Source organism: Diplotaxodon limnothrissa, linkage group LG23, assembly GCF_057381915.1.
Source record: "Diplotaxodon limnothrissa isolate DT_005_m linkage group LG23, D_limnothrissa_male_GT1.1, whole genome shotgun sequence".
NCBI classification, from domain to species: domain Eukaryota; kingdom Metazoa; phylum Chordata; class Actinopteri; order Cichliformes; family Cichlidae; genus Diplotaxodon; species Diplotaxodon limnothrissa.
This window is the reverse complement of record NC_140617.1, coordinates 38,919,261-38,991,349: the sequence shown is the minus strand read 5'-3', so window position 1 is coordinate 38,991,349 and position 72,089 is coordinate 38,919,261. Positions and strand designations below refer to the sequence as shown.

The 72,089-nt window shown below is 39.2% G+C and overlaps 2 protein-coding genes across 2 annotated transcripts; one reads left to right on the top strand and one right to left on the bottom strand.

Annotated features, from left to right (window-relative positions):
* The first annotated feature begins 13,857 nt into the window (after nt 1–13,857).
* LOC146608647 (E3 ubiquitin-protein ligase Midline-1-like) lies at nt 13,858–53,616 on the top strand. Its single transcript, XM_085347318.1, has 9 exons — nt 13,858–14,583; nt 30,023–30,118; nt 36,546–36,653; nt 43,911–44,059; nt 44,980–45,107; nt 47,431–47,574; nt 51,807–51,968; nt 52,261–52,468; nt 53,085–53,616. Exons 1-9 carry the CDS (start codon nt 13,858–13,860, stop codon nt 53,431–53,433), a joined length of 2,070 nt encoding a protein of 689 aa, XP_085203444.1. The 3' UTR covers nt 53,434–53,616.
* A 2,726-nt stretch (nt 53,617–56,342) lies between these two features.
* LOC146608646 (uncharacterized) lies at nt 56,343–61,084 on the bottom strand. The gene is made up of 9 exons (XM_085347593.1): nt 60,991–61,084; nt 60,568–60,708; nt 60,289–60,461; nt 59,912–60,048; nt 59,278–59,371; nt 58,494–58,823; nt 58,232–58,400; nt 57,653–57,777; nt 56,343–57,317 (listed from the first exon to the last, which is right to left on the bottom strand). The coding sequence occupies exons 1-9, from the start codon at nt 61,082–61,084 to the stop codon at nt 56,997–56,999; spliced, it is 1,584 nt and encodes a 527-aa protein (XP_085203719.1). The 3' UTR covers nt 56,343–56,996.
* Between the last annotated feature and the right edge of the window lie 11,005 nt (nt 61,085–72,089).

Below are 72,089 nucleotides of genomic sequence, written 5' to 3'. Positions count from 1 at the left end.
TAAAATCTAAAGATTTAATCTAGCATCCTTAAACAAATCAGTTCAATTTCTGTAAGTCTCTTTGCACATTGTTAATGGCATTTTTTTTGCTTTTTGGGTCATTTGATTCCACATATTATCAGCTAAGAACCTTTGACTATTTCACCATGAAATAATAAAAACACAAAACCTAAACTAAATCCATAGACTGTAAAAGATGGACATAGCCTGAGAAACATTTTGTCATGTTTCTCAGGTCTTTGTCTGAATTTCTACGAACATTATTGCTAAGGATTGTCTTATTGCATTGGAGTCACACTGGGTTAAATATGTACACTTGGGTTTTAAGGGGTATTTATTATTTTCTTCTTTTTTTGGGGTTGTATGGAAGCCCCAAACGCAATTTCATTGTTCTTGACAATGACAATAAATAAATAAATACTAAATACTAAATAGCCATGTGACTACACTCACTGATATTGTCACCTATGGATTTCTAATTATTCCAGCATCATAGTTGTTGCCATCTTGGCTTTCTGGAACCAGAAGTTATCACATTAATAGCGAATGCTAAGCAGTTTGATTAGCAAGCTTTAAAGATAACTACTAATCAGTGCTAAGTAACATATTGAATATGCTACACCAAAATTCAAGCAGACTTTCTGGTTTAGCAACATAGAAAACAATGTAGTTTGTCACATCATTGTATTCAAAATGCTAAGTGTGTTCAGAAGTCCAGTTCAGCGACTTAGGTTAGCAGGAGGTAAAGCTAGCAGGCAGCAATCAGGTACAGTTGCCTTTGTTGGCACACAATGATTTCTGCCATGCATTAAAAATCTGAATGCCCTGAGTTAACCTCTCCCAAGTTCTAAATGCTGCTTTCAGTCTTTGTAAACTTTGTAAACATTTTCTGTTTAAAATTTTTTTCTTAAAATGTCTTTATAATTTTGTCACTTCAACTGGCATCCATCAACTCACTCTTAGGTATGCATTAGAGTCTTGGTAGGTTGGAGTCTTTGTCTTATGTGGGCAGCATGAATTAACTTTTGGAGCCATCCTCAAGTAGGTCATACTTTCTCAGAGTATTAAAAAGAAACAAAAATGAAGATCCCAAAGATCAGCACTGCTTTTAAATTGTTTATGTAACATGACGTTTCAGTTTTACTAATGGAAGGCAAAATCAGTGATCCTCTCAGCATGCTGCCTGAAAAAACACCCCTTCACAGGTGTCAGGTTGGGGTGTTCGGTTCTGAAAAAACATTGCGGACATTTGATACGCATCAAGGGACTTACTCAATCAGCTGCGGCTCGGCAGATGTGTTTGGAATATCCATCATTCTTGAGGTCTTGGATAGGTTGAATACCATCATGCTTTTTGACATTCCTAACCTTCTAGTTCAACATAAACACAGATGACTTGAAGCCTTGTATTAAAAATCTAGTATAATTGTTAGCATATTCCACATCTCTGGTGTCATGACACAAGGTGCCCTGTGGAACAGGGTCATTTAGGCATTTCAGGCAGGTTAAACTGAATTTATATAGAAGTAATCAGCTTTTTCTTGAAGAAGCAGACGTCCAAGGTGACTGCTTGACAACAACTTAACAAATTCTCAACAAGATGAAATCCTAATTTCCAACAAGTTAAAAATCTTCAAACACAAAAGAAAATCTGAGTTTTTCCACAGAGAGATCTGTGCACAACTATAAGATATTCATTGTTTTATGTAGGAAAGCCTTAATAACATGTAAATATAACTCGATAAGAAGGATATTTTGCATCTGTAATCTTAATTGCCCTGAATAGTTCCCGAAAACAAGATCTTTTTGCATGCTACACTGCATGAGTCATGCAAATGCTGCATGAGTGGTGTTTATCCCACTAGTGCTCTGTTCATGCATGCAAACACTCGCTTACCTAATCTTTACCAGCTCTCTGGGGCCATTTTCACATCGAAAACATTTCATTATCCAATCAAAGTTGCTATGATAATTTAGCACTTCAGGGCATAACCACAGTTTAATCACTTTCATCTCCACTAGGGGATCCGAAGCACACATTTTGAGGCAGCATTAAGGCATTATAGAATAATTGTGCTCATGGAAGAAGACATTAACTAAACCTGTAGTGTCTGGAAATGCAGCATATGAGGGTTCAGTGAGTGCTCTCTTTTCTGCAGTCAGTCTTATGTCAAATAGCCAACTGAGGATCTTACTGTACAGTTTGAAAAGTGAACCAGAAGTAACGTTGAAGTGCATCAGCTTTTAAGGATGGGACAGTAAATGGCACTTAACTGAACTGTTGCTGCGGTGAATTCTATTACAGTGTGAATTCAAGCTAGTGTGATGTGTGATTATCAAAAGGTGTCAGAAAAGTGTGACATTTTGTTTCCAGCTAAGTGTAGGGTGTTTTTTTTCTACCCCAATTCAAAAAGATGACTATTACACTCTCAGCTCTGTATTTTTGCTCTTGGACTCTACTAAAGTCACATTCCGTGATTCAAAGTTCAAAATGACGCTTGTTCATGTATGATGAGCCTTGGCGCAGTCATCCACTTCATCTCTGAGTGTTTTAGCTGCCTTTCCCTTTCCTTTAAGCCAACTTTCTTCTAATTGGCAGACCACATTAGCGATAACCCCTGTGACATCATTTAGAGTTGAGAGTAGAAAAAATCAAAAACAAAGTGGTTAGAGCTGCTGATTACACATGCTTATTGTTGAACCTTTGGCCACAGAGCCTAAAACAGCGCTAACTGTTTAGGCACACAGTGAGGATTTTGCGATTAATTTTCCATAAAATGTTTTACATTTGTTTATTGCATGAATTTATGGGCAATATGTTGAGATCACCAGGTTTTAAAAGTTATATAGGATATAGAAATCCTTTACTAATAGATGATAAAGGCACCTTTGCATGTTTGCATGCGGTGGGAGAGTACAGATCATTCACCCTGACAAAAACTGTCCTTGACAACAGCAGCTTTTGAGTTGTTAACATAATCTCCGCCCCCCTACCGCCCTCCATTTTCACATGCGCCACTGTACCCAATCTGGGTCACACAAGTGAGATCCCAGACAGACCCTGCCACACACGCACCGGCTCACACACGCACCCACACCACATTCACAAATGTCACCCTTTATTATAATCACTAATAGCCTCTGCATCCCAGACTATCACCAGCCAATCCTGTTAGGTGTGACTGACCGCTTCGAAACATGAAAGGCCGGGATTGGTCACAGCCAGTATTGTAGGAAGCTGGTTAGGGATCAGCATGGCAGGGTATCTGGAATCAGACAAAAGCTTTGAGTATGTGCGTGCGTGTGGCAACTGCTACTGTTGGTAACTTGTTAAATATCCAGTCTCATACTGTAGTGAACATGAAGGAGAAGTTAGGGAGGTAGAAGGAAGGAAGGAAAGGAAATGGGAAAAATATTTTGAGTTCTAATCCTCCCTTGAACACTCAAAAAGCTTTTTTTACATTTAGCGAACTGATTTGTTTGGACTTCGTTAGCTTCAACTCTGGGCATGTTCCTCACCCAACTTTTTTGTCCTCTGTCCTATTTGGACTCATGACAACTACACCTGTGAGCAAGGCTGTTGAATATATAAAATTAATTTCCTTGGACTTCAAGATTTATTACATACAAGACGAGCCAGAAGGCTAATAGTGCAGGAAAACATTGTAGAAAAATGCTGGATGCAGGAAGATACTATGTAACATGATGATGTATCAGCTCAACAATTCTCAGTTAACAGAATTTACATTTTAATTTGTAAGTTTATTATAAAATGCTACTTTTTACAGTTTTGTCATGGTGAAAGTCACGGACACTGCAACATACTTTAGTAACTGAGCACAGTATTGAGGCATGTATTCTGATATAAAGTATGAACATAATGCAACACTTGTAGCACAACTAAATATTTTAGCTAATGTAATAATTTGGACCTGGAATTCCAGAGCTTCCCGGATGTGACCGTTAATTATTGATGGCCAAGTACAATGAAATTGTATATTAAGTAGAACGTTTAAACAAAAAGAGGAAGTTCAAAACATTTACTTAGATTTTACATTTAATAAAAAATCTGTGTAATTTAAAACATTTGGTTGTGCACAGTTAATATTAATCTCCTCTGACCTTAGCAAGGAGAGAAAGCCCCCGAAAAGGCTCCTTGTTCTCAACAACCGCACGAGGTTGAGGGTTAATCTCTCTAGCTCTCCAGCCCTCCTATGAAACCAGATTATAGGATTTGCAATTCAGGGAAAAACATAAACATTTGAGGGATCATTAAAATTCTTTGACATATTGGTGTATGTGAGGTGTCAAATGGTTTAGATGTTGGCAAAAAAGCGAAGCCAAGTAGAGGTTGCACTGAAGAGCTCACAAAAATGTAAATAATTTATTCAGCTTTTTTATAAAAATGTGAATAATTGAGAGCTGCTTCTTTTTCTCTCTCTGTCCCAGTTGCTAAAGTAGGCGATGTTTGTGGGCAGTTTAGGCAAAATGGTACCTGACAATCCAACGCGGACAGGTTCTGGTCACCTTTACCCTGAGCGCATTTTGAATCTATTACAGATTCAATTTCCATTTTGAAGTTTGAGCAGGAAAAGACTTTGCGGCGTGTAAAATGTAACATTAAAAAGGCTGACAGCCAGATATCGTCATGTTTTGGCTCGGCTTCTGATGCTTTGCCCTCTTTCGCTCGGTTCTAACATTTCGCTGTGTGTTTGCTATTTTCTGCCTCTCTGAGTTAAGAGCAAATTGGAACAGCGAGATCATAAAGTGACACACACATGCAGTGTGTATGCTTATTATGTGAGCCAGGTCAATGGGGATGACCTACTTCTCAGTTCTGCTCCATGCGCTGCCACAGTCGCACACGTCAAATCACCAAATGGACCCTGCACCCAAATGTGAGGTTTTTTTCATAGCTTTTTTGGGTGCTTATTGCCGAGTAATTTCTTTTATGCAATTTACTCAAAGCTATCTGGTAATGGAATCTCTCTACACTTCCACGTGGAAGTGTCGCTCATTTCAGTTGAGTTTTTCGGGTTTTTGTGCAGTTGAAGAATTCATTGTGCTGAAAAAAAATCTGAAAAAGCAATGCAATCAAATTTCCCTGAAGCAACATTTTAAGAGAACAAATGATCACGAATTAAGTTTTATTACAAAAACATATAAAACATATCAGTGTTTAGACCTGCAGTTAGCAACAATTATCATCTTCATTATGAGTGTCTCAGTACATTATGTAAAAGTGCAGCGCTCAGTCTTTCCCTTTAAATCGAACACAGAATCTCTCTCTCACTCATCTGGGGATTTTTTTTGTCTGCATCATTCTCTTGTTGAATCAGTTTTTAGAAAATGGAGAGAAAAGAAAGAGGTCCTATGAAAATTTTAACAGTTCAAACTACAAGGGGAAAGGAAAGCGGCAACCTTCGTGGACCTGACGTTAATGAAAGATTTAGAAGTCGAATGCAGACTAATGGGGGGAGCCGAGCCCAAATATAAACAGGAAGGGAGATCAAAAGTTAAAATTAGTTATTTTCAGATACATTTGTATGTGGCGTGAGTGAGCATTTGTCTAAATATGAACTCATTTCTAAAAAGTACTTTAACCTCTAACCCAACCCTGTCTGTCTCAACAAACACTCGTTGCTACACACACCAAATCTTTGGTAGTCTCTTTAAATACTTAGGGTTTGGTTTAGGATGAGGGTTAAAGTAGATTAGCTAGAGTACTTAGAAATCACAGGGATAAAAGTTGGGTTTGATTTAACCCTCACTGAATAAGTGAACGCTGAAATAACGGCCAGTTGCAAAAGGTTATGTGTTGGCATTCATGGATCAGAGACCATATGAAAGTTACTTTTCTTTTTCAAAATAAAACAGCAGGCATTTCAGCGAGGCATCGGGGCAATGACATTTGTGCCCGCTCAAAATAGAAATGCAGCATTTTGGGCTTGTGTCATGATGTAACATGAGATGAATAGAGACAGAAACAGAAACGGAGGAAGACTGAGATAAACAAATGTCAATCTGATCCTTCTGAGCCTATCATATCTATTGAATATTATATTGCCATTTCTGAGGAAAAGGTCACTGAGAGAGTTTCACTGAATGTTATTACAGTTTGTGCTTTCTGACTGAATTTTTCGTGGTTAAAGCAATGAAATTAAACTGCCTCCTTATTTGCCTTGAGATTTGTACACTCTCAAAATCCTCTTCGTGGGAACATTCGTTGATTTTACATGACGAGCCTTTTCACGATGCAGTAAAATTGGTATCATTACATTAGCAATGTATCTGAAAGAGCAGGATCTATTGTTGAAATGCTTCCTTGTTAATGAGTTAAAAAAATCATTTTGCAGGCTCCCCTACATGTAACAGTCAGCAGCTTCAATAACCGCATCCTCTTTGAGGAATGGTTGAAAATACAAAAATGTAAGACAGTAGCTATTTTACAGACAGAAGCAGGGATGCACTGATTGCAAGCACCAACAAACAGCCAGTAAACAGTCAGTAAACAATAGATCTTAATCAATGTTATAACTGCTTAAATAGCAGTTTAAAAAGGTCTTTTAGCTTTTCAGGGTACTAAACATTTGAGCTGAGCTAACACCACGTACAGTACATAGTGTTCACTGGCAGTAGTAATTATTAATTAGTAAGTATTAGTAAGTAGTAGTAAGTAAGTATTGCATAATGGCTGGTTGAGACTACACCTAAACTAGCAAAGTTTCATGACATAATGATGATTATTGCTAGCAATTTTGTTTGCACTAATGCTAAACCTATAATAGCTGTATAGTTTGGTTGAAAACAGTTTCCTGTTGAAATATGACTCACCTGTAAACAGGCACCTTTAAAAAGTGAAAACATCATTCAAGCTTATTAAAGACTATATAGTAATGCTAATAGCTAACACTGTATGACCAAGGCAAACGATTAAAGTATCGTGTAACGTGTACAATGGCATTATTACTCATTACACAGCAGGATAGAGCTGCTAACATAAGCTAAAATTCAAAACATCATGAATCTGGTTTTTTTGCACAACCTTAAATAGTTAAATAATGAATAACAATTGCAGATTGTTCCAAGCAGATAGATGAATATAGACAGAGAAAAACTGATTATTTTAATGAAACGCGACATTTAGAACTTCTTTGAAAGCAGCTGTTACAGAACATTTCGATAAACTAGATAAATATGTTGTGAACATTTTTAGTCTACACACAAAATTGTTAAGCATTTTAATGAAAGATGAAGAACAAAAATATAATGAGCCTTCTCCTTTTTTTTATACATAGACTTCTATAAATTAGATAGATGTCATTTTGGATGAGGCACTATCCAGCATCCCATAAAAATATAGCTGCAAGTAATGTTAGGGACAACAGTTCCTGTTCAGAATGAAACATTTTCTTCACATGCTGAAGCTGCAGAGAAACAGAGGAGAAATGACTGCGGAGGAGTCTTCCACCGCTCATTCAGCTTTGTATTGCCCCCCACTGAACGCTATTGGTACTGACATTTCAGTGGTTCCAGCACAGCAGACGAGTCTTTCACACATAGTGGCAGCTCTGACAGTCATGGGGCACAAAGTGATGGTGGGAAAAATAAACAACTCTGATTCCATCAAGTTTTTCCTCCACTCTCAATGGCCTTTCTCCCCCCTCTCTCTCTTGCTTTCTCTTCTTTGCCTCCAGTTTTTTGAAAGTACTTCTTTACATCCCCTTTCCACTCGTTCTTCTTCTGTTTTGTGCTCTGTCACCTCAAAACATGGTTCAACAGTGTCACCTATGGTGTGTTGAGAGGCATTTCATCTTGTCTCACCTGCCAATTTGGATTTGTGTAACTATGCATGTCTATATGTAAGCGCAGATTTAGATTTGTGTGTGTTCTTTTGTCAGACTGAGGGGTTTTTTTCTCTTCATCCTTTCGTGCCTCCAGGTTTCCTCCCTCCCCTTTCAAACCTGTCAGAGCTTCGTCAATGTCTAACTTTTTTTTTGGCTTTGTCAGGAAGTTATTTTTTCCTGCATCTACCTTCTCTACTTTGTTTGTTAGTTGGCTGACAGCTGTGTGCTGGAATGGAGTGCATAAAAAATAGTCCTTAGACTGGTCCAATTGATATTTAGTTCATTTATGCACTTTTATTACCTTCAAACAGACAACACTCATGCATTAGATTTCTTTTGTTTTAATGGTTATGCTTTGTATTAACCTCATTGTGATAAGTCTAGAGAGTCTGATTAACAAAAGGAAGCATGCTCCAGAAGGAGTGGAACTGTTTTACACTTCAAGAATACCTGAGAATTAAATAGAACTTTTTTTAATGTAATATTGGATGATTGTGGTCTTTTTCAGTGAGCTATTTAATCTAGTTCATCTTTTAATTAACAACAGTCGATCAATAGTCCTCTGCTATCAGTGTGGAACAAGTGGAACATAATGAACCAGTTAGAGGACATCCGATTGGCCGAGCTCACACATTTTTTAATATTAACTTCATCAACGTGGTTGGATTGTCACATTTTTTGACATCTTTTAAAAACAAATGCAAGCCTCAAACTAATTTAAAGGATAAATGTTTGCAAGTTTGCCAGCTAATCTTAGCCAGTTTGTGCCGGCCCTTTTTTCTGTCAGCTTGAGTCACGTTGAGATGTTTGTTACTGATAGAAAAAGGGGAAATTATTAAACATGTGCAGAAAGATTGTACAAACACATTAGCTTTAAATGCCCAGTCGCTTATTATTGAAAACTCATTACAGATATTAATAAATAGGGCAAATATAATTTGCTGCCCTATAGGAATACTTTAAAAAAATCACCTGATACACAATGCTATATGGTTTTATATTTTAGTATCTTATAAACTGATGATTACTAGATTGCATAAAAGTGCACTGAACAGTAAAAAAGCTGATGTTTCAGTAAATAGTTATCATTCACTTTAGCTAATGAGGCTCTACTAGAACCACTTGCATCATTCATTCCCCTCACAACTGCCATGGTTGGTCATTTTGACCCTGTCCTGCAACAATAGCAGAAATCCAAAGAAATCACCTTGAAGGAGGGAAGATGTGTCATCTAATTTTTCTAATTATAAGTAGGATTTAACAAAATATGTTTTTAGGATTAAGTTTTAAGGGTTTCATTAGTTTTATTGAAATAACATATGTAACATATTAGATATTAGAATCCATAGATAAACAAATAAACAAAGGGTATTATAAACATATCTAAATTATTTTATTATTATAGTAGAACATTATAAAAAAAGTAAAAAAAAAGATGTTTGGCTAATGCATCATATCTAATTAAGCTAAAATAAAGAGGATACCAGATTTAACAGGTTACAATGACCTCTTTTCAGTCTTACCAGCAAGTTAAGTTAGCTTAACTTAGCTTAGTCTTCCAACTGTTAGGCTAATGGTGTACAGCTATTCAAGGGCTTGTTTTTTTGGCTTTAAATGACAACATATGCATTTAGTTCAAGTTCTAGAGTTTGTCTAGAAAATTACTTATCAAGCTTTTCGGCATCTTTAGCCACAAGCTAGTTGCTAACTTAGTATGGCTACTATTGGTTGCATGCCAGGTAAAAGTAGGATTTAAGAAGATTTTTTGTTGTCACAAAAAACTTTACACACCTGACAGGAGTTAAAATACAGAGATTGATGATAACTCTTCCCTACACAAGTCGCAGCCTCTTGTTGTAAAAAATCATAAAAAAAGTTGAAAGATTTGGGTTTGTCCCAATCTTACATTGCTTGCATTTAGGTAGGAGTAAATTTGGAGCTCTTCTGCCATGATCTTACATTTGGAGAAGTCTGTGTGTTAAGTTTGTGTTTACATACATGACCGCAGATGCATACTGTCAAATACTTGGGCTAAATAAGATTACATCTCACCCTACTACATAAACTTTGCTCCCTCATGTTGAAACTGCTCATTTAGTGATTATTTAGCTTCAGAGCTGCTGTAAGCTAACATCCAACGATGCTGTTATGAAAAGGCAATTCGACCAAAAGAATAACAGTATACGCTAACCCTTTCAACCCTCCAAGTTTTATTTGACAGTCGGAAAGCTCGGGTCTCACTGACAGATTAGTTGCCATTATAAGCACCTCAGAGAGGCTCTTAGATGTTTCAGAGTAGGTGTTTTGTGCTAATGAGTATGTATCACTGTGTGTGCACATGCTGCGATGCCAGTGTAGATGAGTGTGTCTCTCTGAGTGTTTGTTTTTAACAGTCCAAGCAAACACATACCCATTCCGTTTCATTTAAAGCATGCGATTGCCAAATCACTCCCATCTCCCACATTCAATTACTTGCATTTTCCTCTGTATATCCTTCCATATTTGCTTGATTCCAGCATTTGGCGTTTCCCTTCTGATATAAATGTAAGAGATCAAGGGCTTGCTTGGTAATACGTCTATGTACACAGTTCCCCCCATCCCATCTCTTTCACCAGCTCATCAGGTCTCACAGTAAATATCTGATCTCAAATATCACAGGTACTAAAAGTGGTGGTTGGACTGTGCTGAGCTCATATGAGGACAGTTTATCTGCAGCACTTGTTTTTTTGTTTTTTTCCCCAGAGGATGAGAGGAAGCCATGCATAAAGATAGATTAAAGAATGAAGAGGAGATATTCAGAGTGCAGCAGTCCACTCACACGAGTTTTAATCTCAGTAAACAGTGACATCTGCTGAAAGGGCCGCACCATGGAGATAAGAGCGGATTTCTTTCCTGCATTTCATTTCATTCCTTGCATTTTTCTTTTGTGTGTGTGTGTGTGTGTCACTGTCGTTATTATGCTTAAAGTGTGTAGAAATTGGAGCATGGTTTATAACATCAATTTACGTACTCATTATAATCAAATGCATTCATACTCAAAATCATTTATTTTTCATCATCATCATCATCATCAACTTTATTTATAAAGCACTTTAAAACAACCACAGCTGACACAAAGTGCTGTACATTGGAACTGTAAAATAAAATTACATGAGATATAAATAAAAAACAAATAAAAGATTGTTTATTGTTAATTCTGAAAACAAATCTCATTGTTTTCAGAATTATCTGTGTGCTAATCTGACATTTTCTTTCTTTATTTTTTCTTTTTTTGTGCTGTGACACATTTCCTGAAACTGGCAAAGATCCTTTTAGCCCTAAGGGTTGGTTTCACTTTTATTTCACTTCTAAAATAGGGATTTTTTTTCATTGACATTTTCAGCTACAGTAAAATCCAATTTATCTTCTTAAAATTAACCAAAAGTGTATTAAAAGGCCTAGGGCTATGAGTTCAGAAATGAAGAAAGCATGCACTGTTGAATTTTTAACTTGGAGGCAAAGTCTCAGAGGTAACTTGTCTTTATTAGAACTGACTGGAAACAGAGCCACACTTATTTATTAGCTTACTTGAGCACTTTTAGTTATATTAATTAGCAGGCAGCTCCCCTTTAATGCTTTCCAACATAATCAGGAATTTATAAAACAGTACATCTTGCTACATTTTGTTGTTTTGTGTTTCTAAATTTGAGTTGAGTTTGAGCCTCTTCTACATTTTCTTCCTGAGTCTCTTGGAGACATGTTGACAGCACGGAGGTTCACGTGGAAATCCAGAGTCAGCGGCTCTGCAGGAGAAATGAATTGGCATGTGTTCTAATTAGCAACTGACTCCAGATGTGGCAGATGGAGCCACAGCTGTAGTCAATGTTAAAACAAGACTCCCATTTCAACTCGAGTGGTAAAGGTGCATCAAAGTTGAATTTATATGATTTGAGCAAAAGTAAGCTTGAAATAGCTTGAAATGAATGTACGGACGCCTCAAAAGACATAAAAACCCATTAAAAATATCATCAAGCTTCATCAAATTTCATTTCATTTCTTTCCTTTCTTTAATGTAAACCAGGTGAGAAGAACAATCTATAGTCATTTCTTTGAAGCATTATTACTTCCGCCAAAGAGGTTATGTCGAGTTTGTGTGCGAGCCTCATTCAGTCTGTGAACACAGTAGTTTCGGATGAGTTCTGAAACTTTCAGTGTAGCTAGTTAAAACATTTGTCGGCTACCCTTATCTGATCTTGCAGTGCTTCTTGCTAGAACATGATGTTCTAGATGACTTGGAACACTAATTATTTTGTCTCACTCAGAGCATGCTGGGAAAATTATACCCCTTCTAGTGCATAGCTAAAAGAAAGATAGTAATGTTACAGAAGGTGCTAGCACAAAATGTACTCTGTGTGTTTATCATGCATCAGGCAATTAAATATTATTTGAGAAAACATGAGTGGGATCAGCCTTCTGTAGCCAAAATGAGTAGAGCACAAACATATATCCCATAATCCCACCCATTTAAGAGCAAGTTGGAAAAAAAAGACGTCTTCAACCTGCTCTTAGACTTTTGTTAAGGCCTTTTCTGTCACTTGTCTTTTCGGGGCTTCCATGCTGTACTATCTGTACAGTGACTTAATGGTAAAGAACGAGGGATAAAGCGAACCTCACTGCCACTATTGCACACTAGTTACATAAAGTATCTGATTAGTGAGAAGTTGCATTACTGGCTTGTGGCTCAGTAGTTTTAAGTCCAGCCTGACAGATGCTTCTTGACGGCAGCAGCTGCTGCTGATGGTGTGTAATCTTGTTAATCCAAGCATAGGGAAACCTATAGCGTACTGCGGTCAACAACAATGAGAATCACAAAAGGGCACAAAGTGGGTCAACAGCACATCTGCAATGTGGCTGCTATAAAGACCATGAGATATTTGTTAGAGCAACTATATGTTTGACTTTCAGCCTACAGAATGGTCTTTACGTTTTCTGTTAGTACAATTGAAATGTATATATAAAGCACCAAATCAGTAATACACAACAGAAAACCCCAACAATCAGGCCATATAAATATGGCCTCATATAAATAAGCACTTGGTGTCAGTGGGAAGGAAAAATCCCATTTTAACAGGAAGAAACCTCCAAACTGACTAGCAACATTCTCCTCAGCTTGTTTTTTGATACTAATGCACCTTTTTCTAACTTAGACTGTCTTGAATCTTGCTAATAGGCTCCCAGCTATTTTCACTTTCAAGATTAAGCTTGAGATTTTTTTTAATTTTTGATAAAGGATATCATTAGGGCTGGGTCAGATGACCCAGAACCATGATGAGGAACCTCCCATCAAGCACTGAGCATCTCTCCTGTAGTTTTGCCTTGTCTTTTATTTGTCGCCTTGCTGTGTTCTTCTTTTCGGTCTTCTTTTTAACCTCATTGCTCCGTAGATGGCTGTCTGTTCCTCATCAAAGTGAGTTCTTCCTTCCCACCATCACCACATTTTTGCTCATAGAGAACTGTCTAATAAATGAGGTTTTCTCTCTAATGTTGAAGGGTATGTAGCTTACAAAATAAAGATCCTTGAGGCCACTGTCGCAGGCAGTATATAAACAATTTGGAATTTATAGACCCCTGTGCCTCCTTTCTACTTAATACTGTGGACAAAAGTAGAAGCTCCACAGCCAAATTATCGTCAGGTGTTGATTTTAAACTTCTAAATGCTTATTGGTGGAACATGCTGAACCATGCTAATTAATCTGTTTGCTTAATCTTATTTTCAGTCTTCAGTCAGACGTAGAAAACCCGGTACTTTAAGTCAACTCAGTGGTCTGCTCCATTGAGATATAAGCCCTCCAAAGAAAGCGCAGAGAAGTAAGCTGTTTCACACCATTTAATCACAAATCCCCCTGCTTTCTTTTCCTTTCTCCCTCTCTCTGCTCGCCTCCATCTATTTCTCTGGCCTCCAGACAGCTGAGTGGCTCTTCTGGATTTCGCTGACACTGCGCCTGGTCCCGCCTGGCCTTTTTTAATCAGGATGGACACTCTGGAGTCAGAGCTAACTTGTCCAATTTGCCTGGAGCTCTTTGAAGACCCACTGCTGCTCCCCTGTGCCCATAGCCTGTGCTTCGGCTGCGCCCACCGCATCCTCGTCTCCCACTGCACCACCAACGAATCAGTTCAGAGTATCGGCGCCTTCCAGTGCCCCACCTGTAGATATGTCATTTCCCTGAGTCCAGAGCGTGGACTAGAAGGACTTAAGAGAAACGTGACCTTGCAGAATATTATTGATAGAGTTCAACGGGCCTCATCTTCAGCCGGGCTCCCCCTGCCGCTGTCGTTGCCTGCCCCTCACAGTGGGCCCAACTCTCCTGGCGAGGAAGGTAGCAACCGGTTGGCCCTGGTCCCCCTCAGCGCTGCCATGTCCAGCCCGAGCACACCTCCGGAGCCGGTCCAGTGCCAGTTCTGCGAGCAGGACCCGCCACAGGACGCTGTTAAGACATGCGTAACGTGTGAGGTGTCGTACTGCGACGAATGCCTCAGAGCGACGCACCCCAACAAGAAGCCGTTCACCGGCCACCGGCTCATCGAGCCTATGCCGGACTGCCACCTCAGAGGGCTCCAGTGCCTGGAGCACGAGGAGGAAAAGGTGAACATGTACTGTGTCACTGACGACCAGCTCATCTGCTCACTCTGCAAGTTAGTTGGACGTCACAGGGACCACCAGGTGGCAGCACTGAGCGACCGCTATGAAAAACTCAAGGTAAGCACAGAAATGGATTTTTTTCTCACCCTTCTTATGTTTGCTTAATTGATTTTAATGAAGTTATTTCACATTTGAAATCTTCTAAAAATCCCCATTTTCTAATTAAAACCTGCAAGATCCGTCACATTCTAATGACAGATAAGCTTATACTTTCTTTGTTCTTTATCTTATACCCATATAATGAATATTAAACTTTAATTTTACTCTGCTCAAAAGTGTGAAATTTTCTATTATCCTTATCCAGGTATCTCACTCGATTATCATGTGAGATTATCATGTGCTGACTTATTATCTCTGCTGAATAATTAAGCAATTAGCATAATCACTGCGCCATGCCACTGTGCCAGGAGGGCGTTCAGAAGCAAGCACACAGAGCGAATATGGGGAGTGTCATTAGTGACGAGGCATGGTGTCTTTAATGAGGTTGCAGGTTAACGAGCACCAATTGCCTGCTGGGTGTAGGTGTGCTTAATTGAGCATGGCTATTACAATGTGCTGGTAATGGAGATGGAGGCAGTGTGTGTCTGTGCGTGTGTGTGTCTTACAGCAAAGATCATGCAGAAGTAAATGTTACCTTGGATGTCCACCAGATGGTTTCTTCTATTAATCTGCCTTTGACTAATATAAGCACTTTGCTGGAGAGTGTCTCCAGTGACTTAGGATTACATTTGCATAATGTTGGAGTATTTTAATGGCTTCTATAAAAGGGAAGGGAGACAAAAAAGGGAAAAAATAGGTCAAAGTAGAAATGGCCAAGGTATAGCGACTTCAGTCCAAAGCCAAGCTTTCATAGTACAAAGCAAAATCCAGAAACTAGGAGTATGCAGTTACCTCCATTTACAAAGCTGAATTAATGAATGCAAGACGCATCACTAGTCTCCACATCACACCCCTGATGATGTAAGTTCACTTTTACCTCACGTTTGTGGTCCTACTAGGCTGCTAGTAATCTGATTTTAGATCAGCACAGAGAAAGTTTTCTCTGGCAAACGGCCTTCTATGTCACACAATGAACACATCACTTCTTCTGTTCAGTTAGAGTAAGCAGGTCAACAGGTCAACAGTTTGCAACAACACTTTCTGTTTTCGAATGCGTCTTTGTCTTCAGTTAAAGTTGAAAATTAGACATTATTTAAGTTATGTAAAACAGTATATAGGCACATACAGATACACTATCACTATTTCAGCTTAGCTTTGTTGAATCATAACCAGTGTTGGAGTCTTTACTCAAAACAAGTAACAGATTACACATTACTCAGTACTTTTCATCTAAGTAAAATGAATGGAAATAAATTGTCTCATACTTACAAGTTAGGAATATCAACCATAGGCTACAGTTCTGCACACAACTCAAATGACTGTCTGAATGAGACACATATACAATCTTTCCTTTAGCATGTACGTATGTAATGTGCCAAGAACACAAAGCAAAGTTGAAAACAAACTCAAAGAGACTTTAAAGGGATCGCCATGGTAATTCTACTTTACAAATAGGGAATGGAGGCTACAACGTCACTGCCTCTGTTACCTGTTGAACTTCAGACTCTGGCTGTTGGGCTGGGGCCAGCATGCGATTAACTTTGTCTTCATTCTGTGCTCTTGACTAGCTTTGTGTTAGCATGTTTTTGTGTAGAGGGTTGCAAAAGAACTGAGATTGTGTTAGCGGTGCTTGTTTCTGTCCTGGACTAATCATGAGCTTGTCCCTTTGTGCTATCAAAGAAAAAAATTGTTTCTATCACCACATTTTCCTCCTCCTGCACATGAACTGAAATTAGCTGATTATAGCACAAATGGGTCTGTGAGATATCCCATTAATAATGTTTTTCCATGATCAACATTGACCAGTCACATTTTTGTGATGTCATAGCTTTGAAATATGGAGGAAAGTGTCTTAGGTTGTATAAAACTCTCTTCCAGAAAAAATTAGTCATGTTAAAAGAAAACAAAAACACTGCTGTATAGTTGTTTAGAAGTCGGAATTAGCTATAGAGCACAGGGCTGTAAACATGTTTTTCTGCTTTAAAGTTGGGCATTTTAAGATGCTAATCTACTGGGACTGACTCGCTTTTGGAGGCAGCCTCAAGCAGCAGCTGGAGGAACTGACTTTTTTGTGCTATTTCTGTGTTCCTCTTGGTATCGACCCCAATCATCATGATCCCTACTGGTGCATCCTAAGTATACCCATTTATGCATCTACTGTAGGTTGCAGCTGTGTCACCTCTAATGTCCAGCACAAGCGCATTCACTTAGGTCAAGCCTGATGATTTGAATAAAGACAACGTTTGAGCTTTTACGCTGATAAGTCCACACAAGCATACGTGCAACAGGGAGAATAGAGATTCCCCACCACCGCACCAAAGCAGCAGGCAGGGAAATACATGTAACTTTTCCAAAGTGTCATTTAACCAGGGGACATTTTTTGGCCACGTACCACACACACACACACACACACACACACACACACACACACACACACACACACACACACACACACACACAGATAGTGTTTATTCAGCCTTGCTAAGCACCCCTAAATATAATGTCAAGAGTGAGCGTGGTTCTCCTTTTACAAGGGCTTTGAAATATGTGTTGGTAGTTGGTAATATGTCCTTGGAGAAAGGGCATGCAGTGATATAATCAGAGAAATTGAACCTAACTAAAATCAGTGATTATGATTACATATGTGTGCACCCAATAAAAATGCCTACAAACATTCCCTCCTGCCTTTCTGTTTATCATTGTTTTGTTTTAGAACCAGCTTTGCCTCCAGTGATGGGCTTGATGTTCTTTGTCATTAGATTTAATGTGGGTGCCTCTACCGCCTCATGTTGCCTGTTTCAGCAAATTTAGGCAGAGAAGAAAAATTAGCAGGAAGGCTACAGGTTAGTGCATCATCTAATTATCATGATTTTCTTTCTCCCCGCTCTCCCGCCATTCAACCAGAGAGAAATAGCACAGGTCAGCACACCCTGCAGTTATTATACAAACTAATTATCGCCTATACCACAAAACAAAAACACAACCCCCCCCAAAACAAAACAACTGGATGGCACTCGTGTCTCCTACTTGCGCAGAGGTTTTTAAATACTGCCTGTGTAAGCCAAGAAAGTGTGCAAGACAAATTGTTTAGACCAAGCAAACCATGTCATACTTTGAATCCGCGTGAGCAATACTACTGCAGCTCATGTGCATTCCCAAGTTTCAAGCGTTTCTTAACAGTTATGTGAGAGGATACACGTCTAAAACCAAATGAGGGATTTCTGTCACATGTTCCAACTTTGTTATTCAGTCATTTCCCCCCCAAACGTCTTGACATTTACTTCTGACAGGGCTCGTTGGTTAAATGAAGTTCTTGTTGAAATATATAGTCCTCCTGCTGTTTGACATCACTCAGAGTACCTTGTGAGGACACTGACAACAGATGGGAAAACAAAGCATATGTGACTGCTTCATTAACTTGTGAGCGCGCTCGCTCGATTTTTCTCGCACACTTACACAAAAGGAAACATACACACGAAGGCACTAACGTCTACACACACACGGACACACACAGTTTATACACACAGGCATTTCAACGGGCTCTCCATAATCTACTGAAATATTTAAAAGAAAGGAAAACTTCATAAGAATATTAAAATGCAAATTTAAAACAGAACACTTTAAAAGCCAAAGACGGGGAAAAAAGTAAAAGACAAAGAAAATAACATAATAAAATATGAACCAGTTGAATGAATGAGCAGGTAAGATTAAATCTGAATTTATTAAATAAGTACAAGGTCCATATTAAGTAAAAGCAGTAGAAAAAAGTCATTAGCTTGGCTTTAAACATAGCTCGAGTTGGGGCAGCTCTAGGCCCCAAATGCAGCTGAATCACAACTGTGCACTGGTTTAAAGTCAGTTTGTTGGATTTGGTTTGAACCAGTCCTTGCAGGTCTGAGAGATGTGTCTGCTTTTTGTTTTTTTATTCTGCAATCCAGGTCCTGAAGTTCAGTGCTGTATTACACAAGAAGCCAGAACAAATTGGTTTAATGTGTTCTCTCTTCTTGGTGTGTAGGCAGTATTCTAGTGGCAGCTTTTTAAATGAATTGGGAGGCCAGTAGGAAGGACATTTCTATCCAAGCAAAAACAAAACAAAACATTTTTGCTATCTATAAGTCATAATTTCAGGTAATTTGGTGGTATCTTACATTTTCAACATTGTAAATCACATTTCAGAGAAGATGACATGAAATTTTGAGTTACATATTGTATTTCAAGTTAACCATGTGCTTTGCAACATAACTTTGAAAGTTTATTTTAAAAATCACCAAAGTGCTTGCTCATAGGGGGTCATATGACTGTTGGGCTTTTCTCTGTATGTATTATTGTAGGGTCTGCCTTACAATATAAAGCGCCTTGAGGTGACTGTTTTTATGATTTGGAGCTGTAGAAATAAAATTGATTTGAATTGATTATTTTACCATGTTTTGTGTTAGCTGTCATATAGCTAACATTTGCTCTGTGTTAGCAAGCTACTATTATTAGCTAAACATAATGTTATAAGCCACCACTGAGCTGATGCCATGTACTTTTGGCTACATCTACTCACTCTTTTATATTTAATGGGGTGTGCCAGTATAATGCAGCTTCATGATATTAGCTTTTTTGTGTTTTGTTTTGTTTTGGTAGCAAGTTGAAATGAACTGTCTTTGCACTTTGTCTCAATGAAATGGTGAAGGGTATGCAATTAAAAAAATGAAAGAACTAATTTCAGTCATCTCTTTTGAGCTGTTGTGAAGAAATTGCATTTTTGCGTGCCTAGATGGTGAGAACATCAAATTTGCAATCACTTTACAAACTGATAAATTGACTGTTTGTTACTGAGGTGAAAATTCCAGGGTTTTTTCTTCAAAAAAGTAGAAAAGAACATTAACACAACAGCATTTCTGATCATTCATAAACACGACTTTAAGTCCAGGATAAAAAAAAAAAGCCCATTGAGCTGAATATTATACATTATCCTTCAAGTTAAAGACGGATTATTGCTAATCACATTAAAAGCCACACTTTATTTTTCAGACCACTGGCTTGTTTTGCTGTCTTCAGTAAGAGTGAGGCTTAAAATATATCTCTGCCTCAGGATAAGTTCTGATTCAAGGCACCACACATGTCACGTCACTTAACTTTAATTCATTTCTGTAAGCTATTACTTTTTCTCTAATCTGTGCATGGCAGCATTTTGTGAAACAATGCATTAAAACCAGACAGCATATAGTCATAAATAAATAAAAGCAATGCTGAGCTATGATTATGCAACACAAGTACATTTAGACACAGACTGTCCTCAGATTTTATGAGCATTGTACAGTATACAGTGAATGTGTTGTGCTTTAAAAAGGCAGGTTGCGTGGTAAACAGAAACAGGGTAGGAAGTAAATTGAGGTCTAACAGAATTACCAAGTAAAGTGCAATGCAATATTAATGGTGAAAAACGCATTTGATATTTAATTTATAAAGACAGAAAACTTTGGGGAGACTTCTTAGACGAGGAGGTCCAGCACGTAGCCTCACTTTGTCAGGTAGTTCCAATAGCTTAAAGCCAAAATGCTCAATCTGTTACAGGTCACCCAATTTTCTTTAGATATGATTTTTCACTTTTTTTTCTTTCATTATAAAGTCTGACAACTTGGAACTGTTTTGGTCATATTTTCTGGAACATTTCATTCATATCACTTTTTGCCCTGATCTGCTGGAGTTTGAGATATCCCCACTCCACAGGGGGTGCGGGGGAGAATATCAGATGATTGGAATAGTTTCCTTTTTTTCCAGTGGCAGTGGTGGTGGTGTGTGTCTGATAAGAACCATGGAGGTTATTGTGGGAACACCCATCCTTTTTCGGAGATAAAATTACCCCCGTCACAGAGGAGGCAGCTGGGAATAGCTTTTAAAGTCCTTGGCTCTGGGTCTGAGGAGAAAGAACCTTGAGGATAAAAGATGGCAGCTGCTCTTTGTGTGTGTAATTTCAAATCACAGGTTGGTTCTGTTTTGTTGTAATCCACTTTGGTTAATCAGCTGCCCTTTAGTGTTAAAAAATACGTGGGGCTGTCAAGTACAAACACATTAAAACATGAGCAGACACAAAAGCTTCTGAACCATAACCTTGGTGATAAGCATGACATTTAGCTCCATGTCTTCCAGCCACCTCATTCATCTTTTATATCATTAAAAAAATACTTATTCCCTTACATGCTTTGACAGTCCATCCTATCGTCCTGACCTTTTTTCTTCCTTTTTTTAAATGCAACCTTGACTTTGGCAAACAATCTTTAAAGTGGATCATAAAACAGCAATAAAAAGCTAAATTAAAAATACATATGCTGACAGCCAAAAGCATACAGTGTGTCAGTACAATTTGACATCACACCCTCCACTGGTGCTGCCGCTGGGTGTGATCAAAAGCTCAACAAGCTTGAAACTTTCAAACAGAGAGAGTGAACACTGCTTCTTCCCTCTGACCACACAGCAGTGATGCCAGAGTGTAGAGGACACTCTGCATCACTTTACTGATGCAGCAAGATGAAAAGTAAACCCATTGGCAATGTTTTTTAGGGGGCAACTGGCTATTCTTTAATATGCCAGTCATATTTATCACCTACAATATTATGGTATAGAGTCACTTAAATCTTCAACAGCTGATCTTCTTGGACTTTTTGAGGAAGGATCATGTTTGCAAGTAAGCAAGAGTCAGTTAGTTGGTAAATCATCTTTCTCAGCTACACCCCCCCCCCCCAAAAAAAACAACAACCAAAAAACACAAAAAAACACAAAAAAACATCAACAACATCCTGACAAAAAGTGTAAGGAGCATTACCAAAAAAGAATTTCAACAATGTCCTACTTTCTAAACATTCATTCAGTCACATACACACAGCACAGTCACAACATAGTTTGACAAACATAAAATAGTGTTTCTGTCCTAACAAGGTGATTCTGAAAAAACTATTACCTGCAAACATGGCATATCTGTGTGCAGTGTGTCCTTAAAAAAACAAGGAAATTGAACATGTAGAGGGTAAAGAAAGAATCTGTTCCAGATGAACAGTATTTTAATGTCATGTTCTTAAGAAATCAACTAAAAATCCAACAAAGACCTGACTTGGGACCTGAGAGATGCATCTGGCCCTTCAGTTTATGTTCTATTGTTCGTCAAAAATTGTCTAGGTGGAAAAGTGTCTACGAAGAAGGGAAACAAAGAGAAAAGGCTGTAGATATACCAAATTTTGTAAGGAAGTAGACTAAAAATGAAGTGATTAATCCAAATTTGTTTCTTGACTCAAGTCAGGTCAGGTACGACAGTGTCTACAGCCATCTGTAAAGCATGGTTGAGGCTCTGTCATGGTTTGGGGATACATTTCAGCCAGTGATGTTGCAGACTATGTGGATCCAAATTCATGGAAATATGAAACAGAAACGTACCATCAGATTTTGATCCATCATCCAGTACCATCTGGAAGAATCTGATTGGCAACGGCTTCATTTTCCAGCATGACAATGATCCCAAACACTCCACCAATGCAGTAAAAGTGTACCTGGATAGAAAAGCCACTCTTTCAGTCTTGATCTCCCCAGAGCCTGGACCTCGACATTTTGGATATTTGCTGCTCTGGTTCTGGTCATATCAAAGTCTGGTATGTTTGAGGTGAAAGCACGATGTTAGCATTTGTATTGTTGCCCTTGTAAAGTTGAAATAGTGACATTATTATTATACTTTGCTTATTTGTGGTTAGCATAAATAGACTGCTGTGTTTGTGCATTGGGCTCTTTGTCTTCGGAACTGGTTACTAGCATTTCCTGTTGTTTAGTGCTTTTGAGTCATTTTGCCCTCGAAAGATCTGCCTGCTGCTGTTAGATGGAGTATTGATGTAGCTACTTAGAAGATAAAAAGATAAATCCTAAACTAGAGTCTGCATTTCAAACCAAGGATGTTATAAGATGCTTGGTATCCCATGCGCTCATATACAGATATGAGATTCTCTCTTTAACTGTAATAAATAAAAGCCACTCTGTGAAAATTTACAGTGCATTGTGTAGCACTCGCAGACAACTTTTACTTCCTGTACTCAATGTTCTCCTCGCTCTGGGCTTTTTTGTTTCTCTCTCTCTCTCTCTCTCTCTCTCACACACACTTTTTCAATTTCTTCTACAACAATGCTCCTTTCATGCTGTGTTTTCTTTTTGCTCTGCTGTGCTTTGCTTCATAATCAGTGCCCTTTTCCTGTAGCAGTCATCTGTGCTTCTCTCAGATTGATAAAAAAAGACAAACAATTTGTTCCCAATTTATAACTTAGCTCACTAGTGGAAACCAACCAATACACAACGCCATTGATGATATGAGATAAATACATTATAGATGTGTGTAGGGACAGGTAGACAGACTATAAAGCAGAGCAGTAAACAAGCATGGGCTCTTTTAAAGTTCCCGTTTCCTCTTCCTGCTTCCTCTTTAATGTCTGTCTTGCTGTTTAACTGTCTGCCTTTGTTCTTCCTCATCTTTTCCTCACAGTCTCTCTCCTCATCTGCATGACTGAGGTTTCTCTGATCTCTCTAACTCATGAACCAGGAAGAGAATGGAGATGAATCCTCAGAGCACAATCCTGCTCAATGTCACAGTAAATCTTAGAAAAGACGTAGGTCCTCTGAAGTTTTGACTTCATTTGCTTACCATTTCCTATCTGTGAGTGAGCGAGCATGTGTGATCCGCTCGCATACATTCTTAGCTTATCAGCACTGCTCCAGGTTGATTTGTTTCATTCACAGCATGCATCTACAGCCATTTTTGAACACATGAACAGTGCATACACTGATAACAAGTGTGATGCTTGTTATATAGAGACATGTAACCTTTTTTGAAGCCATCACAAAGATGTTAGGTGATGAAAGAGATGAAAAATTTGCTTCGGTTTCAAAGAGTGGATTCTTTTAGGGCGATTTAAGAAGAACCTAAGAGAAGTTCTGAGCATGCTGCAGCAGAACACCTTCTTACTAATTAAAAACAGATGCCATTGAGTGAATAAGCTTTTCTTTGAAATATAAAAACCTCACAAAAACTGTTTTGAACTCTCATGGCTGTTAGGCTGAAGCACTTGAAACTTCTTGGCTACATTTAGGCACTAAAAGTTTTTTCGTTACTCTTAGGTACTGAAAAGTACTTAGTTCAGTTTATCCATTTAAAACTACTTGGTTAGATTTGGGCATAAGAAAGTTACAGTTAGGTTTAGATACTGAAAACGCCTTGATAGGTTTAGGTACTGAATGTTTCTTGGTTGGGTTTGGGTACTGAAATTTACTTAGTTGGGTTTAGGGACTGACAACTACTTGGTTAGATTCAGGTACTGAAAAGTACTTGTTTAGTTTTAGGCACTGGAAATTTCTTGCTTAGGTGTGGGTACTAAAGAAAAGACCATAGTTTGGCAAAAAAAAAATCTTCTTTTTCACAACATTTGAAAAATAATGACTTAAACCCAGCTTACTAACACCGTGAGCCTGTGCATCCGGGCACAGGGGCCAAATATACCTTCATTCCAAAAGCCCCAATCCGGTGATTTTGCCAAAACAGCTTTAATTGAGGCCCTGGGAATGAGAACAGGCTTGAATTATGCGTCTTCTGATGGAACTGCTCTTCATTCACTTCGCCTACTTACTCAGTTTGAGCCAAGTCTCAAGTCTCTACACAAAAGCCTGAATCAAACCGCCTCTACAGAACAGGTTAAGACTGCTCCTCTATTGCTGACCTCTGGATGTTTACATAAATCCTAGGTGGGTTGTGGGAGTAAACTAACAAGCTTTCTGAAAGTGTGGAAACCAAGTGGACTGAGAGGTCCATACCTTGATATTTTTAGGCTGCATGGTGATGCACAATCCATTTCTTGATATTTTCTATGAAAGAAACATGGGAGATGTCACAAAGTACTGGAAATCAACTACAGTTTTACTGGGTAATCTGTTTTCACTCTGTTGGGCATGGCTCATTGGTGTTGCAGTGGAGTAGTATCAGTGTCTGATCCACAGTCAGTGTGTTCTCTGCAGCAGATGGCAATGAACAACCAGCTAAAAGAAATCATTATTGGTGTACAACAAGTATTTGTAGCATTTTGTAGCATTTTTACAATTTTACCTCCCATTAAACAGCCATATCAAACAAGGAAGTGAGAAAAAACACTTTGACATGACATTTTTTATATGCAACACATTTTTTGGTACTGCCTCACTCGGTTAGCTCAGTTTTTACCGGCAACTTGTGTTTCAGTGGGACGAAAAACAAAAATTACTCTTTTGTCTGATGGCTTTGAAAAGAACTGTATCTTTCTTAGTGCGTCCTTTCTGCAAATAAATTAACCCGGTCAGCTGTTTCAAATATTCAGTTTTTTTTTGGTTTTTTTTGCCTGTCCCATTTGGTTCTTTAGCCATCAGAATTGTTGTCTGAAGACCAACAAGGATACCCAATGGATTTATTTTGCCAAATGGATCATCGTGGCATTGCCGTATTGGTCCATTTGATCGACCTTTGTTTTTATTATTTATTATATTTTATTTTCAGATGTTACAGACGGGACAGACATGAGTGAGGGATAGGAAAGGGAGAGAGAAAGAGGAAGGAAAAGAAAAACGGAAGGGGAGAGGGACAGTGAGAAAGGGGGGGAGAAAAAAAAATCTCCTGGATCACCTGTTGAGAGAGAAAGAAGAGAAAACAAGCAAAAAAAAAAACAAAGCAACATACTAAACACAACACCATCGCATTAATCTAGCTAAGTGTAAACAGCAGTAAATACTAAATATTCAATGTTGTTGTGCAGCACGCAGGACAGACAGCGCACAATGTGCTTTGAAGTACAGTGGGGCAAAAAAGTATTTAGTCAGCCACCGATTGTGCAAGTTCCCCCACTTAAAATGATGACAGAGGTCAGTAATTTGCACCAGAGGTACACTTCAACTGTGAGAGACAGAATGTGAAAAAAAAATCCATGAATCCACATGGTAGGATTTGTAAAGAATTTATTGGTAAATCAGGGTGGAAAATAAGTATTTGGTCAATAACAAAAATACAACTCAATACTTTGTAACATAACCTTTGTTGGCAATAACAGAGGTCAAACGTTTACTATAGGTCTTTACCAGGTTTGCACACACAGTAGCTGGTATTTTGGCCCATTCCTCCATGCAGATCGTCTCGAGAGCAGTGATGTTTTGGGGCTGTCGCCGAGCAACACGGACTTTCAACTCCCGCCACAGATTTTCTATGGGGTTGAGGTCTGGAGACTGGCTAGGCCACTCCAGGACTTTCAAATGCTTCTTACGGAGCCACTCCTTTGTTGCCCGGGCGGTGTGTTTTGGATCATTGTCATGTTGGAAGACCCAGCCTCGTTTCATCTTTAAAGTTCTCACTGATGGAAGGAGGTTTTGGCTCAAAATCTCACGATACACGGCCCCATTCATTCTGTCCTTAACACGGATCAGTCGTCCTGTCCCCTTGGCAGAAAAACAGCCCCATAGCATGATGTTTCCACCCCCATGCTTCACAGTAGGTATGGTGTTCTTGGGATGCAACTCAGTATCCTTCTTCCTCCAAACACGACGAGTTGAGTTTATACCAAAAAGTTCTACTTTGGTTTCATCTGACCACATGACATTCTCCCAATCCTCTGCTGTATCATCCATGTGCTCTCTGGCAAACTTCAGACGGGCCTGGACATGCACTGGCTTCAGCAGCGGAACCCGTCTGGCACTGCGGGATTTGATTCCCTGCCGTTGTAGTGTGTTACTGATGGTGACCTTTGTTACTTTGGTCCCAGCTCTCTGCAGGTCATTCACCAGGTCCCCCCGTGTGGTTCTGGGATCTTTGCTCACCGTTCTCATGATCATTTTGACCCCACGGGATGAGATCTTGCGTGGAGCCCCAGATCGAGGGAGATTATCAGTGGTCTTGTATGTCTTCCATTTTCTGATGATTGCTCCCACAGTTGATTTTTTCACACCAAGCTGCTTGCCTATTGTAGATTCACTCTTCCCAGTCTGGTGCAGGTCTACAATACTTTTCCTGGTGTCCTTCGAAAGCTCTTTGGTCTTGGCCATGGCGGAGTTTGGAGTCTGACTGTTTGAGGCTGTGGACAGGTGTCTTTTATACAGATGATGAGTTCAAACAGGTGCCATTCATACAGGTAACGAGTGAGGGACAGAAAAGCTTCTTACAGAAGACGTTACAGGTCTGTGAGAGCCAGAGATTTTCCTTGTTTGAGGTGACCAAATACTTATTTTCCACCTTAATTTACGAATAAATTCTTTACAAATCCTACCATGTGAATTCATGGATTTTTTTTTTCACATTCTGTCTCTCACAGTTGAAGTGTACCTCTGGTGCAAATTACTGACCTCTGTCATCATTTTAAGTGGGGGAACTTGCACAATCGGTGGCTGACTAAATACTTTTTTGCCCTACTGTAGCAGCCAAGAAAGGTGTAATTTAAGTCTACGAGCAGTGAACACGCATGTGCATACCTGTGTGGATCAGCGCGCTTGTTTTCAAATGGTTTCCACATGTAATGGTCTGCAAGAGGATGTAGCGAGCCATAGCCCCGTCCCCCAGGGCATGAAGCAGGCATGGAGGAGATCCAGGCCCCAGACATCCAGAGGCCTCAGAGTACGAGAGCCCAAGGAGGACCACCGGAGGGGCATCCGTGCCACCCTCATGGGAAGGGCTGAGGATCCCCAGACGAGACGTCACCCAGTAGCCACTGAGTAGAAGCTAGAGGGGGCTGCACCGGCGTGCCCACCGGCTCTGCCAGCAGCCAGCTGTGCCAGAGTGAACCGAGCCGCAGGCCCAGAGGCCGGAGACCCGAGGGCCCCCCGCACCCCGGAGGAGGCCTGACCGAGCAACAGGCGCCAAGCCCCGCCAAGTAGCCACCGGGAGTGAGCTGGTACATACCTGAGCGCCCAGCCCCGGACACCAAGAACCACCAATGCGCCGACCCCTGAGGGCATCAGTCACCGGCAGGGAGTGTGGTGAGGGGAGATAGGCCTTGGAGGGCCTGGGAGTTCCCAGAGAGGTGGAGTCTAAGACCCGACCTGACATATGCAAACATATACAAACACTCAGCACTCACCCAACGTAAGGACAAATATTCAGTTTTACTATTAAGTTTTACCTCCAAACTTCAAAATACTGGCACATTTTTAAATAAAGAAATGCTATAATGCAACATAAATCTGTGATAAAATAAAAACAAGTAAAATATCATGATAATAATAAAACTATAGTCACACACTCTGAATTAATAACTAAGTTTTAAATTTTTGTGTCAGTCTTTGTCTTTGTGTCAGGACAAAAACCACTTAGTAAAGGAGGACGGAGAAGGAAAAAGGTAGTCTAAGATCACTGTAGCATTCAAGCAATAAAATTTTTTTAGTACATGTAAGTGTTCCACATTTTTATAAACTGTATATTTCACATCTGCAGTGTCAAATGTGAAAGTATCCATCATTTTTTATTTAATCATTTTGCATCCATGTTAAGATAATCTAAATCCTGCGGCTCGCTATGTATAATAAAACTCAACAAATCAAAAAGGCTTAGCCAAGGTGATTCAGAGCAGATTAATTTCACACAGAGACTTTTCTGTTTTTTTGGAGGGATGCAGGGTAAAAATCTTGCTTGGACCGGCAGCAGAAAAAGAGGACAGACAGACAAAGAGAAAGAGAGATGGTAGGATAAACCGGCAGGATGACTGACAGGTGACCTGACAGGGCTAGCAATCCCCAGAGATAAACGCCACTTGGCAAAATGGATGCTATCGATGTGGAGTCCAAATAAAACAGCAAACAAACACTCAAAGGTTATGTTAACATGAACAGGAATGTAGCCATAAACAGAGGCACGGAAAACTTAACATAATTTTCGTTGCTCCTTTTCCCTTTTGTGCGTGTTTGTGTACTTCATGAACTTTACCTTTCCTACATTACACTGGGGTGTGGAAACACATTTCAACTGCATCTGAGGGAGCTGCTGACTTATTGTTGTTTCTCTTGTCCTCATCTCCATCCTTTCAGAGCTCATTTTTTTAGAGGGATAATGATGACAGCGCCATATTTTTGTTCAAAGAGTCCTTCATGCCTTGTTTGGTTTTTGTGTGTCATCGCCGTATTAAGGCCATCCATTTAAGCCGAGTACAGTAGTGTACACATGCTTGCACACGCAAATCTCTATCACTATTTACCGTGGTTGTTTATACAATATTCCCTCTTGGTAGTGCCTTTTTAATCCTTATTGTAGCATCAGAACTGCCTTTGTTTACACTGCAGCTATAAAAAAAATGGGGGGGGGTTAAAGGTCGAGCAAATACAAATGTTGTTTCACAGCAGCTTCACTTGTGAAGGCGAGTAAGTAGCAGCTGTAAAGAAAGCAAAAGATTCACTTCTTGTGCGTTAGGACAAGTGTGCTGCCTGTCACGGCCTTGCTGCTCCAGCGAACTTGCACACCTTTTTTGTTTTTGGAGACATGGAAATCTCAGAGTTCACCAAGTCTGGGGTGAAATTCATCTGGAAAACAGTTTTGAATGGGCAAGAGGAGATGTGGCATCAGAGCAGCTTAAGCACGCTTGGTTTGGCAATAATATGACGGTCTTAGAAGTAGAGACAGCTTGTGCCCAGGCAGATGAAAAGCAACAGAGAGAGGAGGAAAAAAAGGGGGGGAAGGGGAATGGATGGGGGGGAGCAGGGAGGAGCATTAAGGGACAGCACTGACGTGCTGTCACCTGTTTGCCGGTTCGTTAGCCGGGAGCGCTGCTGCATGCTCTCATAGGGAAAGCTTTTGATGCCTAATTTGCCGCTTGGCCGGGTTTGCGCATGGCTCGGTGCTCAGTGGAGTGGCTGTCCCAGTCACATCCTCTCGTAGAGTAGGCTTCTCTGTCAGAGGCTCGGACTCGGACGGGGCAGTATGAGGAGGCAGTACAGAGACGAGGGGTATCACCCGCGCTCAGAGGTACATGGTCACCAAACGCACCTGTTTAAAAAGACAGTTGATAACGCCGGAGCTCCTGGGGACGCTTGCGCAGAAGGAGAGATGATAGAAAATCGTTGCTTCTCTTTGCTGTTATTTTGTGGACTTGAACTGAGGAATCAAACTGTTTTTTTTTTAATTTCTTGTGTTTTCCAGACGCAGCTCTTTTTCACTTGCTTTAGAACTTTTTCTGTTGTTGCCGTTGTTCTGATATTCTTACATCCCCTCTGGCTTCCATGAGAAAACTAAAAGGGAAAGCGGTTCTTTTTGCATTTTTATCTTCCTTGTATTGACAGCTCTTTCTCCACTTTGATTTCTTTACATTCACGTCAGAGACTGTTTTTTTTTTTTTTTTTTACTTGTCTCTCAGTTTCTCCGTTGTCTCTTTTGTGTTATTGTTTTCTGCAGCAAGCTCTGGATTCCAACCTGAGTAATCTGATCAAGAGGAACAACGAGCTGGAGTCTCTTATGGGAAAACTGATTCAAACTTGTCAGCATGTAGAGGTGAGTCCCACGTTGCCCTTTATGGTTAGCTGTATGTTGGAATTTATTAAATGAATGGATAATATAATATTTTACTACTTAAGACTTAACTGTAGCATCTCCTGTGTAACCTGTACAGTATAGTTACTCAACATTGTTTATTAACCCTTAGCTTAGCATGTAGCAAGAGTTGACAACAAAACATACAGTAAATGACTGAATATGACTATCATGTTGTAAACCTAATATAATATTTATTTTTTTGTTTTAGTTTTTTTATATTTGTCATTTTTCCTTGATTACTCACTCAAACTGTTGTGCTGTTTTATTTGTGTTTTGTATTTTGTAATGCCACTGCAAAAACCTTTTTTTCTTTATGTATTCGTGAGACTGTTAATGGATATCATTTTAAAAAGTGAAGATGTAAACATAGCAGACTTTGGCAAAAAATTTTTATTTACATTGATTTGTTTTTTAAACCTGCTTTTATTCATTCACATTTACTGGTCTAATATATGTTTTTATCTGCCCAGAAACAAGGGAAAAACATGACAAGTGACAGTGTAGATTTATTTACATTAAAAACAAATACGAGTAAAGCAAAGTTTACTCAAGAAAATCAGATTTTTCATTATTCGTCAGGTTATTTTGGAGGCGTCATCGTAGACTCAGGGAGTGTGGCCAGCATATTAGTTTGTTTTTTTTTTACAACATTCAAAGTTTCAGTGATTAATACATTATGAATATTACGCTCCTAAAGTATATATTTTTAATGAAACTGCTTCTAAAATGTATCTAGCATCTACATTAACTGCAGAGCTCTGTTTAATTTCACATAAATATTCTTAATAATAACAGAGAACGTTCGAAAATCTGATCTTACATAGGATGCAGACAAAAATAAACGTACACAAACAAACATAGCGTCTTTAGCATCTTTTAAGGGTTACATATAAATATATAAAAATACAAATATATGTAACATCTGCAACATCTTTCAGCCTCCATGCACTAAAAAAACTGTTTTCGAAATTGAAATGTTGAAATTTCCCAAAAGCTTTGAGTGCAGAAACAGGCAAGTGCAAATCATCAGGTTTCAGTCTAACACGTTTATTTTTGGGATAACAACCAATTGTGCGAATGTCTGCATGCATTTAACTCGAGTGAAGGCAATTCTGTGCTAAGCCTGCCTGTTCATGTTCCACTAGCCCACTAAGAAGCTTTAAATAAAGTGATGCCACAGGCAGTGGTTGAAAGGCAGTGACATCTTAGTTTAGAAATAACGGAGAACAGCCTGCATGCGTGGCAAGGTCTTTGCATGCTGCAAGGAAAGAGGATTATGATTTATTAACATTTAAGCGCTGTATACATTTTTTTTCGAGCATGTTTTCATGTTTCCCATCACACATATGCTTCCTCTGAGCTTTAAGCTCAGGGGGAAACTGTGACGAGGCAAGAATTTCAAACAGGAGAAAGAAAAACTTTGATCCTTTTCTGATGAATAAATGATGAACATGAAAAGGGCAAACAAACCCACTTGACCTATTTCTCCCCAGTGCATTATGACACATGCAGTGGAGTTTCGCAACATAATCTATATAACCTCTGAGGTGTACACTGAGAGCACGTCAGGTCAAGCTGCACAGGGTCGAACTGGACTAGAAAAAGTTCCAAGCAAAAAACCAATAACGATCATGGGCTAAAAAGTACATCAAATACAAATACAACTTACGTGAACTCAGGAAACTGAGCTGTCTGATATGCTTGGCATGAATATGTCAGGGCTTAAAAATAAATAAATAAATAGATAAAAAAAGAGATGGTTACTCAGCTTTGGTTGGCGTGCTGTTGATGGAGCTTTCTGAATTTTTCACATCACATTAAGCCTCTCCCAAAGCCTCACTAAAGATGGCTGCTGAGAATCTCTCAGACACTTAATGTTGGCGAAAGATCAAGCAAATGGCAACCTTCCTTAACGAGTCATGTTTGAAAAAATAAAATAAAAAAATAAAAACAAAGAAGAAAAAATGACTGCACACCCGGTTCCTCTGAGTCACCATCTGCTGTGGTTCAGCTGTGGCCACAGTTTCATTTAACGCTCCCACACCAAATTACGCACGCATTCTTTTTCGGCTGGCATCGTGACACATTTTTTTCTTTTTCAAAGAATCTAGTGCCAAACAACATTTGGACCCTTCTATGCTGGTTTTTTTTCTTTTGCAAAAATGGGGCCCAGTTATAATTTCGTGAAGGTACAATGAGTTTCAATGCAATAAATACTCAAAGAGGGATCGTTTTAGGCAGTTAATTGGTTTGTTTATTTAAATGAAAGGAAGGAAATTATCCCATTAAAAAAAGAAAAAGAACACAAGAAAATGAAAAAGGATTAGCGCTTTTGCAGTTTTGTTTTAAAGCCAGAGAGAGAAGGAAAGCGTTACCTCTGATGCGTGTCAGGGAATATAGGCCCTTCAAGACCAACTTCACCCCCCCCCCAGAAAGTTTGTTTGATGCACATTTTACAAAGTTTGGATATCCTCCAGGCTTGAATCATTTGTGTGCATGCATGTGTGTTTCTGTGGTTAAATGAATCACTTAATGTCCCTCTCAGGCTATAATCTGTCATACTGATCATATGCTCCAGAGGGTTCTGCCCACAGTCATTAGATGCTTCACATCTTTACACAGCACATCATGTACTTTGGTCACAAATTGTGTGTGGGTGTCTGTGTGGCTGTGTACATGACAGTGTGTCTGCGCCACTCCCTTGTTACTGCTGTTTATATTATGACATCCATTTACTAACAGGTTAACTATGTTCAAGGGTACAGAAAGTATTCTTTTCCTTACTTGAAAATAAGCTTTCTTTGTCGAACTATGAAAGTGGATTTGAAGCAGGAAACTAGCTGATAAGATATTGTAATTATGCACTGCTTCCTGAGGGATTGGTAACCACTGCTAGAAATGCACTAGAATTGGTAGAGTTGGTTATGGTGCCAGACACCACAGGAAGTCATTAACAGTCGATGTTAAAAAGTAAGACAGTCGACAGCTGTGTTAACCAGTGTGGTTGTGTGGTACACCAACACAGGCCACATGCAATCAATCGTTTTTTTAAGATGAGAGCAATCCCTTAAGCTTGCAACGTAAAAGCTAAAAGGTAAAAGCATCAAGTGCTGATGCAAGCACTGCTAACGTTAGCTTACACATAACTCAATAACTAATTTATTGTAAGAAAGTGACACAAAAACAAAGTGGTAGTTGAAGAATGTGAGGAACAATTGACAATACAGATGCTGTGAAACCTCGTCCTTTAGACCATGCTCAACTTTGATTATTTTTTGATGTGGGATTTATGGTTACACGTTGGTGGCTATCTTGGGTAGTGCAGATAGAGCGATTGTGAGTAATCATCTTATACACTAAGGCCAAAAGTCCATGTGGACTACCAGTGCAGAACCATGCTTGTCAGTTATGGGTTACCTTACCTTTAGACTAGCCTTTCAGTCTGATTATTCTGAATGAGCCATAGATAGTTCATAAATACATGTATTTGCACTTATAGAAGTGTAATTACTGGTTTAGTCAATGGTACTGTCTACATAGTGCAGGGGTGGGGGAACTCCAGGCTTCAAGGGCCGGTGTCCTGCAGGTTTTAGATCTCACCCTGGGTCAACACACCTCAATCAAACGATTAGTTCATTACCAGGCCTCTGGAGAGTTCAAGACATGTTGAGGAGGTAATTTAGCAATTTAACTCAGCTGTGTTGGATCAAGGACACATCTAAAACCTGCAGGACACCGGCCCTTGAGGCCTGGATTTCCCCCACCCCTGACATAGAGCATATAGGTGACAGCAAAGGTGACACCCACCTGCTATTGGTTAATACATTGGAACATTAGATGTGCTATCCTCACATGGGCATGTTCAGACAGCACATAGACTAAGTTGAACAGAGAGGGCACAGAGGGCATACTGGCTAGCATCCAGGATGTGTCAGACCTTTGCATTCTCAAATGTCTGTTGTGTAAATCCCGAAAAAGTTCAGGGCTAAAGTGCATCTGTGAAAAGAGCTTAAGATTACTTTTGTGTCTGTGCCATCTTATTGAGAGATAAGCATAGAGGGGTATATCACCTTAAATCCACAGTGACACCTTCAGATGTCACCTTCTACAGTCACGTAATGTCCGAGAAAGCAAGTTAGAGCTTTCTGGTAAACTAAAGAGACAAAGTAATGCCAGAAAATTCTGAGGCTTTTGTTCCAACTTCATTTTAGGCTGTTTCAATCAGTTTTTGGAAGCCATTCCTAAAACATCAAAACATTAATCAGTGCCAGAAGTTAAATAAATGCGGCTAGAGATGAAAAGAGCTGCCTTCCAAGGAACAGATTAGCCTCAGCATGTGCTCTTTTGGTTTATATTAAGAAAGGCTTCAACCCAAAATACCTTATATCTGCATAAGTATACTAAGTGGTGTACAAAATGCCACTCAGAGATAACATATACAGTAAACTGTTAAAAATGTCAGGCTTCACCAGAGCTGTCACAGTGATGTTGATGAAACCAATTAACAGTGTTGAAAAGACAGTTGCAGAGGCATTGCTATAGAGTAGAGCTTGGGCATTCAGCTCGGCATGTCTAACATAAGCACTGAGATGTAATCCAGGTGGAAAATTGTTTCTGTTGGCAAAATGATCCCAGAAAATCACATAAATGCTGTTTAGGAAGGGACGCTGAGGATATTGTGGAAGTCTACTCCAACCTCGTTTGGCTCTGTGGAGGAAAAGCAAATGAGCCCCTATGATGTCATTATTAAAACACCTGTCAGCATTGATGTGTGCTTGTAAGAGTGTATGTTTGCATGAATAACTGTGCAGTCTTTCTTCAGCTCAGTAACGCTCACAGCAGACTTCCCTTTCATTGCTCCCAGTGCTATCGCTCTGCTGCAGCAAGAAAACACTTTACAAGGTGCTGAAAGGGCCGCTAGGAAATGACCACAATGAGAAATTACACATTATGTTTGGACCTGCACTCTCATAATTGGACTTGAACAACTTTTATAGCCTGCTCAGACTATACAGGTTCCAACTGCAAAGTGAATCAATTGCCTCACAGAATGGACCCTCATGGCAGAACCACCTTGAAAGTGGTCAGCTGCACTTTTTCAGACACCTTCCAGCTAGACTAAATCATTTTTATTAAAGTTAACTGCCATCAGTGGGATTTGAGGCACACAGATGTTTCAGTCCATAGACTGAAATTAGGCTGATTATGCTCCTTTTATAATACTGCTGCTCACTTAGGATATTACTAGGCTCTACACTGGAATTCAATATTGTGAATTCCATAATATATACCTACAATGATTGTAGGTATATATGTCTGTAAAAGAATAATTTGACTGTTTAGATGTAATCACCTTTATATTCCATTCCCCTTAAATGCTACACGACAGCATCTGTAAAAATAAAGTTACTGCATATTTTTGTTTGTCATGAATAATAAGTATTCTTGACTAGTTAGCTTCTTTAGCAAGCTAACTAACCTAGGTTAGCTACAATAGATAGAACGCCTGTTTAGTAAAATTAGTGGAAGAGCATGGCATATTATTTGTCAGATAATTGCATTAAAAATGATTCAAAAGGCACCAACATCTCAAACACAGTTTGAAGATTTAGATCTTTGATTTGAATTAGCTGAACCGATGATTAGCAAAGAGTTAGCCATCCAGTTTGTAGCTAGCCAACCTGCCTCTAAAAGCTGCCTCACTTCTAATAATGGATAACTAGTTATGAGTTAGGAAGTAGAGTTTTTATGAAGGGGAAAATAAGACCAAAAATACTTTAGTTTATCAGCCTGTGAACATGTTTATCTCTGCTGTGAATTGGGCATTTTGCTATAGATATCTACATGTCCGTGACAGTTCACAAATGCCCTTTGTTGAATTTGAAAAGCAACTTCTGTTATTGAAGTTGCTCAGTGAGTCAGATTTTCCACAAGATCTATTTGTACATCGCTTCACCTTTTTATGTACTTGTTTAATATATAAAACAGCAAAAACATAAACCTACTGTACATTTCTTTCACATTCAGAATTCTCACACTCATATAAAAAGGCAAATATATATACACTGTACCGTGTATAAGAGCTCATTTCATTACCCTTGCACAGCATATTGCTGAGAGTCATGTGTGCTTTCTAACAGACATAGTGCTTCCCGCTTACTTTCCTTATCACTCAGCCCTCTAGCCAGCAGGAGGCAAAATAGCTGAATATCTTCGTCAAGTGTTTGCTTCCAGACAGGAGGGCTGGCTGATGGATGAAAATAACACCCTGTCCCTCAGTGGACATGATGTGGAATCACTAAACATACATCCCTCTATATACCCCATCCACACCTTTCATCAGTCGCTTTGTTTGTCTAATACTCGCCATGAATTGGTTTCTCAGGTGAACGCGTCCCGCCAGGAGGGCAAGCTCTTGGAGGAGTGTGACGTCCTGATTGACATTATTCAGCAGAGGAGGCAGATCATCGGGAACAAGATCAAAGAGGGGAAGGTGAGGTGAATGCTATGGGCCGAAATCTGTGCCATCAGAAACTGAATTTGAATAAGTTAAATCTGAATTTGAATTGCTCGGATTGAATCTGAATTGTAACTTGAATAAATGCTTTTAAAAACTGAATATGAATTAGCCTAATTTGAAATTCAATTTATTGGTTTGAAAATGATCATCACTAAACTGAAATTGAATTTTATAGTTTGAAAATGAATTCATTTGCTTTGAAACAGTATTTTATCCATTAAAAATTTAGCTCTCGAATAATTTCGGATTCACTTCTCAACATTCAGTTTCAGTTCTACAATTCAATTTCAGTTCCAAAATTCAGTTTTTTGGGACTTACATCCGGTTCCGGTTCAAGAGTAATCAAGCGCAGATTAAATAGAACTACGTTTTACTAGTGGACCGAAAGTGTTACTGATGGGAATCTACAGCGTCTTGAGCTGAATTAAGACTTCAGAAGTCATTCGTCATGTCGAATGACCAGCGGATAAACTCTCAGGTTGGTAATAAATGTATTACATGTATAAGAACAAGCGTCATGTTAACAAATGATAGCCGTACAGTAACTTTTATGCTTATCGTAGCTGTTAGCTAAAAACACTAATTTAGCGTAGTTTCCCCTGAATTCAGCTTTGACAAACAAATATGATCGACTGTTTCTAGTAGAATTCCAAAGTTGTCATCTTGTACCCTCTCAGAGCCCTGTATGCTTGCAGAGACTCCTACAGTAGGGAAACATGCAAAACGGTGTCCAAACCTTTGTATTTTAGCTTTATTTATGTCTCACACAGCATCCCAACTCTTTAGCTAACTTAATAACGTTAGCTAAAGTGAATAGTTAGTCTAATTCATTAGTGCAGCATTGCTGGATCACATCTGTTTGAAGTGATATAATATGATATACAACTATCACTGAAACAGCAAACTTTGTAAATAAACAAACAACACTTCTCAGTTTCTAAACATTTGGCCAGAGCTGTAGATTACACTATCAGTGCTTGTTCACTCTTGACAAGAATTACATTTCTAAATTTACTTTGTGCATTTACAGGTAAACAATATCTAATATTTTATCTAAATGACTGCTTTGTCTTTGAAAAGGTGAAGAGCCTGAGGCCGGTGACAGTCCAGTTCTACTCCAAGTACACCCTTAAGGTGGCTCACAGGACAAGGCCACATTCCTGTCCTGCCAGAAGAGAAGAGACACTTCAGAGTCTTCATGCAGTTCAACCACACCTGTCATATTTCGTATGACAGGGGTCTCAAACTCCAGTCCTCGAGAGCTGGTGTCATGCAACTTATCCATGTGTCCCTGGTGCAACACACCTGAATACAATTAGTAGGTCATTAGCAAGAGTATAGAACTTGACTGCATGCTGAGGTGGCAACCCCTAACCCTACTCAAGTAAATTTAAGTAAATGTATGTATTTGGAAACATATACTTCTAAAAATACTTTTATTGCACCATGTTCATTCACTCATGAGCTGCTGTAACATGAATCAAATGGCTGAATTGCCAACTCAGCATGCAGTCAAGTTCTATAGTCTTCCTAATGACCTACTAGGTGTGTTGCAACAGGGACACATGGAAAAGTTGCAGGACAGCGTTTGAGACCCCTGCCGTATGGTGTTCATGCAGTTTTCTACCCCACAGTTAAAGCATGTCTGACTGTCTGTTCAGCATATGCAAAAATATATGATGAGTTTAAGCATGTGATGACAAAGGTCTTCCATTATGGTGTTTGTCATCACATGTCACAGACATCTGGATGATCATTTGGAATAAACAAGAAACTAAAAACTTGTTACTTCATCTTTTACCTTTATTGTTATTATTGTTCTTATTTTACATTGTTAGGCATTAGGTTTATTTGTAGTAGTCCTTTCCAACTTCTTTCCCTCTTCCATGTTACTGTGTCAGCATCTATTCGGGGTTGGGAGTGGAACAGAAAGTAAGGAAATCCAAAGTGCCATTAAAACCAGGAGAGGTTCTTATATTTCAGAAGAAGGGATTAATTCAAAAGAAATGACCTCAATGCCATATTTTATTTAGGAACCCTAGAGAGCACTTTGCAAAATAACACATTCTTATAATTTCACCCTCAGATGAGCCTAGCTACGACTGTCAGGGAAGGTGATGTAGGTACAGAGCATGTGAGAGTGGTTAAGTTAATGTCTCTTGTCTAGATGAAGGCACAAGAGGGATCAATGGCAAGGCGTAGAAATTCAGTATCTTCAGTCTTCAGTGGACACTCCATTTCTGGCACAAAACACCTGTACAAGATGGTTGATTTAGGAGGTGATCCGACGACTTCAGCCTGTCAAACATAGCAATGGAGCAGTATGTTTAAAAAAAAAAAAAAACTAATTAAGCATGCACTCAGTACCCTAAGAATTATTATGGTAGTTAAACACAGTGATAGTCACATACAGTGGGGCAAAAAAGTATTTAGTCAGCCACCGATTGTGCAAGTTCCCCCACTTAAAATGATGACAGAGGTCAGTAATTTGCACCAGAGGTACACTTCAACTGTGAGAGACAGAATGTGAAAAAAAAAATCCATGAATTCACATGGTAGGATTTGTAAAGAATTTATTCGTAAATTAGGGTGGAAAATAAGTATTTGGTCACCTCAAACAAGGAAAATCTCTGGCTCTCACAGACCTGTAACGTCTTCTGTAAGAAGCTTTTCTGTCCCCCACTCGTTACCTGTATGAATGGCACCTGTTTGAACTCATCATCTGTATAAAAGACACCTGTCCACAGCCTCAAACAGTCAGACTCCAAACTCCGCCATGGCCAAGACCAAAGAGCTTTCGAAGGACACCAGGAAAAGTATTGTAGACCTGCACCAGACTGGGAAGAGTGAATCTACAATAGGCAAGCAGCTTGGTGTGAAAAAATCAACTGTGGGAGCGATCATCAGAAAATGGAAGACATACAAGACCACTGATAATCTCCCTCGATCTGGGGCTCCACGCAAGATCTCATCCCGTGGGTTCAAAATGATCATGAGAACGGTGAGCAAAGATCCCAGAACCACACGGGGGGACCTGGTGAATGACCTGCAGAGAGCTGGGACCAAAGTAACAAAGGTCACCATCAGTAACACACTACAACGGCAGGGAATCAAATCCCGCAGTGCCAGACGTGTTCCGCTGCTGAAGTCAGTGCATGTCCAGGCCTGTCTGAAGTTTGCCAGAGAGCACATGGATGATACAGCAGAGGATTGGGAGAATGTCATGTGGTCAGATGAAACCAAAGTAGAACTTTTTGGTATAAACTCAACTCGTCGTGTTTGGAGGAAGAAGGATACTGAGTTGCATCCCAAGAACACCATACCTACTGTGAAGCATGGGGGTGGAAACATCATGCTATGGGGCTGTTTTTCTGCCAAGGGGACAGGACGACTGATCCATGTTAAGGACAGAATGAATGGGGCCATGTATCGTGAGATTTTGAGCCAAAACCTCCTTCCATCAGTGAGAACTTTGAAGATGAAACAAGGCTGGGTCTTCCAACATGACAATGATCCAAAACACACCGCCCGGGCAACAAAGGAGTGGCTCCGTAAGAAGCATTTGAAAGTCCTGGAGTGGCCTAGCCAGTCTCCAGACCTCAACCCCATAGAAAATCTGTGGCGGGAGTTGAAAGTCCGTGTTGCTCGGCGACAGCCCCAAAACATCACTGCTCTCGAGACGATCTGCATGGAGGAATGGGCCAAAATACCAGCTACTGTGTGTGCAAACTTGGTAAAGACCTATAGTAAACGTTTGACCTCTGTTATTGCCAACAAAGGTTATGTTACAAAGTATTGAGTTGTATTTTTGTTATTGACCAAATACTTATTTTCCACCCTGATTTACGAATAAATTCTTTACAAATCCTACCATGTGGATTCATGGATTTTTTTTTTCACATTCTGTCTCTCACAGTTGAAGTGTACCTCTGGTGCAAATTACTGACCTCTGTCATCATTTTAGGTGGGGGAACTTGCACAATCGGTGGCTGACTAAATACTTTTTTGCCCCACTGTATCATATCACTTCAAACAGAGGTGATCCAGTAATGCTGCACTAATGAATTAGACTAACTATTCACTTTAGCGTTTTTAGCTAACAGCTACAATAAGCATAAAAGTTACTGTACGGCTATCATTTGTTAACATGACGCTTGTTCTTATACATGTAATACATTTATTACCAACCTGAGAGTTTATCCGCTGGTCATTCGACATGACGAATGACTTCTGAAGTCTTAATTCAGCTCAAGACGCTGTAGATTCCCATCAGTAACACTTTCGGTCCGCTAGTAAAACGTAGTTCTATTTAATCTGCGCTTGATTACTCTTGAACCGGAACCGGATGTAAGTCCCAAAAAACTGAATTTTGGAACTGAAATTGAATTGTAGAACTGAAACTGAATGGTGATAAGTGAATCCGAAATTATTCGAGAGCTAAATTTTTAAAGGATTAAATACTGTTTCAAAGCAAATGAATTCATTTTCAAACTATAAAATTCAATTTCAGTTTAGTGATGATCATTTTCAAACCAATAAATTGAATTTCAAATTAGGCTAATTCATATTCAGTTTTTAAAAGCATTTATTCAAGTTACAATTCAGATTCAATCCGAGCAATTCAAATTCAGATTTAACTTATTCAAATTCAGTTTCTGATGGCACAGATTTTGGCCCATAGAACGCTCAGAGGGGCGAGGACTGTGACACCATTTGTTTGCTATAAATGCTGTATTTATAACAAGCTTTGCCTACATATTCTCTCAATCTTTCTTACAACTTTCATTTAATATTAAAATGCTGCTTCAGTCCATCTATCAACTGCTCAAGCACACATAATAATCCTCCGAGAGTGAACATTGTCTGCAGCTGTAATAACCTGTGAAACAAATGGATTCCCTCATTCATGCTGTGTGTTTAATATCTACATGACACCTAACTACAATTTAGAGCTTGTGTTTTGCTAGAGTTGATTGACTTATAAGGCCAAGCTTTTATTAATCCCAATTTAAACTCTCTGATATCAATTTAAGATATCATCAGACCTCATTTTCTAATCAACACAATGCGTCATCACAGTTGCTTGACCTGATCCTTACTCTTCCAACAGACGGCAAACCCTTCAACACATATTCAACAGAAGGGAAAAACAGACAGACTGCCCAAAAGCAGATCCCAGAGCATATGGGACGGCACTCTTTCTCGTACTCTAAACACAGATGATTTCTTTAAGCTCCGTCTAATGAGACTTGGAATGCACTAGGGATGGTTTTTTTTTTTTTTTTTACCATGTAATCTAGGCTTTCAGCTGTTAGGATTGTGCAGCAAATAGAGAAATGGATACAGATGGATGGATCATTGTTTATAGACCAACAGAATTCTTACAAATTGATTTTGGGTGTTTGTGTTAGCTCATACTCAAAAACAACTCAACACTGTCTTTTCTGAGACAAAGTTTCTGTAGTAATAATGACTAGCAATTGATTGAAATTTTCAGTGCCCTTAAATCAGGATTACAGTATCTTGGGTTCTTTGCAAGCCAAGCTGCTGATGAAATGTCCTTTGACCTCAATGTAACCACTGACCTAAATCTGTCTCCTGAAATCTTTGCTGACAGGGAAAGAAAATGAAACCGAGGAGCAAACGAGGCCATCTAAAATCCCAGATTTCCATTTAGCAGAATCACTGACAGCTCTGAAAAAGTTAAGATTAGCTGGGGCATGAGAAGATTAGCTGATACTGAAAGAAAACATTTTGCCAAGCACCCTGTGTGCTCTTTATTTACTCTTCTCTTGTTAAGATGGAGCTTCTGAGGACTTCATCTTAACAAGAAAAAATGTTTTGTTTTGTTTTTTTTATATGCAACAATTTATTTTTGATGGTAGCTCTAGTGCGGCAATAAGACCTATACACCCATATCTCCAACCACAGAAAACAAGAGGCATGTTGTTACATTAGTTTGGTGGGTTGCAAAGCATCTTGCAGATGAGCAACAAGGTAGGTAGGGTAAAGTGACTCAAATAATGAACACGATTTCAGATTTCCCTACCAGAATGAATGCCCTTAAAATGATTCATATGAATAATTGAATTCATACATTTTTATTGGCATACACAAGATAAACCATGGACGTAGCTTCCAAGCTGGAAAAATAAAGTCAGTGCAGAAGTGTCTTAAACCAGCGGTCCCCAATCCCCCAGACGGGTACCAGTCCATGAGTCGTTTGGTACCGGGCCGTGAGAGTTGAGGCTTGGGTGTGAAATTCATGGTTCTCAGTAATTTTAGCATTATTTTTTTTATTGTTTTTATCGCTAACTCAGTTTCCCTGGGTCGTTTCCCGTGTGTTATGAATAAATCTTCTTTTTTTTGGTACCGGTACTGGTTTTATTTTGTTGTATTTATCCGCAACACCTTAAAGGCTGGTCCGTGAAAATATTGTAGGACATAAACCCGTCCGTGGTACAAAAAAGGTTGGGGACTGCTGTCTTAAACCACCATTCTATTCAAAGGCCACCAGATAGCCAGTATCTGCTTGCAAAAAGCCTTTCTATAGTCGTTCTATAGAAGTCTATGGGAAAGCAAATGAGCCCCTATGACACCTATAAACGCTATCCTGCTAAGTTGATGGGTCAGTCACTAATTTTATGTCATACTGAATAAAATAAAAAGTCTATTTCAAACGTCTTGTTTTCCTTTTTTCAAAATAGCGGATAAATGTGCTCAATGCCTAATGACTTTTCAATCTCGTTGTCAAGTCTGTTTCATCAAGGCTTCAAAACAGAATTTAAGAAACCAACCAATCATGGGTAGCTATGTCCAAAACATTACCTTGAAGTGTCAGGTGCAAAAAGAATGTGGAAAAAGAGACAAGTAAAGTGAAAGTTAAACTAAATGTCCTGTGATTTTATTTATGGATGATGGGTATGTTCATGCCCTTTGTTAACCTTCTGTGATGTTAATACCAGTAGAAGAAAACGTGCAGAATTTGATGACTACCTACATTAGTCAACCGTGGATTTGACCTTTTCATGTATGAGTGACTTCAAAATGTTAACATCCATCTTCTTGCGCCCATAAAAGCCCATATTTCTGGGACGTTTTGTGCCATCAGCTCTGATTATGTTATCAGCCAAAATGATTCACAACACCTTAACTTGCATAAGCACTATTTCATCCATTCCGATTCATCCTGATAGTCTTTTCTGTGACTTTCTCTTTCACACTTTCTAGGCACAGAGGCTTCGGAAGCTCGCCCAACAGATCTCCAACTGCAAGCAATGCATAGAGAGGTCCACAGCCCTCATAACACAGGCCGATCAAACGCTGAAAGAAACCGATCATGCTCGCTTTCTGCAGACAGCAAAGAGCATCAATGAGAGGTCAGACAGCCCACACACTGACCGCATGCCTTAATTATTCAGCTCAGCATGTTAAAATCTAGCTTAAGGGAGAGGTTAAAGACTGCAACCACACAAATGGTGAGAAACAGTTTGAAAACTTTGTGTACATAACTTCGCCAACAGCCAAAACAAGTAGAGTGGGATTTCATCTTCTATTTAGCATAATCTTATTCCATTCCCTGCTTAAGCTCTCTGACTAATTGATTTGGCAATTGAGAACAAAACCTGCTCTCCAATATGTGCATCCTCAGGAGAAACAAAAGGGGTGATATAAAAAAGAAATCATTATCCTTTAGTCCTTCATACAAAAGCAGTGTTTCAATCAGAATCTAATCTGCACAGCTTCACTAATTAGGAAGATGATTTTCTTTAGATTGGGAGTTTGTGTTTTTATTTAGCAACTGTTGAGGTGTTAATTCTGTATATGGATGTTATGTACAATGCTTTGCAAAATGCTAAAAATGCTTGTCACTGTATTGCTAACACTTGTGATGTTGACATGACATTTTTTTTCAAGTCCAGTTAAAATCTATTTTGGGGTGGTCTACCCTTCAAAAACACCCCTAACACATACATATACAATTACAAAATAGCTTAAACTGACTAGTTCATATGTAAAGTGTATTACAAGTATCTGGCAGGGATAGCTCAGTAGGTAAAGTGGTCGCCCCATGATCGGAAGGTCGGCGGTTCGAATCCACTTAACGGCTACCCTGAGGTACCCCTGAGCAAGGTACCGTCCCTACACACTGCTCCCCGGGCGCCTGCTTAGTGGGCTGCCCACTGCTTCACTGAGTGAATGGGTCAAATGCAGAGAAAAACAAGTAATTTCCCCATGGGGATCAATAAAGTATCCATTATTATTATTATTATTATTATTATTACTGGTCCTGATATAGGGTTTCCATGGCTACTGCATCAACCCAAGTGCTGATCCCTGAGATACACCTGACTGACACCTTCGACACATTTGCCCTGGACTTTACTAGAGAGAAGAAGCTGTTGGAGAATCTGGATTACCTCACTGGTAAAAATCATAGCCTGACTGTGTTTGGGTGATGTGCTATGTTACCAACTAATGCTAACAAGCTTGGCAGGCATTCAATGTACTATACCAGGGGTGCCCAATCCCAGTCCTCGAGAGCTACCGTCCTGCAGCTTTTAGATGCATCCTTGTTCCCACACACCCGAATCAAATGAATGGCTTGTTATCTGGCCTTTGCCAAACACGATGGCGTGCTGAAGAGGTAATCAAACCATTTGATTCAGCTGTGTTGGCGTAGGGATGCATCTAAAAGCTGCAGGATAGTAGCTCTCGAGGACTGGGATTGGGCAGCCCTGTACTATACAGATCACTGCTAATTAGTGCCAAGTAGCATTCAAATAAAATGCTAGAACACTGGTTAGTAGACTATGGGCCAGCTTTACTAATGTGTTTCGTTAGTGCAGAGTGGGTATTGGAGGAAGAAAAATATACTGTTGGTAAGTAAGTAAGTAAAATTTGTTTCTATAGCGCTTTTTGCTGATGACCTTAGAGCTCGGGAAGAGGAATGCGGTTTCAGCAGGTCAGAAATGTACTGGGGAGCTTGACCATGTAGGGCCCTAAAGGTTAAATTAAAATTTTAAGTATTTACAAAGAGAGGACAGTGACAGGGTGGCATGTATAAAGTGGGAATATCTGCAACTAACTGTGTTGGATATATATTTCTCAAAACACAAAATATAGTGAGAAGCGTAAAAAGCATTTGTTAATGTTCGTGACACAAAATTTACATTTAGGGATATGTTTCCAAGGAGTTTAGAGATTGTGCTATTTTGCCTATTCAACTAAATCTGACCCCATAAGCCTAGATACAATTCAGGTGGGTGACTCCAAAAGGGAGTAATTTGGCATTAAGACGCAAAGTGTCTTTTGTATCAGGCTGTAAAGATGATTATTCTGCTGTAAAGTTCAGCCTTTTGGAAGTTTTTGCATTTGAAGATAGCCTCAAGTGGCCATTCAAGGAACTGCAGGCTTTATTTTTACCCAGAAACCCAGAACTTTCTGCTTGGGAAACCTTTATGTTTAACCTCCATTTTTCATCAAATGGACGTCTGCTGATTATAATTCAATTCAGTTCAATTCAGTTTTATTTATACCGTGCTAAATCACAACAACAGAGGTGGAAGACAGGACAGATTATACTGATTAACCAGAAACTAATTTTCAAAATGCGTAGTGACAATCACTGAGAACTGCTGTTCATGTTCATCCTCATTATCATCATCTTTTGATGGCTTCTTTCTTTGAATCCATGACCTAATGTATAGTCTTAATCTATAGTGTAGCCCTTTGATTACACGATTCAGTTTCTCATGGACTGTGAAACTCAAATATTGTCTCCAATTAAGATTATATTCATGCTTTAATTTAGGATTTAAAAAAAATCTTTTGATGTCTCGGTTTTCTTCAAGCATTGCATTTGAACAGACCCCAGCCTATTAACTCTAAAATTAATTTTCAACATTAATTTCCGATGTCCTATTTGCAAGGCCCCATCAAAATGTCACTGCATGAATTATGGAGCTTGGTGGGGACAAAAACGAGGTAGTGTAGTGGGTTTTGAAGGTCTGTGAAAGTGGCTGGCTCGTATTTATTCTCTGTGATGCATGAGGGCTTCGCTGGAGGGCCTTTTCACTAAGTGAATCAGTCTGAATCACTCCACTATGTGCAGCCACTCATGACAGAAGGCTCGGGAGAGGGAGCGAGTGACAGACAGAGAAAGAGATAGGAAGTGGCTTTACAATCAATTTAAGCTGTGCCTTTATATCTTTATTTCTTTACCTCGGTCCATTCTGTTTCTATCTCTTTCTACCGAGAGGCTTCATGCACTGAATACAAGAGTGATTCATTGTATTTATTTCTCTGTGGAACAAAAACAGTTATAACATAATGAAGTTTTCCAATGAATCAATGCATGAGTGGAAGAGAGCCAATCTAACATCTCTGGTTATGTAACGACTCGCATTTGTTACTCCTAAAAAGGGCTGTTACATTTACTGTTCCCGCTGTTAATGCGATCTGCTTTTTATCTGAATTGTTTATTATTTTGCTGCTGCCTTCCTTTTAATGCTCAGCGTACCACTCTATTAGAAAGAGCATCCTCAGTCCTATGTGTAATGAAGCTTGTAGACTCATAAATCGAAGCAAATGAACACGTACAAGGTTAATCAAGGCTACCGTTGTAACAGCTGACAACCTTTGAGTGTGTCATCACTTTGGAATATCGCTAATGTAATTTGCAATTTTATCCAAACACAATCTAAAATTAGAGCCTGAGACGATGATTTTTTTTCTTCAATCATTGCAGCTCCAAGTGCTCCGTGCATAAGGGAAGAACTGTGCACGGCGTCCTATGACACAATCACTGCCCACTGGACGTCAGATGATGAATTCACTGTGACGTCCTATGAGCTCCAGTATGCTATTTTCACCGGACAGTCCAACATTGCCAGTAAGTATGAAATGAATGCTGGAATCAGATAAGAACTAAATGGTTTTTCAAATCTTGAAAGCACAAGAATGAATAAATACATGAAGATATAACCCAGCTCAGATAACCAATCTACAAAGTTTATTTTAGTAGTTATTTTTAAGGTCCCAGCTACAATAAAGAAAATAAGAGGTTATGGGGGTGAATTCATTAGCATTAGCAAAATAAAAAAGAAAGTTGAAAGATGGTGAGTCGTTTGTAGGGAAGAGCTTTTTGAACTGCATAACAAAAAACTTCCCAGGGGGAAGGAGAGAGGTTGAAGCGGCCCATTGAGCACCACATTCAGGGTCTTAAAGCACCTTAATGGCTTCCATTAAGTAATTAAGGTACAACTCCACTTCCCAAGTATCCAATTAATGTAATTTGTGGGAAAAAAAGCAATCCTTTTAGCAGTACTAACTTGGTAAATGTGAATGCAAACAGATTGATGTAATTTCCATCTGTCACGCTGAATTGTGAATAAACATTCACATATCCTTTAAGAAGATCAAAACTTGTCTAAGAATCATGTTATGTTTGAATGCTGACTCTTTTATTGTAGTTTAATTTTACTCATCATCAGAGTAATCCAGTGACAGCTGTCTATATGCACGGGTGCACTACAGACATCAGGGATGACTGTAATGAGGGCCACAAGCTTTAGTTCTTGACCAAGCCATTAAAGTTATTATAAAAGTGTTGATAGACTTGTAACTTCTTTAGATTTTCTTCTCCTCTCCATGCACCTTGAAAGTAGACAAAGTAATGCCAGAAAGCCCTATTCTGCCCCATACCAATGTCAATTGGGCCTTCTAAATGCATCCACCTTGAAACATCCAAAACCAAGCCCTAACCCTAATTCTAGACAAGTCATCTCACCTCATCCGAGGGCACATCGAGTCATTCCCAAACCAGCTGAAAGATATATCCTCTCCAGTGAGTTCTGGGTCTGCCCCAGGACCTCTTCCTGGCAGGACATACCTGAAACACCTCACCTAAGAGGCATCCAGGAGGCATCCTCGTCAGACCTAAGATCAACTCTGTACATTTATGCTGCCCTACTACTGGCCACTAGCTCCCCTTAGGCAGATGGGAGTTGAAGTGCTTTTCTAAGATAGCGTTGGAGTGGAAGTGGAAGTTCCTGAAGTGAAGCCTCTGGCCTTTATGCTACTATCACCCTGATGTTGTCACACATCAAATGACTGTAGCTTGTGAAGGATGAAAGAGGGATAAGATTTGACAATAGCAAATCCAGAATGCATGAAGAGCACTCAGTAAAAGATTAGACTTCACTGGAAACGCAGAGTTCTTACACTGAAACATGTGAAACATTTAGGTTTAAGTGGCATCGAAGGAGTGAGATGTGTCAGGAGGGATGACAGCTGGGAAACGAATCAGCATCCTTGACACACGCTAAGTGACACAATGTCTCGTAGAGCAACAACAGACAGGCAGTATATGCCGACATACTCACTCTTGCTCAAATACACACAAGCCCTAGACAATCATGAGCACACTCAAGTGAGCAACAACTACAAGGAAGAAAATGGGGTCAGGGCATCTGAAGGCGAGATCCCCTGCTCCCTTTCAATCAAACCGCCTTTTCTCTGTCTTTCATCTGTTCTTTTTGAAATCCTTTCTAACATTCAAACAGAATTACATAACAGTAAAAGTACCTTTTTCCATTTCTTTTCTTGGTTCCCATGCTTTGTTTCCCTCCTTTTCACTCAGCTCCTGATACTTTTGGGTTACACCCTTCCTTTATTTTTTTCCTTCCCATCTATGTAAGGTTACACCTTTGCCATTGCCTTGTCATTACTTCACAGATTAAAGAGTATTTAAAAATGACAGCCATTAAACTGATTTGACACTTCATTTCTTCTCTTGCTTTCACATTTCTGTCTCTTTCCATTCAAGAAGACAGCATGATTTTTCTCACCTCTTGTTATCAGGTCAGGTAAAGTCAGAGGTGTTGCTTTTGGCATTCAAGTCATGTGCAAGAAGTTTCCCCCCTGTGGAAATTGAGTTGTATCACTATGCAGGAAGTAGAAGTATTGTAATTTTATGGAATGGAACAGTGAAAACATTATCCTTCTAATTGTTCTGTACAGCCTTCTGAATCTAATTTCCAGTGGGAAATACATGACAAGATCATGCACAAACTGCTTTTTAGTCTTAGAGGTCTTTTAGCCTGTTGTAGTGTCAGTAGCTTCCTCAGTAGTTAAATAATAACTGCATGGTGGCATACACTAATATTGCCTTTAGTCTTTAGCATCATGGATTTAATAATTTTCAGGATTCAGGATTTTCAGTTAACTACATTTCATTGTTTCTTTTTCCTCCAAAGGAATTTAAATTGCATTCAAAAACAAAGTACACACAAATACATGTATAACGTATTAGCCTAAACTGATAACTAATGAATTTAGGTGCCTGTCTACTTTCATTATGATTATTCATTTACTAAGCACATTATTGTCAATATAAATAATTCAGAATATTGAAAGTAGCTTTACTAGACCATATTATATTATTAACAGATCATACTTTTATGCTAAGCTAGCTTTGTTAGCCTGACTTTAGATGCTTTTTCTTCCATAATCAATGAATTATATGTTACATAACAAACTATCATCTATAATCACCTTGACAAGATATGTTTTTGTGTTAGCTAAAGTTAGTCATCAGGGCTATCTCACTGTCTACCTATCATTTCTGAAAGAATTAAGCTAGCATATGTGAGTTTACAATATACTGCGGAGCCCCACAAGGGACATTAGAGAAAAAAAAATGAAAATGAACTTTTGCGAGATCTCAAGTTACTTTTTACCGCAAACCTTTAGTGAGATCTTCCAAAACCGGGAGGTCCAGGCACAATGTACTGGGAGTGGGTGTTCTCGTCAGCTCTAGTGGGCCTCGACCTCCTGGTCAGGTTTGAGCTGGTGGGTAACAGACATTTCCGAAAACCTCGGAGCACTTTTGCAAGTGTTAAATGTCTTGATAAACCGAGCAGATATTTGAAGTTTACACAGCTACATTCTCGCCTGAAAATATCTTGAAAGCGTATTTTGTGACCCAGATAGAGTAATAGCTGCCACCATTGTTGGAAACTGGAATTGGCTGGGCCACATTATGAATTCTGGGATAGATTGGGCCACGAAGGATACACTCGACCCATCCATCAAATTCGGGGAAATGAAGGATGCATTTGGAGCAGCCTTCGAATTGGGACAGCCGTCAAATGCGGCCTCTGAAGGATGCGGCCTATTTTGCGTGATCTCGCAAAAGTTTTGTGAGATCTCACAAAAGTTCATCTTCATTTTTTTTTTCCAATGTCCCTTGTAGGGCTCCATAATATACAGGTTAGTTTTAGGCCTGTGCTGCAAATTATCTTTACAAAACTGCAGAAATGCTTCCATTTCATTTCGTAAATGAATATGACTCTTCATTTCCTCTCTTGCTTTAACATTTTAAAAGGTAAAACAAATATTTAAACGACTTTGTGTTCAGTGTCAGTGCCGATGATATTTTTGTCTGTTTAGAGGTCTTTGTTAGAATGTGGCATAACAGTTTATGTGACAGTGACATTAAAATTGTGGGTGCTCATTATTTAAAAAAAAAAAAACATACACACACCCAAAACACTAGTTTCCATCTATGGATGGATAACAACGAGCAGTGGCAACTTCCTGATCAGCAGGCAAACAAAGACATGAAATGGAGGGAAAATGTACACCCACATATACACACATATGCCTTAGGAGGTTGTGCAGCAGCTCTAAAGTGCCATTAAATAAAAAGCACATACCAAAGACACACAAACACACATAGCAGAGGGAGCACAGTGCAGCTATGAAGTCAACGAGGTGTGAATAGTTTCCTCATGTGCCTTTTCACACCCTCTCACCTGTTTCCACTGGCATGGGGTTGCACACAACCAGTTATTTTGTTCACCGTCCTTTCACACAGCGATGCATTATTCTTCCAGGGAACTCTTAAGTAAATAGTTTTTCTGTTATTTGTGAGTTATTTTAAGGAGAAATGCCTGCAGTTATATGAATTCTTCAGCACTTCAGTTTCATTTTCATTCTAGACTTTGTCCTATAGAGTCGCATAATGCAAAAAATAAATACAATGAATTATAATTTAAGTGAATTAACTGTCTATTTACTAAATCTGACATGACTTTTTTGTTTTTTTTCCTCCACTCTCAGGTCTCTGTAACTCCTTGGAAAGCTGGATGATTGTTCCCAACATCAAGCAGAACCACTACACAGTGCACGGTCTGCAGAGTGGCACCAAGTATATCTTTGTTGTGAAGGCTATTAACCAAGCGGGGAGCAGGAGCAGTGAACCAGGGACTTTAAAGACAAACAGTAAGATAATAAAGACTGAAATAGTCCTGAGTCTTTTTTTTCCTGTCTGTAAACACACAGCCCCTAATTACTATTTATTTGGTGGACTGCTAAATATTTGCCATAGGTGGTAAGTAGGTCAAGGAGAGAAATTACATATGCTAGAAAAGTCTTCACTATAATCTCTTACTGGTAACTACATGGTCCTTATGGTCAAGTTGGTAAGAACTCAGGTATACTCTGTCTTTTCCTAGCAAATTATGGGAACCATTTGTAACTCAACTCTTCTATTTATCTCGTTTACTACGAACAGGCCAGCCGTTCAAGCTTGATCCTAAATCTGCTCACAAGAAGCTGAAAGTGTCTCACGACAACCTGACAGTGGAGCGAGATGAAACCACATCCAAGAAAGGCCACAGCCAAGAGCGGTTCGCCAGCCAGAGCAGCTACGGTGTTGTGGGAAATGTCTATATTGACAGTGGGCGTCACTACTGGGAAGCTCTCATTGGAGGAAGCACATGGTGAGAGCTACACATTTTAAGTAATAATTTATGGATTCTGTTTGAGGATAACATCTATCCATCTATGCATTTCTGTCCACTTATTCAAAGTTAGGTTGTGGGGCTAAGCAGACTTTTCCCCACCAACCTTCCTTCTTTCTCCTGAGGTATCCTCCTATGTCAGATGACAAATGTAATCCCTCTATTGTATTCTGGATCAGCCTTTGGGGTTCCTCCCAACCGAGCATGACCAGAGAACCTCTAAAAGGAAAGCTCCATCCTATTTAGATGCTTGGACCACCTCAGTTTGTTGCTTTCTGCATAAAGGAGGAGCAGGTCCTTAGAGATGTCTGAGATCCTCAGCCTGTTGCTAAAGATGCGTGTAGACACACTACGCAGGTAGCTGTATCCGCAATCCCAACTTTTCAGTCATGGAAACAAATGAAGGATGGAACCTAGATTGATGTTGAAATTGAAAGCGTTGCCTCATTTCACAATTACTTCTGACAGTTCACCACTTCATCTGCTTATACCACCAAATTCACTTATGAACAGAATACTGAGATACTCAACTAAGCAAATACTGATGGTCTTTGGTTTCCAAATAATGATAACAGAAATTTTATCTCCTTCCAAGGTATGCTGTAGGCATAGCCTATAAGTCAGCCCCCAAGCACGAATGGATCGGCAAGAACTCAGCGTCTTGGGTGCTCTGCCGCTGCAACAACTCCTGGGTGGTTCGTCACAACAGCAAGGAGCTAGCGATCGAGCCGTCACCCCACCTGCGACGCGTTGGGGTCCTGCTGGATTACGATTCCGGATACCTGAGCTTCTATGATGCTGTAGGCTCCCAGCACCTACACACATTTCATGTCTCTTTCATCCAACCCGTGTGTCCTGTGTTCAACGTGTGGAACAAGTGTCTAACCATTCTTACTGGTCTACCGATCCCTGACCATCTAGAGGGACTGGAACCAAACAACTGAAGGCTACACAGAGACAAAAATAAATCAACCCAAATTTAGTATCTTAAAGCTGCACTGGGCAAGAGATGTGAAAGTACTCATCTTTGGATAGAGAACAGAAGAGGGATCTATCCTCTTTAATTCAATCAGCTCTGCTCTATTTACCCAACATAAATTCTCCTCATATGCACTTTTGTACCCAGAGGCAATGTCATCTCTATCAGAAGCTAGCAAGCACACTGTCCTAATAAAAAGCCAGACTTGCAAATGTCTGATTTATTCCTCCTTTACAAGCTGGCTTCCTTTGATACATGCCATAACACCCTGTTTGTCTTGGGCTAAATGTCTATGTGAGTATCACGGCAACTTCACTTTCTCAGACAGCAACAGAACTTGCTAGCATTTGTGCAAAGTTAGCTAGCGCAGCTTTACTGTGCAAAAAAGACGTATTGCATGACGTGTTGCTTTGTCAAAGCTTCTCAAAAAGATTTTCTGTCTATTATTAAAATTTGCTCAATCAAATCTGACTCTGGTTAGAAAAGTCTACTCTAAGGCACTTTGGGCTATGGTGAGCATATTTGTACCATGGTAACTAGGATACAAGCCACAATCAATTATTATTTTCCTCTCTACCTGCCTTTTTTAGATTATTTTCTTAGATATTGCATTTTGAAATTCCCTCAAACTGCACACATAAACACAAAAAGTATACTTTCATCCGTCAGGGTTGTTGGAAAGAGCAGAATTACAGATGTATATTTTGTAAAGTAATTTCACCCCTCTTATCTTTTCCTTGCTCATTAAAAAGGAACCAAAGTAGCCATTGCTGTTCATATAAATTTTACGCTACGAGAATAAATGGAGACTTATTTTTAAAATGTGACAGAGAAGAAAATAGCATTATGGTCAATATTAAATGCAGCGTTCCCTTAAATATAGACTTTGTCTTTGCACATTGTTCATACTTTATTCATGCTTTTTGTAGCTTAACATTCAAATGGATTCTGGTGCAATTAACATGTATTCATATTGGGAAAGTGTTGTGTTGGACTTATTGTGTTCAGTTTGTTTTTGGCAGTCATACAAGTCCTGTCATTATTATTTTATGTGGTACATAATATGTGAATTGTGTTACAGTTGTAGACACAGGTTATTATTGGAGATTATGTGTGAAATGGACATTTGGGTGTACTTTTTTTCTTTTCTTTTCTTCTTTTTTTAAACGTTCTGCTAATTGAGCATATGGATATTTAGTGGGACACATCTGTGCCACAATACCGTTACACCAAAACCAGGGTGTTCTCATCTCTACATACTGCTTTACATGTTCTTTTTACACTTCAGGTCATCAAACCTATATTCAGACTGTCTATAAAAAGATACTTTATTAAGTCAACCACCCACGCACAGGGGGGCTGTCCCCAGACGTGTTGCACAATGACGAAGTCAGTAGGGTAAACTCACCTCACTCAGTCACCGGGTCCTATTTGTTTTTTTCCTTAATTTCTCCAATTTAAATGGATAAAATTAGCCAACGTGAGTTTTAGCTGTTGATACATAAATAGTCCAAATCTGTATAAGAAAACCTCCCAGAAGAAACACAATCGAGTACAGTATGTGCTCTGTAATTTAGGTTAGAGTCCACTGAATAATTGTTAAGCATTACAAAATTGTAAATGTAAAGATTTGGTTGTATATCTTGACGGACGTTGGTTCAAAACACAATACATAGGACAAATGAGCTTCAATTCTGTGTTTATTGGCGATAGATTGAACTCTGTGTTTCATTGTAAATGATGCAAATATTGTGTTTAATTTAATGTTTCCATTTGAACTTTGTATGAGGCTATGATGTTATCTGTTCAGTCTCTGTGGATATTTTTACGGGAAAATAATACAGTACGAGAGCTTGCGTCACTACTGTCTGAGCTAAGTCTGTACGAGAGTGAAAAATAAACATTGTTCCTTTTCACATTAAAGTGTGCTCTTTTGTTTTTCTCCAGTTAAGTAATATGGCGCTGGTGTGAGAATGTCAAGAGTCGATCTCATAAAATATCCAGGAGAAATGCCAGGAGCCATTTCTGGTGAAAAATAAAGATCGCATATTGAGAAAATTCAGGCGGTCCCAAATTCAATAAGTTTAGACTGTGACATTTTGGTTTTGAATAAAGTTACTGGTGCCCTTCGGGCAGGTGTTGCACTCGGTGCTGTAAGCAAGAATCAGTCATTTAAAGCTGCTGTAATCAATATTCTTACATCAGCATTGTACTTCACTGCTATTTCACTCTATACACAGCAAAATCGCCAGTGTTAAATTGACACCGTGAGTGTTAAATTTAACACTAGAAAAGTGTCTATATGTGTCCACTCTTTTGAGTGTTAAATTAACACTTTTCAAAGTGTTATATTTTTAACAATGACCTAGTGTTATTCTAACACTGTACAGAGTTAAAGATTAACACTGACTAACACTGACCAGTGTCAACAATATTCTACACTGGTGTTAAGTGTTAAAAAGTAACACCAAATAGTGTTGGTAGTACTTTACACTAGCCCTGGTGTTTAAAAATTTAACACTGAATAGTGTTGATTGTCTAACACTAACACTAGTGTCAGGCAAATCATCAATACTAGCCAGATTACAATAAACTCCCATTAATCTCTGATATCTCTACTGCTACAATTAATTAAAATGTATTCACAGCTACAGACACTCTACCCATTAAAAGAAACAACAGGACAGTGTTCAAAATACTCTGTATTCAAACAGCAGATACACCACAAATAAACAGTGCATAAATATATACAAAACTAGAATATTGGGCAATCTACATTTTGTCATTAGTGTCATTTGAAAATAGCCCATTGTAAGGTCTATAATACACCACATTATCTACACAGATCAGTGCAACAGCATCCAGTTTATCCTCAATAACAAATGCATTTAAGTGACCATTGATCATTTCTTCGGTCTCCATATTACTTAGAGCATGCACAAGCAGCTTTAAGTACATCAAAACACACACAGGAAAACATGCTCTACAGGTTCAACTATTTTCCATTTTTGCTCAAAATGTCTCATCCTTTTAGATTCTGTTAAGATATGAGAATGGGTTTTCAAGCTGATCAAAACATTCAACTTTTCCGAGGTTTCTCTTGATGACAAACATTCAACAACAGATTGTTTTGCATGTGCAATGACGCATGTCATTAACACTTTCCTCCAATGAACCAACTAAACACTGCACAGTACTTTCAGAACTCCTGAGGATTGTAGTTGAGAAATAACAGTCCTATACATGTCCTGTCACAAGATGAGCCACATTTACAGGCTGTGAAACAAAGGTTCTATCATAAGGTGCAGGCTCAAAATAAAAATTACTGATGACCTCTGAGTCAACAAAGTCTCCACGTGCTTTGAAGAGGTGTTGCTTGTAAAAGATAAATTAATATCTAGGCTGTCCAAAGCTCAAAAGTAAAAACGTTGCTGGAACTTGACATGTCTAAATAACACTGAGCAACTTGTGTGGTGTATCTTGCAAAAGTAACACAAGAACAGTCAAAGTACTGTATAGTCGATGTCTTTAGACTGTACTGTGAAGAATTCTTGCTCTGATTTCCCTGACCCGAGGACTCTCCTTCACGCTGCCAACATCAATGCCATACACGGTGGTCTGGATGAATGTGTAGAAGTTGTGCAATGCTTCGTCATAGGACACGGCAAATACAAAATGTGCCTTGAAAAGCTCGTCAAAAGCTGCAACTCCCGTCTGCGTCACACAGGGAATGACCTTTTGATCTAGGACAATGTAGAAAGTCTGGATGATGTTCTTTCTTTCGCCAACACACAGGAGGAATGGCTGAGTGGGGCCAGCCTTAAGAAAAGTCTCCATGCTACCTCCCACCTGAGGGAGTGAAAGAAACCAAATGATTCACATTAAACAAAATTGGTAATCGGATGTTGAGTGGCAGTGCTGCCTAAAATTAAGACAATATTAAATATATTAATTATATTATTATATAAATATTAAAATGTTTTACTTCGGGCCCACAGTTATTTTTGTTCCAATGTGTAATTTTAGGTTTAATGGTAACAATAATGTGCCGGCGTTGCAACACCAAGCCTATCTGGCATAGATATATCTGCTGCACAGTGGAACTCCTTGCCCTCTTAAAACATCTGATAATCTTTTCTCATCAAAAGAGAAAGCTACTTTAACACATTTCTAAAAAATCATACCTTCATGAATTTCATTAGGTGGTGAGCAGCATCTGATGTGCTAATCTTTGAAGACTTCCTTCCCTTAGATGTTGGAGGTAACAAGTGAAGCAGCAAAAGAATGGCAGCCAACTCGCAGTCCCAAACTACAGAATAGGAATTAGGATAATCGCAATTACTGTCATTTTAAGGTCCACAGCAGTCATTTTGTCAATGTTATTCAGTTTTGGATAACTGATAATTTTTCAAATAAAGCAGTTTTCCAATGTCTTCAGTATGGTATGAAAATTCATTTCAAGACACTTAAAATCTTCTGGCCACCAAGTGACGTAAATATTGAGTCATAACAATACTAACATTAAGTAACTTTTTTTGGTCAAACTTTAAATGCCATTAAAGTTTGTTTGTAAATTCCTTTTCATACCATACTGAAATGAACAGAAACTCAACGTAATTTATAAAATCGACAGCTGTATTCCAATTTGTTGTAAAGGTGCCAAAACATGTTTTGATTTAATAGTATGGTCCACCTAATATATTGTGCTGTGGGAATTGTGAAAATGCTGTAAAGACATGTGAAGTCTACCATCTCCAACTTACCACCCTCATCAGAGTCCCCCTGTGCAGAGACAAGCAGGTCATCCAATTCTGTACTCTGCGACAGATTTTTGCAATCTTTGATGATTCTTGGCTTGAAGAATGTTGGCCACTTTGCAAGGAATTTACCAGACACTTCCTCCCCAAACAGCATTGTGAAGTCTTGGTCAATCTGAAACACAAAATGTGACAATAGAAAGAACGCATTAACGAGCAAACAAACAAAGGAACCACACAGCTGTCAGTCAATCAGTTTATGCCTTACCAAGCCAGGTGTATCCAGAAATCTTGGGAAAAGGTCCAGGACAGAAGAAGCTGTGGCTGGATCTTGAATCACTTTTTGCCTATGTTGAAATGTCACCTTCATTTTCTCTTTGACAACTTTCATATCAGTCGAGTGCCTCATCACTGACATAGCTTCCTTGCATTCATCACCCGACAACTGTCTCGCATTTGTTGCGAAGTTGCGAAGAGTCTTGGGGCTGTCTTGAAAAGCTGACTTTGATTTCTTCATCTCTTCAGTAGAGTTGCGCTGCACAGTTTTCAATCTCCATGCCAGGTAACCAGAACCACTCTGGTGATCATAGAAATGTTCCTGCCGAATTAAGAGCAAGAGAGATATTTATTCAATATTGATTACCTGCTACTCTGTTTGTAGCAAGTGAAGAAAACTCCTGACTGGTGGGATTGTTCAGTGCTACATGTCAAAAAGCCAGATATGGCATCATGCATTAGAGGTCTATTTAAATCAATTGTTACACAATGACATTTTTTTACATTTATTTATTTTGGGTCCATTAGGGAATAACTTGATAAACTGCCTGAATGACAGACTGACCTGAATTAGTCTTATCATATGATTTCTTTAACCACTCCATCAGAAAAGCCAACAACAAAATACTTTCACAGACCACTGACTGTCATATCTGCAGGTGTAGGCATTTATCACGTAAACCACAATCAAAAAAGTCTTAATTGCATAAAAACTGGGTCACAGACCCCGGACTATGACACTGACAGCATGTATGCATCATAACATCATAACTTACATAACCATTCTTTGAATCTGGGTCCTTCAAGTTTGGGAACAAGGTTGTAATCCCAAGTGCATACATAATGCGGACACTTACTGGTGGGATCCTCCTAAAAGGCAGATACAGAGAACACGAAAACTATCAATTATTTACCCCAACACAGATTCAAGTTCAATTATAAAATGTCAGCAACAAGAACAACATGTATCCAGGTGTATGATTTGAACTACCCAAACTACCTATCATCTGTAAATCATGACTGACCACATCACACACCTGACAGGTCTTTAAGAATAATGAAAATGAAGACTTGGATTATGCTCCACATGGACTATGACAATTTGATGCAGACATTTTCCTAATGTTTTGCTGTTGTCAACCATCCCTGTTAAGAAGCACTATATTCAGAAACTACAATAATGACAATGGAAAATAACATCACTCCATAACAAATTGTGACTTTCTTTTGAAACATTATCAATATGGGGTTAGCAACTAATGAAAACTATGATTGATTTGATTTAACTTAACAATGACTTCATGACATATAGAAGAATCTATTTAAGTGGTGCAATAATGGTAAACAACTAAAATTGCAGACAAAAAAAAAAACAAAACAAAGATTTTTCTTAATGTTTACATCACTTACCCATGACTCTCTACCATGTCTGCCACAAGGATGTTCACCATCCTTCTTCTTGTAGTATCAGAGAGGCAGTTTGTTTTCTCATATTCCTTAAATACTTGATCACCATCTGGCTTTGAATACAAGGCTGCTCTGATGATCTGAAATAACAATTGCAAGAAATTCATAGAAAGCACCTACCAGGTGGGTATAAAAATTATCAGCATCAACTGCTATAGCCTTTGCATTAATCACTACATCTTATTTAATCATGAGAGGGACCATTGTTTTGTTTTTATAATTTTTTTAATAATATTTTTAAAGATATTGAGTATTGGTACAAATGAACAGGTAATTGGCAATCTTAAGTTACAACATATCATATCCTGAAGATTACTTACATTTCTTGCAGTGTTGCTGTCAGGAGGTCCTTCAATTAACTGTCTTTTCCGAGCTTTGGTAGATTCGAGTATTATTGTTGTGTCTGAACCTGATGATGATCCTCCTGATGCAGGTGACGGTGACAACTCTAATGAAGATGTGTGATCTGAAGAAGACCCTGCAACACTGTTGTCTAACAATACAGACAGCCTCATAGATTTAAACATGATTACACCAACTATAAATTAGTAAATTTAACAACGCATTTTTAAATGAAACATACGGCTTAAACTTCTTACCACTGCATTCTTCAGTGAAGACACTGAAAGACACCTGAGATGACTTCAAAAGTTCATCAAATATGTCCGAATCCACTTCCACTCCCGCAGAATCCATCAGGACCAAATTGGTAGAACCTGGCAAACTGAATTTCACCAGCACTAAAAAAGAAACAATCAATAAAGTTCTATATGAATTTATAATTCATAAATCCGTGAATCACAGTTTTACTTTGACAATATTTATAAATTCTTTATTCATTCAATTACTAAAAGAATTATTCATTTAAATTAGCAATCAATGTAGTGAAGTAAACTTACAGTATTTGCCCTTGGTCTGCAGTGAAGGCTTTGAGTAAAGTACAAGTAAATCAAAACAATACTTACATGAATAGTATATGAATAAATTTACTTAGTTACTTTTAATCACTACACTCAAATTACCTCCTTGCAAAAATTCGGAGTAATTGTAGGCATCGTCTGTCTTTGGTACCCTGACCCATTTGCTCATTCCCTTAAACTCGACAGGAACCAGCATATCGCCACCTTCCAAGAGTAGAACAAAACTGCATAACTGCACTGCAATACAGTAGTCTCTTGATAATCGCGGGGGTTAGTAGAAACCATATTTCTTTTTTATTATTTTTATATACTTTAAGCCATAAAAACTATCCCTGCACTCTAACAAACCCTAATATAAAGAGGCAGAAAAATGCTTATTTTACCATGAAAAAAAACAATCTAAAAAAAGAAAAATGCCTTATTGTCACAGAAATGCATAACATATGAAATTACCATAATTAACAAGATGTAGGGGGCATACTCTAGTGTAAAAATCTTTCCATCTATACATACTCTCAGGGTAGCCTTAAGCATCCTAGTTCACCTAAGCCAGTGTCTCAAACTTCAATGAGCTATGGGCCACTGCCATCTCATTGGAGGGCCACTTTAGTGTTCAAGTAGTACAAAAAAAAAATACAAAGAAACCACCCACAAATATTTCCCAAAATGCAGTTCCTCGTTAGTTTTTAAAATTTCAAATATTGTATAAGAAGGCAAAACCGCAAACTTGAACGCATTTTTCTCACTCCAAACTAGTGATGGGATTTCCGGCTCTTTTGGTTCGGCTCACTAAAAAGAGCCGGCTCTTTCGGCTCCGAACCGGCTCTTCAGGTTGTTTTGTTGCTTTAATTAATTTATTATTAACAATAATATAAAATTATGCACAAAAGGAATTACTAACGTAAAAAAAAGTGGTTTTATTTGTATATGTTTATATATAAATATATGCGGTGGCCCCTAGAGACAAAACACGTACAAACTCCAAAACACATTTCTAGCATGAACTGAACTTCCAAAGCAGAGCTACTAGATCACTTAAATTACACAATTGAAAGCATGTGTGTATTGTTTGTGTATTTATACACAGGCACTCATATATATTCAAATAATTTTAAAAAAAAGTTCATTTACCTGTTACTACCACACACCAAATCCGGTCGTTGGTACTTGCTGGCTTGTGTAGCCACTAGGTAACAAAAGCTCAACACTGCGCCCAGCATCCTGGAGCACTTCTGTTGTCTTTTGTACGTGTTTTGGAGTTTTTACGTGTTTTGGAGTTTGTACGTGCTTCAGAGTTCGTACGTGATTTGAAGTTTGTATGTGCTTTGTCTGTAGGGGCCACTGTAAATATACTTTTATTTTTTCACTCCACATAAAATGTAATAAATAAATCATATAATACAAAAATCAACTATTCACATTTCAACTTTTAACTATTTAAATTTTCAGCTTTTTCCTTTTACAAATTTAAAGTGAAAACAACACAAAACACTGCAAACCACAACACAATTAAATATAAATTATAATATGAAAACAAAAAGAAGATGCATATTCTCTGTCATATGGACCTGCATGAATAAATTTTCTGAATCCTTTATCATCTGCAACCGAAAATAGTTGTGGATGATTACTATACCTTTCTAATGTGACGTTGTTGTCCCTGGCTCTCTTTCTCTTTCTCTCCCTCTGGCTCTGTTCCTGTGCTACTGAGTGTAACTACCGCCCCTCCCCCCTCTGCCCAGCGTAAAGCACAAGGCTCAGGTGCGAAGTGAAGCGGAAAAAAAGTGCGAGAGAGAGAGAGAGGGTGAGAGAAAGAAAAAAAAACCCACATGCCGGCTCGCGATAAGGAGCCGGCTCGCGATAAGGAGCCGGCTCGCGATAAGGAGCCGGCTCGCGATAAGGAGCCGGCTCGCGATAAGGAGCCGGCTCGCGTCGTTCACGTCAAAGAGCCGGCTCTAAGAGCCATTTCGTTCGCGAACGACCCATCACTAGTAGCCACAAGATAACAAAGGCTCAACACTGCGCCCAGCATCCTGGAGCACTTCTGTTGTCTTTTGTACGTGTTTTGAGTTTTTATGTGCTTCTGAGTTTTTACGTGCTTCAGAGTTTGTACGTGTTTTTACGTGTTTTTGAGTTTTTACGTGTTTTGGAGTTTGTACGTGTTTTTACGTGTTTTGGAGTTTGTACATGCTTCAGAGTTCGTACGTGATTTGAAGTTTGTATGTGCTTTGTCTCTAGGGGCCACCGTAAATATACTTTTATTTATTCACTCCACATAAAATGTAATAAATAAATCATATAATACAAAAATCAACTATTCACATTTCAAGTTTTAACTATTTAAATTTTCAGCTTTTTCCTTTCACAAATTTAAAGTGAAAAGAACACAAAACACTGCAAACCACAACACAATTAAATATAAATTATAATATGAAAACTAAAAGAACATGCATATTCTCTGTCATATGGACCTGCATGAATAAACTTTCTGAATCCTTTATCATCTGCAACTGAAAATAGTTGTGGATGATTACTATACCTTTCTAATGTTGTTGTCCCTGCCTCTCTTTCTCTCTCTCTGGCTCTGTTCCTGTGCTACTGAGTGTAACTACCGCCCCTCCCCCCTCTGCCCAGCATAAAGCACAAGGCTCGCGTGCAGAGTGAAGCGGAAAAAAAGTGCGAGAGAGAGGCTGAGAGAAAGAAAAAAAAAAAAGAAAACCCACGTGACGGCTCGCGATAAGGAGCCGGCTCGCGTCGTTCACGGCAAAGAGCCGGCTCTAAGAGCCATTTCGTTCGCGAACGACCCATCACTATGACATATATTAACAAGTAATATTTGTTATAGTCTGCCAACAGCCAGATTATGCTAAATGAATGCTAGGAAAGTAACTGGTACTTTGCAGTTTTAGCTAGCAGTAGCCCAGCTTAACAAAAAACAGTTAAAATTCAAATATGACACTTAAAGATAATGTACTTTGATACAAATACTATTGTTTTTACTAGTTATCATGTTACTTGTTCTAACATCAATCTAAAACTTAATATTTGACCGAATAAAACTTACCGCAGCAGCAAGAAAAAATGGCGACCGAAGATTCTGAAATGCGAAGCTCCACAGGAAATGAAGGTTGGTCTAATTTAACACCCACAGTGTTAAAATGCAGTAACGACTAAAATCCACACTTACACTTTTCAGGAATCAACTCCCGATGTGTTATTTTAACTCGATTAAGTGTTGAACTAACTCGGAACTCTGTTGAAATCTACTAACACTGAAAAATCAACACTGGCATTTTTGCTGTGTAGGAACAGATGCTGCACAGGGACTTGACAGCGTGGGCTTTTTCTGTCACGCCATGAATCATTCAAAAAATGTTCTAACGTCAAGCACTTCAGAAGGTTCAGACTTCAGCCTGCTGAGTTCACTCTAGTTTACACATTTCCCGTAGAAGAGGAAGCTGTCAAGTTTATCACGTGAACTTCCCGCGGACATCGGGGGCTCTTCCTGATTTTTCCAGGAGCAATTGTTCTAAGACGCCAGGGGTTCAGTGGGGCTTCATTGCTAGACTGTTATAGTGTAGCATTAGTTGAAGCTCTGTGTGTCGTTCACACGGTTAAGTGGCATGAGCTCGCCAAATTAATTTACCCAGCGCTCCACTGAGCAAACAACAAAAGGGACACAAAGACAATTTTTCAGGTCACCAAATGGCAGAGTCACGCATGTGCGTGTGAGTGTATGTTTGTAATTCACAGCTAGGATGGCTCTTTGCCTGTTTTCATAAAATTCACCATGACTAAAAAACAAGCTGGAAATATGGGTTGTGGTATTGTAACTATGTATCTTAAGCCTTATTTTTGAGATTTAATAATGTGTCACTATAGGCAGCTCTGAGTTTTTTTGTTTACCAACAGTTCTTAATTTTTTATTACATTTTATTTGTCTTTTTTTTTTTTTTAGGAAAAATTGTATTGCAGGGTCTTTACTTTACTACATAAAGCACCTTGAGGTGACTGTTGTTGTGGTTTGTTGCTATATAAATAAAACTGAATTGAACTGAAATGTTACTCTCACCTGTGGAGGCACACAGCAGGTAGGTAAGATAATTGAATTTTATTCCAAGCTTACATGGATCATGAAAAGCACTCCAGGTAAGCTGAATGTCCAAAAACAATTTGAAAGAAACCAAACTCTGAACGCCAGCAGGGAGAATGTAACAACAGTGAGAATACTCAACAGGAAGCCAAATGTACCCAAGCAAAAAGGATAGTATACCACAGGGTGGGGAAGAAACAAAGCACAACGCCATGAGCCATATAAGGAACTAGCTTCTAAATTTCAAAATAAAAGAGGAAACAATCAGAAGGAGGGACAACAAACCAGCTGGCTGTGGCAGATGGCTGCTTCTCATTGCGCCTGGTTCTACTGGAGGTTTCTTCCTGTTAAAAGGGAGTTTTTCCTTTCCACTTTTTGCCAAGTGCTTGCTCATGGTAATTCCATCTATTTCTATTGATAAATAGCTCTAGTCAATATCGATTAATAATTTTATGCAAAGGGGTGCAAAATTAGTAAGAAGATATTTTCTTGATATTCTATGTGGAGGTCTATTCTAAATGTTTCTGCCAACATAGGCTAACTGATTCATTATTTCTGTATTAATAAAACTACTTTTTATTTTCAGCAAAATCAAAATTTTTAAATTCTGACCCCAGCTTTTAATTTTATACAATCTGAGCAAAGTCCAAAAGCGCTTACCCATCCTCTGGCGTTGCCATACAAGAGTTGTGTGACATTTTAAACAATCAATGCGGCAACTTAATGTGTCTTGGGATTTTCCTGCTTGCCTCAAATGTACCTCAAAAGGTTGAGTCCCAATTTTATTAACCTTTGTCAAGGGAAGGTTTTGCCGAGCTCGTGTTGTTTTTCTCCACAGCCTCGGTTCGTGATGTCGCACTGTATTAACACATGACAACTAGTGTGAACTAGTGTACTTAAACAGCTCAGGCCTTTTCTTTGCTGCCTGTTGGGGACCTTGATGATACTTTAGCAAGACAAGGAAACTGTTGCTCATTCATTCCCTCCCCCCCTGTGGGAAGTTGAACCACTGACCTTCCTTCACAAGACCACTTCACTGTCCTTTAGGCAAACACTGTCCCATTTTTGCACATGCCATCAGGCCAGAGTCGGTTCAGTGGGTTGCTTTTTGTGCACTGCAGCTGTACTTGTCTGGTGAGTCCAGAGGCCTTGCAGTCCCATGAGGATCTTTTTTCTCATGGCTACACCACAACACAGAGACAAAAAGACACAGCCTATGTCTTCCCTGGGGAGCTGTACATGTACTCTATGGGCTTTTGCCATCCTAATATACAATGAGGTGTGTGTGTGTGTGTGTGTGTGTGTGTGTAGTGGGCATGCAGTGGTGGCTGCTTGCTGCTGATAATCTGGCATTTTAAGCAAATAGGCAACTGCAGAATTCCAAGATGAGCAATACCAGCAACTCCCTCAGGAGTGGGTGTACAAAATGAGAGAGCATTTCTTACAGAGGCACAGCAGCAACAAAGACAAAACAAACCCAAGTCTAACAACAGCATTAGTGACTTCACATCATTCTGATTTGTAACATGTTAAAATGGCTTTTAATACACCAGCTCTGTGCAGAAGAAATTCTAATACACTTCACACTTAAATTTAAAAAAAGAAAGGTACAATAGCTTTCCTTTTTTCTTAATGTCTAACTGCTAATGTAGGTCTTTGGCTTGGCTGTACAGAAGCTTTGTTCTCTGTGCAGTCTTGCAAACAGGGCTCTTACTTGTAATGACCAGCAGATGTCACTGCTAGGATTGAAGAAAATAAACACACAAGTACCTCCACAGAAATGGCACTTCATTATTGACAGTAATGGCAACCATGCAGATGAATTCCTGTGTACTTAGACCTGGTGTATATGTGTTTTGTGTGCGTGTGTCAGACACAAGGACATAAAGATGTTTACTCACACAGCTTCCCTTTTTGGGGATTTAGTTTATGGGTAAAGACTTAGTTTCCAGGTGAGTTTTCAGGAAATGAATATATGAGTGCAGTGTAGTAAAGTCTTGCAAACATGAGTGTGTGTGAGTCATTACTGGCATTAAAGAAAAAGGTATTCTCGATCAGGGCGATTGATTGATTGGCATTTATAATAATGTATAAGGAATTCATGCGTATGAAGTTGAGGTATTTCATATACAGTGAGACCTCTGGTCCAGCTGTGGAAAACAAACCAAAAAAATAATACATCTTCTCACTGATTTAGACTTCATTAAACATAAATGAGGAAATCAAAAAATGAAATGAAGTTCCTGTATGCATGAGCAAGTAACTTGTGTGGCTCTCCACCAGGTCACTCTGTGACTCCAAACCACTGTTTAATCCTCACAAGTCATAGTATCACCATTAGAAGCTGTAGGTGTCTATGTTTGCGTATGGACAGACAAACTGCGTCATGAGGCTTGACTGCAGGCATAATGTCGTAGCAGCGGTCTGACTGTGCAATCGATATGCAATCACCAGCCTATCGGTCATTTTCTTATTCCCAAAAATGGATTCATTTGGGAGGCTTAATGTGTTTGTGTTAACATTTTCCACTCCAGCCCTAGCTTAGCAAAACCGTTCCCAAATACCTGCCGCTGACCACAGAGACAAAGTGTTGATCTTCAGGTCTTGTGGAACTCTTGACTAATCTTTGACTCATCTCTGAATAAACTGCCTTTCTACACTTCAAAATACCAAATAGCCCTTTTCCACTCTGTTCAGTTGGACTCAACTATGTTTTTAGAGTTTTCTGTTAGGAGTTAGTACCTCGTACCAGACACTTTTTAGTAACTGCTTGAAAATATTTTAAAACAGACTGCATGCCACCGATTGGCTAGTCAATGATGTCACTCAACGAGTCATTTGAAACGTGTTTTTGAAAACCAGCAATGAGGGAAATGGGTACACAAAAACCAACACTGTGGTCCAGAGTAGAGTCAAGTTAACTCGAGCTCAGTAGGGCTAGTGGAAAAAAGGCTAGTGCCCTTGAAATACAATTTAAAAAAAAGTTTACCTCCCTCAAATCAGAAGACGTTCAAAATGTGATAATACAGGTAGAGATCCATCCATTCGCTTCCTCTTATCCTTTTCAGGGTCGCGGGGGGCGCTGGAGCCTATCCCAGCTGTCATAGGGCGAGAGGCAGGGTACACCCTGGACAGGTAGCCAGTCTGTCGCAGGGCCAACACACAGGGACAGACAACCATTCGCACTCACATTCATTCGAACATTCACACCTAGTGACAATTTGGATTATCCAATTAACCTATCCCCACAAGCTGCATGTCTTTGGACGGTGGGAGGAAGCCGGAGTACCCGGAGGGAACCCACGCAAACATGGGGAGAACATGCAAACTCCACACAGAAAGACCCCGGCCTGGTGTTGGAATTGAACTCAGGACCTTCTTGCTGTGCGGCAACAGTGCTAACCACCGTGCAACCGTGCTGCCCCAGGTAGAGATCCAATACACATATAGATGCAAAACAGGTGCCCGGATTCATTTTTCACCAACTGGAGACCTTTGTTTTTAAAAAACGTAGCTCAACCTGCACTCACTTCCTTTTTTTAAATTAACGCACCTTAGATTTTTACATCTGGGTGGTCCTAACTTCATTCAGGAATAAACACTAGCATGCAGCTATGGTCATTCTTCGACGAAAAGACAAACGAGGACTGATGCAATAGTCTGGCATAGAGTCCTAAGATGAATGTCATTCAGGTCAGTCAGTGGCAGCACTTTCTGAGACTTGAGATCTCTAAATGACTAGAGACCATAAAAGTGAACAAAATCATGTGTCTGTCAGTGAGATACCCCATCCCTGCCAAATCTAGAGATGCCACAGTGTGATTTGATTTGCTTTTTATTCTAAAGTGATCATTCCACTGGTAATGTGTTATTATACATTACCTGCTAAATAAACACTATTTGTGAGAAATAACACGCACTCTGACAAAATAATTGCTAGTTTTGATGTTAAAATTATAATTATTGTGGACAACTTATTAGCTTCTGTGGCTAACAGGTTCCAGGTCAATCATTAGCAGAGAGGTGAAGAGAGATGTGGGCAGCTGCAAACCCTGCTGGCTCTGATTGTCTCTCACAGCAAATGGAAGGCCCACTCTTTTTTTTTTCTTTACAGCAGAGATTTGCAACAAAAGGCAGTCAACCATATCTTTTGATGTGCTGCTGCCTATGTTTTCCACCTACCGGTTGAGCTTCTTAATGACCACCAAAGCTGGAGACTCTGAGAATCCAGGAATTGGCCGACATCCCGAAGACCAGACTGTTGGCAATGGAGACTGTGCTTCCGGGCTTGGTTTACGCCTAGAATGAGGCTCTGCACTTGGCTTAAGTACATCTGGGAGGGTGCTGCAAGGCTTTTGGCTGCTAGTTGGGTCTCACCTGTAAGGAGGTAGGGTAGCTACAAGGAGCCAAAGGCTGTCCAGCTAAGCATATCTACTGATGGCCTCAAAAAAATCCTCTAAAAGCACAGAACTCATTGCCTGGCTTTATTAAAAGCTGGTGTTAGAAAACCCCTAAAAAGCAGGCTACTCCATTTCCTAAGCCTGCAATTAGCCCTTCTACTCTCATTACTAACTGCAGGCTAGCAGTTGTGGAATTTGGAGGTAGCAGGCTTTTCATCTTGTCAGCATTGCTAAACCTTGTTGCAGATCAATGCAATTACTCTAAGAACAAATTTCTCTTTCCCTTTTCCACAAAGTTCATGACTTAATAGCAACTCTATCTTCTTTAAAAAAAAAACCCCAAAACATCTCTGTGGCTTACTCATTATTCTCACAAGCTTTGGTCTCATTCCTAAGCCTCCTGAAGGGACAGCAGACAGGAGGGTCATTAATGAGAATCAAATCCAGCTCAGCATCTTATTAGGGCTCCTATTACCAGCCGCCACCTGACGAACAATATTCAAATGTACCCTCGCTTGCCAAAACCCGCTTTTTAAATCTTTTTGGAACAGAAACCCTAATTTCTATTTCAATGCATTTGGTTTTAATCTGAGACCTGTTATGTATGCCCTAGCTTAGCATTCTAATCTTACTGCGTTGGAAAAGGGTGGGTTTTTTTTTTTAAATTATTATTATTTTGTGATGAACAATCTAATCTATTGATCAGGCAGGGCCATTGGCAACAGAAAAGAGTGACTGGTTTAAAAAATAATAGGGTTTTGGAAAGTTTTAGCAAGGAAGCTGAACACAGTCATCAAGCCCCAAATATTAAGATTAAAAAAAAAAAGAGAATTAGTAGTGTGATCTTTATGACTGTAATTTTGACTACAAGAAATCACACTCTCTCATGGTTGATCATAATGCCTCTTTATCACGGTTTCTAAATAAACATGTCTTTACCCTGGGTTTTTCTTGCCTCTCATTTCCCTTCATCCTCTGAACTCTCCTTTCTCTTGGTACTGACAATCTGTCTTTCTCAGCGCTTCTTCTTTTCCTGGGATTCTTTCCTTTAAAACTTCTCTCTCCCACCTTCACTCACTCAGTCTCTCTTCAATAGTCTTGCAATTTCATCCAGACAGCCAGTCAAGAATCCAATTAGTTTGCACCTCTCAATCATAAAATCTTCAGTTGGGTTGAAACAAACTTGGACAGACATGCTTTTACCGCCTCGCTGCCTAATTAAGAGACGATAATTTATTGCACTCCAAATGGGGAAGGGCTTTTGTGCACTCAAGTAATTGGCAGAAAAAAATAAGGTAGACAAGTCAAGTCAAGTTTATTTATAGAGCACATTTAAAAACAACCAAGGCTGACCAAAGTGCTGTACAGTAAATACAGATAAAAATACAATAGAACACAATTTCGTAATAACACCTCGCTGATAAAAATAAAATAAAAATATATAAAACAAATAAATTAAACCTTTCTAAAAGCCAATGAAAAGAGGTGAGTTTTAAGAGCGGTTTTAAAAGTTTCTAGGCTTTTGGAGAGTCTGACGTGAGGAGGTAAACTGTTCCACAGTCTGGGTGCAGCCACAGCAAACGCCCTCTCTCCCTTTGTCTTTAATTTATACCTGGGAACATCTAAAAGCATCAGGTCGGCTGACCTCAAAGATCTCCTGGGGCGATAAGTTCTAAGGAGTTCTGACAGGTAAGAAGGTGCAGTGCCATTTAAAACCTTAAAAGCCAGCAATAAGATTTTAAAATCAATCCTAAAGGCAACTGGGAGCCAGTGGAGAGAGCAGAGAACCGGAGTGATGTGGTCTCTTTTTTTTGAACCGGTCAACAGGCGAGCGGCAGCGTTCTGCACCAGTTGAAGGCGATGTAGACAGGAACGATCTAGGCCAGCATAGAGGGAATTGCAGTAGTCTAGCCGTGAAGTAATAAAAGCATGGACCACTCTTTCTAGATCGTTCCTGCAAAGGTAAGACTTGACTTTGGCTAAAATCCGCAAATGATAAAAAGATCCCTTAACTACAGAGCTGATTTGTTTATCAAGTTTAAAAGCATTGTCAAAAATAACACCAAGACTCTTAATGGAAGAAGTGCAATCGGAGGTTAGGGGTCCCAAAAAGTCAAGAGAGAAGTTGGGATCTTTAGGAAGCCCAAACACAATGACTTCAGTTTTGCTTTCATTAAGGTGTAAGAAGTTAAGAGTCATCCAAGTCTTAATGTCAGACAAGCAGGAGAGTAGCGGCTGCAAAGAAACATTGCAGTTCAACCTCAGAGGGAGGTAGATCTGAATATCATCGGCAAAGATGTGGAAGGACACATTATGTTTACGGAGCACATCGCCCAGAGGGAGCAAGTACAGAATAAACAACAGGGGGCCTAGTATGGACCCCTGAGGTACGCCACAGGTTAAAGGAGCTCTGGGAGATGACAGTTCACCAAGGTGAACAGAAAAACTCCTATTATTCAAATAGGACTGGAAAAACTTTAAGACAGTGCCCTTTAAACCGACACAATGTTGAAGGCGGGATAGCAGTATGTTGTGATCAACAGTGTCGAAGGCTGCTGTCAGGTCCAGGGTTACTAAGACAGCAGCACAACCAGAGTCAACAGTTAAAAGCAAATCATTAAAAACTCTCAGAAGGGCGGTTTCTGTGCTATGCCGAGCTCTAAAACCAGACTGGAACTTCTCATAGAGATTGTTATTGTCAAGAAATA

Coding starts and splice junctions, on each gene's coding strand:
- LOC146608647 (XM_085347318.1), top strand. CDS start 13,858: ATGGACACTCTGGAGTCAGAGCTAACTTGTCCAATTTGCCTGGAGCTC. Junction 36,654..43,910: donor ACAAGATCAAAGAGGGGAAG/GTGAGGTGAATG, acceptor CACACTTTCTAG/GCACAGAGGCTTCGGAAGCT. Junction 45,108..47,430: donor GAATCTGGATTACCTCACTG/GTAAAAATCATA, acceptor CAATCATTGCAG/CTCCAAGTGCTCCGTGCATA.
- LOC146608646 (XM_085347593.1), bottom strand. CDS start 61,084: ATGCTGGTTCCTGTCGAGTTTAAGGGAATGAGCAAATGGGTCAGGGTA. Junction 60,709..60,990: donor CTCCGAATTTTTGCAAGGAG/GTAATTTGAGTG, acceptor TTTCTTTTTTAG/TGCTGGTGAAATTCAGTTTG. Junction 57,318..57,652: donor ACCTAATGAAATTCATGAAG/GTATGATTTTTT, acceptor TCACTCCCTCAG/GTGGGAGGTAGCATGGAGAC.